The 64,557-nt window shown below is 27.7% G+C and overlaps 2 protein-coding genes across 3 annotated transcripts in view; both read left to right on the forward strand.

The window, feature by feature from the left end:
- The first annotated feature begins 7,295 nt into the window (after positions 1-7,295).
- LOC111691249 (mucin-2) lies at positions 7,296-38,430 on the forward strand. The gene is made up of 9 exons (XM_046954774.1): positions 7,296-7,785; positions 21,431-21,914; positions 33,751-33,908; positions 33,976-35,461; positions 35,521-35,943; positions 36,020-36,197; positions 36,933-37,085; positions 37,148-37,419; positions 37,480-38,430. Exons 1-9 carry the CDS (start codon positions 7,762-7,764, stop codon positions 37,641-37,643), a joined length of 3,342 nt encoding a protein of 1,113 aa, XP_046810730.1. The 5' UTR covers positions 7,296-7,761; the 3' UTR covers positions 37,644-38,430.
- A 16,329-nt stretch (positions 38,431-54,759) lies between these two features.
- The window catches only part of LOC111691248 (serine protease filzig), a 29,717-nt gene continuing 19,919 nt past the window's right edge, over positions 54,760-64,557 (forward strand). For both annotated transcript variants that reach the window (XM_046954240.1, XM_046954241.1), the window contains exon 1: positions 54,760-55,432. In XM_046954240.1, coding sequence (XP_046810196.1) covers positions 55,261-55,432 — 172 coding nt within the window. In that variant the 5' untranslated portion in view covers positions 54,760-55,260. The remainder of the gene's footprint in view (positions 55,433-64,557) is intronic.

Here is a 64,557-nt window from a genome sequence, read left to right on the forward strand (position 1 = left end):
AAAAAATATATTAGTTTCATGAAATCTTGTTTTCGGTTTTTTGCTCGATAAAAAATCACATTATAGATCGATAATACTAGATTTTATTAAATTTAATCATTTTATTTGATGCTTTCAAATCCAATTCCGACAATTATTAGAATCTATACAACACCCATAGTAGCATACGATAACGATCGTACGATCGTAATATGTCATTTATAGTATTGAACATAGCAGGGAAACCAAAAAAAAATGAAATTTTAAAAAATGTATTCATAGCATTAACAATATCTATATGTGGATAAGATCAATTACGGACCGATACTCATAAAATTTTTTAGAGAGATTTTAGCTTATACATAACTAATTTATGTCGATTTCCTCAATCGTACTTTATAGTAAAGTATTTTTCTAATTGAGACCTTATATAGGGGGGAGAGAGGGTATTGTCAATTACGAAGGATTTTAGCTTATACAACTCATGTTTATGTACTCGTATTTTAAATCCAGTAATGAGCGTTAAAATTATTTTATGAAGGGGGCCTAGGCCTAATATGACGGTAGGGTTTTCTAAGCCAGCAGTGAGTGTTAATGATATTTTCAGAAGTTGACTTTATAGCTTAGGTTGTAGGGTCAGTTATGGACTGATCCTCCGAAATTTTTTGTGCATAGCAGTGTTGGTTGATAAAGATAATGTTTATGTCGAATTGTATAGGTGTACTCATCTTTTTAGCTAGTAAAGTGATTTTCTGCTGGCGAACTTTTATGGTGGTAGGATCTATTATGGACTGATACCTTTAAGATTTAGCTCATTCCTGACTTGTGCAAAATTTTTCCGTGTGAGCTATGATAAATAAATAGTGAAACGATTTTTCCCATTTTTAATATTAAAATTTTCTGATTTTCTGAGAATATTTCGGAAAAATGTTATATTCCTACCTTTTTAAATCTCACGTTTCTATGAGAGCTATGTAAAAGAGTAGACCGATTTTGTCCATTTGTATTAAAAAATTTTTGTTTACCAAATATTTTGGAAGATTTAGATCTTCCTTTGTGCCAATAACAGACAGACATAGCTATTATAGTTAAATCATGCAAAATATGCCTTTATGGGTAAAATCTATGTAAAATTCTTATATTTTTTCTCACTCACAACTATTTGCAATTGTAAAAATTTCATTGTGTTTGGATTTTGATTCATTGAACACTAAACTACCCACTATGTTAAAACAAATCAAGGGTATTAAATCATTCAATTTCTACAACACTAACATTTGTTTTTTTCTTTTAATAAATACTTAATCACCATATTCATTAATATAGATTAAAAATTATGATGACTACAGAAAATAAGAAACTGAGCAGAAAAAAAGAAATCCCAACAGCATTTTAAGAGATGACATGCTAAAAAAAATAAAGATCGTTCATTCATAAAATACAAAAAACTCTCAAAACAAAAGCTCTCTATATCTATTGGAACCAACTCAATCTGGAAGAAAAGAAAAAAACCTAAAAACCCAAAATACTCCCAGAGTAAAAGTAAACAAGTACAAGTGCTGCATAGAGAGTTGTGAGTTGAAATTTAATTTGTGGCACTACTCAGTCGTATGTCTGTTCGATCGTTGGTTCATTTGCCGTGTGTAACATTAAAATGCAAGGCACGTACATCAATGACAATCTTATCGCACGTACATGTATGTAAATATGTTGCCCAAACACACACGCACACACACACTCACTTAGACGACTATCTTTTTGGTTTGGATACAACTACCGGTAAGGCTCATAGATACGATTTGTCTAGATACGATAATGCCTGTAATGTAATGTAAATATCAGTGGATTTTATGCGTGTAGTTGTGGAATGTAAATATAAAGAAGAAAAAAATATTGTTCTTGTACCGTGTTGCATACTTCTTGTTTAATTCAACAAAATTTATAGTCATCACTGTCGTTTATGTCGTGAAAAATAGCATAAAACTTAAGAAAATGAAAAACAAAGAAAGAGTGGTAAATGTGGTAAATCTTTGCTGCCACAAGCAGAGTTTTGATTATTGAATTGGTTTCAGTTTGTTTTCGGTTTGGTGTGTATGGTTAGTGTTGTACTTCTTGCGATGATTTGCTGTAATTGGCCAAAACGAACATGTTATAACTTGTTTTCCCCGCACTAAACATACTACACTTCCACTTACATTTATCTTCTACTACTATTTTTACTGGTGGTGGTGATAGTGTTGTGTACTTTGTTTTTGGTTGTGGTACGTTTTGTTTTTTTTTCTTAATTTTTCTGTCGTTCTTCTGTTTATGTTCTATTCTTTAGTTGGTAAGAAACATCTTCAGTGTCAAGGTCTCAAGTTCATCATCAGCGGGAAAAAAAGTAGTCAAAGTAGAAAGATATACACAACCAGCAAAAGAACATAAAACAACCAAACCAAGATCAAGAACATTAAAAAAAAAATAAGTTGGCTCGTAAACTTAGAATGAAACTAGTATCTTTAACTTAATGTATTAGTCAGTCAGTGTGAAGTGCAAAATTTTTTTTTATATATTTTCAAAAAGAAAAACAAAAAGGAAAAAAGGAACAAATTAAAAAGCCCAACGATAAGATGACCAGTTTCTAAAAATAGATAAATAAATTGTTTGCTTGTGGCAATTATTTTAAGAAAATTTACACAATTACACAAGTTTAGCTTGTTTCTAGTTTCAATTACTTTAATTTAATTCAATTAAATTTTATGAAATAATGAAATAATAAAATAAGAAAAGTACAAAGTAACAAAAGAAAACGTGTTCTTACGAAATTCTTTAAAAGTAAGCAACGAAGTGAATGTTTAAAAAATGTTAAAGAAAAAATTAAAATTATTTTTAATAAATAGATTTTACTAAAAAAATAATTTGTATCTATGTATATCCCGGTTTTAATCTTTATTAACAAAGAACAACCTAAGAAAAAAAATTTTCTCCTACGTCTATTGAATTTTCTGGGGTCCAGAATTCCAAACTGTGATGTTTTTTAAATGTCTTCTCCTAAACTACTTGTCAATATTCTTGTCATTAGTCTCGACTATAGCCTAATCAACTGTACTGTGATCCGGCTTAATGTTTATAGTTTAGTCTATAGTCTAGTCTATAGTCTAGTGTATAGTCTAGTCTATAGTCTAGTGTATAGTCTATTCTATAGTCTAGTGTATAGTCTAGTCTATAGTCTAATGTATAGTCTAGTGTATAGTCTAGTGTATAGTCTAGTCTATAGTCTAGTCTATAGTCTAGTCTATAGTCTAGTGTATAGTCTAGTCTATAGTCTAGTCAATAGTCTAGTCTATAGTCTAGTGTATAGTCTAGTCTATAGTCTAGTCTATAGTCTAGTCTATAGACTAGTCTATAGTCTAGTCTATAGTCAAGTCTATAGTCTAGTCTATAGTCAAGTCTATAGTCTAGTCTATAGTCTAGTCTATAGTCTAGTCTATAGTCTAGTCTATAGTCTAGTCTATAGTCTAGTCTATAGTCTAGTCTATAGTCTAGTCTATAGTCTAGTCTATAGTCTAGTCTATAGTCTAGTCTATAGTCTAGTCTATAGTCTAGTCTATAGTCTAGTCTATAGTCTAGTCTATAGTTTAGTTTATAGTTTAGTCTATAGTCTAGTCTATAGTTTAGGCTATATTCTAGTCTATAGTCTAGTCGATACAAAAAACACTATAGTCTGTAATTTAGTTTAGTCTAGTCTATAGTCTAGTCTATGTCTAGTCTATAGTCTATTCTTTAGTATTATTATTCTATAATAAAAACTTAACTTTCCTTAGATAGTTTCTAATGGAAATGCCTATAGAAAAAGATTTACTCTACAACTTAACGCACACGCTTTCCACAAGAAAACATTCACAGTCACACACATTAATATTCATTTTCATATGTTTGTAAGTATGTATGAAGATGTTTGTATGTAAACAAAATATTAAACATTAAGCTCTGAAAACCAAAGAGATACAAAGAAAAAAACAAATGCAGAAAGAAAGTATAAAACAACCATAAACAAATCCAAAAATTCATGCTCCCAGCATTTGAATATTTTCCAAACCTCTGCAGTGGAAAACGTTAGCAGAAAACATTGGCGCAGCGCAAGCGCAGAAGCTAGCTTTAACACTGCGGTCTAAACAGCTGACCGTTCAGCTAAAAAAAAAAAAACGGGGCTTTCTAAAGAAAACTATTTGAATAAGAGCAAATAACTTTAGCAAAGCAACTAACTAATCAACTCACTTTTTGACTAACTCACTTACTCACTCACTCACTCACTACTACCGTTTGGCTTCTTGTTCGTGGTTGTCTTTAACTTTTTTTTCATAAATTTTGTGGATACTTCGTGTTGTTGTAGTGCGTTTCTTTGTTTGTATGTATGGTAGAAGTGTGTGTGTGTGAGTGTGCACAATCAAATGGAGAGTGTGTTGGCCTTAATGAGAACCGTTATGTGGTGCGCGTAAGTCGTTGGCCATAAATACACAGATACACACGGTTACACACAAAACACAAAAATAAATAAATAAAAAACACTACTAACGAAGAAGTAGCAACAAGTGTGAAGAAATGAAGAAAAAAGACATAGAAGAAGAAAAGAAGTAGAAAAAAGTCAGCACCAGAAATTTTTTGTTATAATAAAGAAAAAAAAAACAAACAGAGAGTTGGGGAAAAAGTCCAATAACACAAACAAAATCAAAGATTATATTCACTCGTATGAAAAAAACACATTCACTCGCGAACGCTACAAATGTAATGTGAACTCGAGCAGGCGTTAGTTGGTTGGTAAAACTTCTTCTTGTTTAACGTTTAAATCCAGAATTTTAGTTTCTACCAAGATTGGTGATTCTTTTATACATATAGTTTCTTTTTCTCATTATCATCATTGAGTATCTTGTACAACCATCGCCATCAGCAGCTCTGGCTCCAGTAGTAGAAGTATCAGAAAAACATAAATAATTTCATTTGGCTGTTTGTGGTCTTTCTTTTTTTTCGTATTGTATTTATTTCTTTGTCTGATTTTAACATTAAAGTTTAAGCTTTTTTTCACTTTGAATATGTATTTTTATGTTCTTCACATTGAAAACTTAAAAAAATTATAAACACACACACGATTTTTTTCTTCACTTCTTCTGCTATTTTTGTTGCTTCCTTTATGCTGGTGATTTTGTTTTTTCATTGGTAAAAGAACTATAAATAATGCTTACGGTCTAAAGGTACAGTGGTATAGAAAATCATGGTAATCGGAAAGGGATTTCTTGACTGCTTTTTAAATGTTTTTTAAAGGTTTCTTTTAAAAAGCTTTTTTAAGACTTTTTTAAGGCTTTAAAAAAAATAAACTTGCAAATACTTATTTCACATAAAAATATAAAAGACTGTAAAAGGAAACTTTTGGCAACTTTGTCAAAAGAGAACTTTTTAGGAAAAGCTTTTTTTAATTTGTTATATTCTAGTTTAAGTATTTGAGTAGTTAAAGCTTTTCTTAAAGCAGCTTTAATTGATTATCACTTTTAGTACATAAAGCTTCTTTTATTAATTCAAAAGCTTCTTTATTTTATGAATTTATATAAAATTGTTATAAAATATCAGATGATGTTATAAATATCAGATGAGAAAAAGCTTTTATATTTGAAAAGCTTTTTTTATGTGAAAAAAAGTTTTAAAAAGAGCTAAAAGCTATTTAATAGATTTTTCTCTCTTTTAAAAAACTCTTGGAAAGTTTTCTTTATGTTGTAAAAGTTTTTTAAATTTGAAAAGCTTTTTTTAAGTGAAAAAGCTTTCAAAAAGAGTCAAAAGCTTTTCGTAGTAATTTATATTTTTTGAACAAGCTTTTTTTGTCACTATTTCAGCAAAAAATGTTTTCAAAATATGTCTTATTTAAAAAAGCTTTTCAAAATAAAAGCTTACCTATGAGATTACAAAAGAAGCTTTCTTTAGACTTTCTATTTTTAAAAACTCTCTTTTTTAATGAGTAGTGAAAACTTATCTTATTTACAAAAGCTTTTCAAATTAAAGAAAAGCTTTTTGAGCAAATTTTTTGAATTAAAGAACAATGAACGTTTTTCAATGAGAAGCAACAACGGAACATTTTTGAAAAATCTTTTCAAAGTAAAGAATTTTTTTTACCAAATTTTAACTGAAATAGTGAAGTAAAAAATGCTTTAAAAGTCTTTTAGTGAGTAATGGACTCTCACATTATTTAAAAAAGCTTAAAAAAACTTAATAGATTACAAAATAAGTTGTCTTTAGAAAAATAAAAGCATTTCTATGTAATGTCTTTTCTTGGGTTTATATTGACGTTTTTAAACCACTGTAGGTGAGTGTATGTTTGTGTATGAGTGTTGTTAACTTTTGATGATGAGATGACGGAATAACACACTAAAGTCAAAGTCAAGGCAAGCGACGCAGTCGCCGAGACGTTTTAATGCTCAAACAGCAGAAAACACAAGCGCACACACAAAGCAAGACGCAAACGTTTCTTTCTTTTTTTTTTGTCAATTTTGTCTTATAGTGTTTTGGCTAATCCACTGTCTTGGCCACAGATACATTTCATATCCATAAGCAACAATAACAACAACAACAGTAATAACATGTAACCAAACAAACGAAGCAACGACGACTTAAACAGAATATATGAATGACTGACTTACTAACTGAACAGAGTGCAGACCATACCAGACCAGACCAGAGACCAAATGGTTTTAATGTTAAGAGTTTTTTACTTTTGGATCTTCAGTTGCTGTTAAACATTTGCCTTTGTCGGTAAGGCCTTTTAAAAAAGCGGTCGCATTAAACCCACAAAAAGAACACACTTTCAAACGCACATACACACAGGCCACCGCATTACAGTTATAAACAATTTTTGCGATCGAAGAAATTTTTTTTTTAAATAAATTAAATTAATTTGAAGCTTTTTGTTTAAAAAAAAGAAAAGTGATAAAAAAATATTTTAAATACAAATTCCAAATGAATTGAAATTTCACGAAATATTGTGTGTTTTTGTTTAAAGAAAGAAAAAAACTTTAATTAAAACGTTAAATTTTTACTAAGAATTATTAACGGTATTTTTGATTTTTTTTTATAAAATGACTTGTTAACGTTAATTTTTTTGTATATTTTGTTATTTAAACCATTTAGAAAAAAAGTGTATTTAAAAAAGGTAAAAACGAAAGAAAGTGTATAAATAATATAATAAAAACCTGTTGAAAAAAACGTAAAAATTAAATAAAATATAAATAAACAAAAAAATTAATTAGTGGAAAAGACTTTAAAAAAAAACTGTAAAAATTAAATTTTAAAGAAAAAACAAAACGAATTAATATTAAATTAAAAAAAAATACCACTAAAATAGCGGAAAATTAAAGAAATTAAAAAAGAATATAAACAAGTGCTAAAAAATAAAATAAAAAATTCTTTAAAAAATCATAAAACTTAGAGAAACATAACAACACAATAACTAACCAACAACAGCTATATAATTAACAAAATTCATAACTTGTATTTAACAGCTTCATGCATCCATCAAATTGTTAAAGAGACATTAAGAAAACGAAAAAAAAGATACACACAACAACCATAAAACAAATTTAAGAAAATATACTAAAAAAAAAAAACAAACAAATAAACAAACATCTTGTCTTGCAGCCAGTCAGCAACCAAACGATCGCAACCAACCAACAACAATCAATGTCATTATTTTAAGACAAACGAGCAGCATACGAAATCGTAATCTTCAGATCTACATCAAGCCACACGCCAGTGGAGCCAGGAATGCTAAAAGATCTTTCGGAAAAGGTACTAATCAAAATACTTTTCATATTAACATATTAATTTGTTAAACAACAAATGGTACTTTTTATGTGCTATTAGGGGAAAGTTTGCTTCTTTGATCAGTTTAAATCTGTTTAAGTCAATGACCCACAAAGGAGCAACAGTGAAAAAAAGGTCCTAAATGTTTAATTTTCATAATTGTCAGTTAGCCGAGGTTTGTATAAGGCTCAATTTGAGGTGTTAATTAGATATTTGTTACAAAAAAATATTGGAGAAATAAAATTTGGTACATTTTTGTACTATTTTGGTACCTTTCTTAAGTAGTTAATAATAATTGTCTAGAAATATATTCTTGCCTAAAAATAACAAGAAAAAGAAAGTTAAAAACATTTTGAAATCTAAAAGCTTTAAAGTATAAAAAGCTTGCCTAAAAAACAAGAAAATGCAAAGATAAAACCTTTAGAATTTTGGTTTGTAATGAAAAGCTTTTTAAACTTTAAAACGATAAAATCCATTTGAAAGCAAACAACTTTTTGAAAATCTAAAAGCTCTTAAAGTATTAAAAGCTTTTGTGAAATATGGTGCTAAATAGCTTTTTCCAATTAAATGGAAAAAACTCCTTTTCTTCCCTTTATTATTGAAAAGCTTTTTACTAAAAACACTTATTGCTTAAAGCTTTTTCTTAAAGTAAAACTTTTTTCTTCGTTTAAGTACTAAAAGCGTTTTTGAGTACTAAAAACACTTTTAGTTAAGAAAGTTTATTTCAAAGGTACAAACTTTTCCATGTAAGCTTTTCCTCAATCGTTTTTTTAAGAAATCAATTGTTTAAGTTAAAAAAAAACAGTTTCTCAAATAAAAAAGCTTTTCTTAAATCTTTTTTTAACTAAGTAAGAGTTTTTGTGAATAAAGCTTTTTGAAACAACTTGACTAAAAGGCTTATTAAAAAAGCTTCTTCTAAAAAAACCGAAACATTTTGAGTTTATTTAAGCCGAAAAAGCTTTTTTTAATAACCTTTATTTAAGGGATAGTTTTTGTGAATAAAGCTTTTTGAACTAACTTGAAAAAAAACTTTTTTATTTAGCTTCTTCTAAACAAAAAACAGTTTTGAAACATCTTATATTTAATTAAGCTAAAAAAGCTTTTTTTAAGTCTCCTTTTATTATGGATTAGTTTTTTGCAAATAAAGCTTTTTTAAACAAACTTGACGAAAAAGCTTATATTTAAAGGCTGATGAAAAAACTTCTTTTAGACTAAAACAATTTTAAAACATTTTGTGTTTATTTAAGCGATAAAAACTTTTCAATTTAAACTTTTTTAACAAAAAGCAATATCTTTGAATCATATTAAGCTTATTTTAAAAAAGCTTTTTTGAGCAATATAAGCTTTTCTTAAATAAGCTTTAATTGATAATCAATTGATATTTTTATAATGAAGCTGTTTTTAAATAGTTTCTGTGAGTGTTTTTATGTTGAAAAGTCTTTGGATTTTAGATTAAAAAAAAACTTTTTTGAGTAATATAAGCTTTTTATAAAAAGCTGTAATTGTCTTTGTGTTTAAAAAGTCTTTGAGAAAATACTTATTTTATATTACAACTTTATACATAAAAAGTTCTTTTTTCAAATAAAATATAGTACAATTTTGTAAAATTTTAGTGAAAAATCAAACTTTTGGGGAAAAATAAGATTTTTAGTGTAAAAACCAGAATTTTTTGGTGAAAATTTGATTTATTGCGAAAAATCAGATTTATGCGAAAAAATAATTTTGAATAAATAATTTGGCTTTTAATGAAAAATCTTATTTTTAAAAATTTTAAAAACGTTTTAAAATTGCTCGATTTGGAGTAATTCTCTTTCTATATCTCTGCTCTCAACTAAACTAGTTCTTTGAACCTTACAATCGCTTATAATTTCGGTTTCGGTTACGTTTAGCTTAACTAAACATTGTCCTAGATGGGTAATATTTAGTGCCTATATTAACTATTATATAAATATCTACTAATTTCCCACATAAAAACTAAATTTTTTCATTTGCATTGCTCATATAAAATGCAATTTTGCCCCCTCTTCAAATTATTTATCATAAAAGTGTAAAATGTTTAAGTCATATCAACATCATGCCTGGCAGCAAAATTCAACATTTATTTATAACAAAACAGACATTCTAAAAAAAAGATAACACAACTTCCTACAGATGCTAATGGTTTAGAAACCAAATACAAAACATCTATTGCTGTAACACTAACAAACATACTTACATACATATGTATATATTTAAACCATTTACCAATAAATGAACAACATTAAACAAATATTTAAATCTAGCTACTAAGGAGAAAGAAATTAAAGAAAGAGTTGTAATCTTTATAAAAGGAGTTGTAGTTTGTTTAAGGCCTTAAAACACTACCTCCTGTTGCTAAAGGCTTTCGACATCAAATTAAAGCACTTTAAAAAATTTCTGTTAATATTATGTTATTTCTCTTATTATTTATGCTGTTGCTTGCTATAGTTTGTTTGGTTTTATTTTGGGATTTTTAAACATTTATAAGATTTAAACCAACCTTTGGGCTGTAAGAGTTATACGCATTTATGTACATACATATGCATTATACAAAACCGCATTAAATTCTTTAAAATAAAATTAAAAGAAAAAATAATATCTCTGCACAACAACAGGTTCTTCTTATTCCTCGTTATTATCATGATCATCATCATTATTCAGTAAAAGCTGCATCTGCAGCAACATCAACATCAACCTCAACATTATTTTCATCTGCAATATAAGTTGTAGAAATAAAACGAAACTAAATAACAGCATTCCTATACAAAAGAAAAAAAATAAGGAAAAGAAATACTTAACAGCAACAAAAATATAAATTCTACATATAAAAACATTATATTGCCATTACAAGTCAGTCAGCAAGCAGCTTCCTTCTTTTGCGTAGAATTATCAGAGAGACAGAGCAAAAGAAAAGAAAAAAAGAAGCTGAAGATCGTCTATCCATCCAGCTAAGCAACCAAAGTATAACCATACATTTGGTGTTATTATAAACTGATATTATAGGCCTGGTTTACAATATTGTTCAGTTCATTTTAGCTTTTTTTATTCTTTTGGTTAGTTGGTACTTTAGTTTTGTTGTTGTCAGTTTTATAACAGCATCATATACAATTGGTAACAACGATTGTTGTGCGATTTTTTAAAGATTTTTTTTTTGTATTTTAGAACCACAAACCCTACACATAGAATGGACAATTCAGAACTGTTGTAATTTTTGACATTAAAAAGCTATACTAGACTATGGCATGGGCTGGATTGCAGCCTCGAATATAGACTAGACTGTAGCAGTCTTTAGAGTAGACTATAGACTAGACTAGACTTTAGACTATACTAAAGACTAGACTATACTAAAGACTAGACTATACTAAAAACTAGACTTTACTAAAGACTATACTATACTTGACCATAAACTAGACCATAGACTAGACCATAGGCTTGACCATAAACTAGACCATAGACTAGACCATAGGCTAGACCATAGACTAGACCATAGACTAGACTATAGACTAGACTATAGACTAGACTATAGAATAGACTATAGACTAGACTATAAACTAGACCATAGACTAGGCTATAGACTAGACTATAGACTAGACCATAGACTAGACTATAGACTAGACTATAGACTAGACTATAGACTAGACTATAGACTAGACTATAGACTAGACTATAGACTAGACTATAGACTAGACTATAGACTAGACTATAGACTAGACTATAGACTAGACTATAGACTAGACTATAGACTAGACTATAGACTAGACTATAGACTAGACTATAGACTAGACTATAGACTAGACTATAGACAAAATTACTGTCTAGACTATTGACTAGACTATAGACAAAATTACTGACCAGACTATTGACTAGACTATAGACCAGACTACAGACAAGGCTATAGACCAGACTACAACAAGACTATAGACTATGAAGAAGAGTACAGTTAATAGGAATAATCTATAGGCCAAGTGGGGTAGTATGTCATTGGTCGGACATGCCTAAAAATAAGTTATATTTTATTCATGTTTTCTTTTTCCTGATTTTTTCCTCCTTAAATGTCTTGTAATATGCATGTTATAGCAAATAAACAAAAATCTGGTTACATTTTAAGTATAGAACACTGTCATGATTTCCTTTATAAAACCAAAAAAATCACAAGAACTTGATTCTTCAACAAAATTAGTGGCAACAAGGAAATTACAAGAGAAACACTACAAACCTATTAACTTCTACACATACTACCTCACTCATATTAAATCTCTAAACAATGATATCATATCAAAAATTATCTTAAGTTAGACAAATTTTTATTTTTTTAAATAACTTTTTAATTAATATTTAAAGATAAGTTTTTTTTTAACAAAAAAAAAATTAATTTACTTTTCCTATATTTTTCATAAATTTTATTTTGAGAATAATTTAAATATAACGCTTGCTTGCTTTGAATAATTATAAGAAGTGAGATTTTTTTTAGAAAATCTTAAAAATATATACATATAAATAAGATAACCTACTTTTTTTATTCAAAATAAAATCACATACAAATACTAGAATAATTGTATGTATTAAAAAAGTGTATTTATTTAATGTGAATTCAAAAAAAAAAAACCCTCATAATAATAAATGAGTTAAATAAATAATGTACGAAAATAAAACTGTTATATTTTCGTGTTCTTCTTGAGTTACGTGCCTGTCGCTTAAGTCTTTTGTTTTAGTTTACTTAGTTAGTCAGTCAGTCACTGAAGCAGTTGGTCATAGTTGAATGTTTCCTTAAACACATATACATATTAATGTCATAATAATAACTTTGTTTTAATGAGCATGTTATATTAATTACACACATAAATGATCTCGAAAATTTGACTAAATGATACATTATAATTTAAGTTTAAATATGTCTTAAAGTTTTTTATGAAATATATACATTTATGACCAAATTTTGTTTTTTCACCGTGAACACAATTCCATTGAGTTTTATTATTGGAAAAGCTTTTATTGTAAAAAGCTCTTAAATGAGTCTTTTATTCAAAAACTATTTATTAAAAACTAATTTTTACCGGAAAAGCTCATAATTAAAAACTTTTATTAGAAAAGCTTTTTTGCTTAGTAAAGATCACCTTTCACCGTGCACAAGATTAAAAAAGCATTTTTAAAGCAAAATATCAAAGCTTGTAATAAGCGAGGATCCGGCTCCTGTCTTAATATGAAAGCTTTTTCACTATGCTTTAAAATAATCGCCAAAGCTTTTAGATTTATTTTCACATACAAGTTTTTTAAAGCTTTATTTATAAAACAACACTTTTTCAATAAAAGAAAATATTAAACAATATATTCAATTAAAAATTTTTATGACAAAGCTTTTTTTGGGAAATTTGCTTTCTATAGAGATACGATTTCAAAGTTTTTAAAAAATTTTTTAAAAATTTGTAGAACTTTTTGGAAAATATCCTTGTATGAAAAAAAAAACTTTTTTTTAATAATTTTTCTAGTAAGAATGCTTTAAAACATTCGCCAAAGCTTTTAGAATTCTTTATCACAGACAATTTTTTTAAGGATTTATCTATAGAAACCCACTTTTTAATTAATAAAATATGAAACAATATTTTCAATTAAAACTTTCTACGACAAAGAATTTTTGTAAAATAGAATTTTTATCAAGAAAAGACTTTAAAAATTTTAAATATTTTTTTTTAACTTTTTGCATAAAAAAAATAATTAGAAATTTTTAAAGCTTTTTGGGAAAAAGATTTTTTAAGAATTTTTTCAGTAATAAGTTTTTATGTCAAAAGCTTTATGTATACAAAATTTGAATATTTTCACTGAAAACTTTTTAAAACAAAGCATTTTTAATAAACAAAATTTTTGCTTAAAAAAAATTAATTACAAATTTGTAAAGCTTTTTGAGAAAAAATATTTTTGTAAAAAAAGCTTTTTTAAAAATTGTTAAAGTAATAAACTTTTATTTAAAAAGCTTTATTTAAACAAAATTAAATTAAAACTTCATTAAAACAAAGCTTTTTTTATTGAAAAGCTTTAATTAAATATTTAAATTATTTAGCAATTCATAAAATCTTTAAAAAAGAACATTTAACAAAAAGCTGTTTTCTTGTTTGATTAAAGCTTTTTCGTATAGTTTTATATATAAAAACTTTTATCAAAAATATTTTTTCAAAAAATGATGTTTACAAATAGAATCTTTACCTAAAGTTTTTGAAAACTTTTAAAATTGTTCTAATTAAAATAAGTTAATAAAGCTTTTTCCCATTTAAGTTTTTTATATGGAAATAAAAGCAAAATACATATTTAATTTTGAGAAAAGATTTGTTTGGAATTTAGCGTTTTATTATAAAAAGCTTTTTGCAAATTAGTTTAATTAAAACTTTCAAATTGATTTTGAAAAAAAAAATTTTGGAAAATGCCATTTTATTATAAAAACTTTTTGCAAAAGTCTGTATGACTTTTAAAAACTTATTGGGTAAAAAGCTTTTCATCAAAAATAGTTTTTTTAACAAATTACTTTTTAGATTGTTTAATTAAGCTCTTTGAAAAAGGCTTTTTGCTGTGGAAAATTTGCTTTTTAAAAAGCTTTATTTACATCACTCTTTTGTTACAATATTACTAAGCTTTTGTTTCACGTTTGTGTCTTAAGTCTTTTGTTTTTTGTTCTAATTTAAAGCCGCAAAACTTTTCAATAATTTATTAAAAATCTTTAAAAAAAAACCGTTTTGTTTAGTAATATTACAAAACAAATGAATTTTAATTTCCTGTTGTTCTTAGTAACTTTTCAAAAAAAAAAAAAACTGTCGGTAACAGTAGGAAAAAAAATAAATAAAAATAATTTGAAATGGCAAAATTTTGAAAATTCCTAAACTCTCACACAATCACTTGTTATACATACATCTACATATAATTATGTATTTTTTTTAACTTGTGTGTGTGTGTTTCTTTAAGTATTTGTGGACAATTTTTAGATATGGTTTGTGGTTTGTTTTTGTAAGATTTTTTGTTTCTATGAATATTGAATTTATAGCCTTAACAGGTTCTCAACAAGATTTGGCCTAATTTTATATAAATAAAAGAAAATAAATTCACACCTAAATTTTTTTATTTTATTTTGATTTGTATTTGTATTTGTATTTTTTTGCCAACACGCACAAATTTAGGTCACGTTCTTGGGTTATAGCTGCTGCTGGTGGCTGTTGCTTGATATTTAAATTAACAACAGCTGAGTTTATAAATAAATAAATACAAAAACATTTAAAGCTTTTTACGAGAGTTTTATTTGTTGTTGTTGTTGTTTTTGTTTTTCAGTAGAGATGAAGAAAAAGTAATTGTAGCTAAAATTCATTCCAATGTACTGGTTACATTTAAATGACATTGCTAAGTAGTTGTTGTTGTTGCTGTTTCTGTTGTTGTTGTTGGCGGAAAAAAAGAGAGTCTGATTAGTCATTAAATTAAAAATCGCACTACTAAAAGTGAAATTAAATTAATTTTTTTTATTATTATTTATGTGTTTTTTTTAGGGAAGTTTATTTGATTGTTGTAGTTGTTAGTAGTTTATTTGGTTGGGAATATTTTTTTTCTACATAATATGCATGTAGATACGGGTTTTTTTGATATTTGTTGCTGGTATTGTTGTTAACAGCTTAAAGCTCGGTCGTTTCGGCAGTTTTAACTGGGTATTTATTTGATCAGTGAGAATGTTGAAAAAGCGAAAGTTTTTTTTTACATTTCTTTGTCAGACTCTTAGGGCCAACCATAAATGGTAGCTTTTACCCACACTTTGGCCTTTTTTGAGAGTTGAAATAAATTTAAAATACAAGTGTGTGTAAGTTTGTGTGATTTTTTTCTTTTTCAAATAAAAGTGAAAAGCAGCCAAATTAAACATAAAATTATGGAAGTAGCTATAAAAAAAACACAACAACAACCCAACAACCAGTTAAACAAACAAACAAATAATAAAAAATATTTTTTTTACACAAAGACAACAACAAATTTATAAATAATAATAAAAAAGAAAGAACTTGTATATTGTTAAAAACTTACAAAATTTCAAATAAAAAATCTCTACTCAAAACCACGCAATATTATATGATAATGGCAAAAATAATACTTAATAATTTGTTTATTTCTTTTCTTTTTTCTTTGAAAACATTTTATTTTGGCAAAGTTTTTTTTCTTCATTTCTATTAAACAATAGAAATTTTTTGTTAACTTTAAATGTTGAAAAGTAAAAGAATAGAAAAATTTCTTTTTTTTATTATTTATTTATACAAAGTTAATAACTTTTACTGGCTTTTTTTGTTGTTGAACAAAAAAAAGAAATATTACAACATTTTGGTAATTTGTTGGCCATTTCTTTATTTGAAAATATAAAAACTATATAATATTCACCCATTATTATATAGTTTTTATATTTTCAAATAAAGAAATGGCCAACATGTTTTTTTTTTTTTATTTTCTTTTTTTTTAGAAATATAAAAAAATTATTAAGATGATTTCATAAGTTTTATTTGACATAATATGACAATTGATTTGTGCTCAGTCATTGCTTTATAAGAAGTTTTCTCTGCAAAATATATAAAGACACCTCCGTCTCTATAATAGCAAAAGCAAACATTAAAAATTAATTGATTTAATGTATTATTACCTCATCTCTTTTAAGATAATTGATTTATAATTAAAACATAATTTTATAAATGTTCGATTGATTAGTGTGTTTGCAACCTGTTGTGGAAATTGGAAGTTGTATTGCAATCTTCTTGCAATGACAACATAAAATTTAACAACAATATTAATCACTATAATCATATTTTTAATTATTATTTTTGTTATTATAAAGCTTTTTATTGAAACTTTGTTCTAAGAAAAAACTTTTATTGAAAAAGCTATTTAATAAACTTATTGCAAAGGAAAAGCTTTTTATTAAAAAAATTTTTTCAATAACAATTAAAAATTGTTATTGAAAAATTTTGACGGGAAAAGCTTTTTATTTAAAAGATTTTACTGGAAAAGCTTTTTTTAAAGTTTTTACTGTAAAAGCTTTTTATTTAAAAGTTTTTATTGGAAGATTTTTTATTGAAAAATTTTATAATAAAAAGCTTTTATTGAAAACTTTTCTATTGAACAGCTTTTAATTGGAAAAGCTTTTATAGTAAAAAGTTGTTATTGAAAAGCTTATTATTGAAAAATTATTTTTGGAAAAGTTTTTTATTGAAACATTTTCTATTAAGAAGCTTTTAGATGGAAAAGTTTTTATTGGAAACTTTTCTATTGAGAAGCTTTTAATTAGAAAAGCTTTTATTGTAACATACTTTTTATTGAAAAGCTTTTATTGAAATGTTTTTTTGAAAAAGTTTCTATTGAAAGTTTTTATTGAAAAATCCTTTTATTAAAAAAGCTATTTATTTAAAAATATTTATACCGGAAAAGCTCTTTATTAAAAAAGTTCTTTTGTTAAAATGATTTTATTATAAAAGCTTTTTATTAAGAAGCTTCTTATTGAAAAATCCTTTTATTGAAAAAGCTATTAATGGAAAACTTTTTATTGAAAACATTTCTATTAAAAGAATTTGGAAAAGTTTTTTGGAAAAGCTTTTTATTAAAAACATTTCTATTAAGTAGCTTCTAATTGATAAAACTTTTATTGCAAAAACTTGTTATTGAAATGTTGTTTTTAAAAAAGTTTTAATTGGAAAAGCCTTTTATAGAAAAAGCTATTTATTAAAAAACATTTTTAACGGAAAAGCTTTTTATTAAAAAGATTTTATTATTAAAGCTTATTATTGAAAAATGTTCTATTGAGTAGCTTTTTATTGAAAAATCTGTTTATTGAAAAAACTATAATAAAAGGAATTTGGAAAAGTTTATTGGAAAAGCTTTTAATGTAAAAAAAACTTTTTATGGAAAACATTTCTACTAAGTAGCTTCTAATTGGAAAAGATTTTATTGGAAAATTATTTTACTGAAAAAGCTATTTATTGAAAAACGTTATTAACGGAAATCCTTTTTATTAAAAAACTGTCTATTAAAAAGATTCTAATTATAGAACGTTTTCTATGGAATAATTTTTTAATTGAAATATTGTTTTCGAAAAGCTTTTGTTAAAAAAGGCCTTTTATTGAAAAACTTCTTTACCAGATAGTTTTTATTAAAAATGTTCTCATTGAAAAGCTTTTAATGTAAAAACTTTTCTAAAAAAACACATAAACATCTTCAAAAGTTAATTTTTAAACATAAAATGTAAATTAAAGCTTTTCTAATTAAAATTTGTTTCGAAAAAAACTACACTCATAAAAAAATTTCCTTTGTATTAAAATAAACATTTGTTAAAAGTAACTGTTTTACAAAATTTAAAAAAAATAAAATTTGTAGAGTTAAAATTAAAAACCTTTATTAAATGTTTATTAATTATTTACTAAAATATTTCCTTAATAACATTAGCAACAATTAGTTTTGCTTTCAATATACTTTACTTTTGCGTCACACCTTTATTTATTTTGTTTTTTTTTTTTTTGTCATATAAATAATTTCACTTAATTTTACTTTTTAAAAACAAAATAATAAAATCTTTAGAAAAAAAGCGAAATTAATTGCAATCCATTTTGGATGCTGTTGAAAAATACAAAAAATTTTTGTATAAATTAGCTAAATTCCTAATAAATTGTTTTGACAAATACACGTCGCAGATGAATCACACAGATAACAATGACGCATAGTTACAATTTGTTGGCTAAACAAAATAAATATTTAAATTTATTTATCTATAGATTTGTGATAAGTTTTTATATGTTGAAATATCACGTTTGTCGCTTAAGTCTTAAGTATGTTGGTAAATTGTATGAGCAAGTATGCGTCTTTTACAGAAATCGTTTTTAAATGTATTTCACAAAAACGTTTTTCAAAAAACCTTGTTGCTTTAAAAAGCTTTTGCAAGCTTTTATTAAAAAAGGTTTAAAAACATTTTATCATTACAGACTTTTCAAAAAATAGCTTTCTAACTATCTATCTATGGAGTGAGATCGAAAAATTCTTAACATACATATATGTTTATAAAAAAGAAACCACTAAACTTACAGCTTTATTTTTTTTTATTTGATTCAAATTATTATTACAATTTACAAAAAAAAAATATTTTTATAGTTTTAATCACTAGTGATGAAATTTTGAACCCTTTTCGGAAACCCTTCCATTAACGTTTTTATAGTGCTTTCTGTCACTTTGCTCGAACATGTAGTCCATCTCCGTTTAAAATCTACCACACTTTTGGACACCTTTTTTGTACTCTTCAATTCTCTTTTAACAAGAGCCCAATATCTCTCCACTGGCCTTAGCTCCGGGCAGTTTGGAGGATTTGCCTCTCTTGGTACAAATACCACATTATTGTTCTTGTACCACTCAAGGGCTTGTTTACCATAGTGACAGGATGCCAAGTCAGGCCAAAAATAAGTGGACACATTATGAAGTCTTATGAATGGAAGCTGCCTTTTTTGTAAACATTTATAGAGCCCGTGGTAACAAATGATTGGCTTCTTTTGCCGCAACTGCATATTGCTTACCATACCAAGAACTTTCTGGGAAATTTTGTCTGCTTTTGGGTCCTAAACTTTTCTTCAACATTCCCTCGAGCATCAGCAACATAAAACTTTTGACCTGGAAGTTGCGAAAAATCTGCCAGAACATACGTTTCGTCATCCATTATGCAGCAATAATATTTTTTATAAAAACTTGACTTCAATTTCCGTGCTCTGTTTTTGGCCTCTAAATTTTTAGCAGAGTTTCTGTCAGGAACTTTTTGAGCCTCGTATGTTTTTAAACCTGCATTAGCTTTAACTTTTCGTACCAAATAGTCCGAGCACTGAGCTAACCGAGCTGCTTTCCTACCGGATGTGTTGGGAGCTCTTTTGAAAATGCGTTCTATTTTTTTGGCTTTAGAAACATCATGTGGACCATTCCTTCTACATGAACCAAGTTTTCTATCAACTGACAAGTTCTCCCGGTACTGTTTAATAACATTGAAAACAGTTTGACGGCAGACCTTTGTATGCTTGGCCAACTTTTTGTAAGACCAAGTTGGGTTTAGTTGAATATATTTAATAATTTCAGTACGCACTTTTTTCTGGTCACTCATTTTAATCAGATTAACAAAAAAATTAATATAATTAACATTACACATAATAACTGACATGTTTTTCAAAGGTAACTTGATCAAAAAAAAAATCAAATAATACTTTGGTTGAAAAATGTAATGAAAAACGTGTGTTAAGAATTTTTCGATCTCACTCCTTATCTATCTATCTATCTATCTATCTATCTATCTATCTATCTATCTATCTATCTATCTATCTATCTATCTATCTATCTATCTATCTATCTATCTATCTATTTATCTATCTATCTATTTATCTATCTATCTATCTATTTATCTATTATCTATCTATCTATCTATCTATCTATCTATCTATCTATCTATCTATCTATCTACCTTTTGCTTTTACTAATGCCTGGATTAACAGTTCTTTAATAGTTTATGTCTTGTCACAAATCCATGATAAGTTTATATGTCTTAACACAAATTTCTATAGGTATTTATGTCTTGACATATGTGACATTTGTTTAAATCAACAAATAAAACAAAAGATTAAAACCTTAAAGAATTATTTCGAAATAATTTCTTTTAAATATTCTTATGAAATCTACAAAATTACACATGATGCTGTAACCGAAATAAGAATTCAAAGAAAAACCACATTAAATCCAAGTGAACCTTAAGTATCTTCTACAGATAATTTAACTGCAAAACAAATTTTTTTCAACTTCTTAAACTTTAAATCAGAGTAATTTTCTTCATTCTTTCACTGCCTAAAAAAAACAAAACATAAATAAACTCAGTTGTCATCTACCTTAAAAAGTCAACGACCTGTTACGCAAGAAGCCAGAACGTATAAATTTTAACAAAATAAATAATAAAAAAACACAAAAAAGAACTTGAACGAGAAAAATGTTCTTCTAACTAAACAAAAGACTAAAGACACATACTCGAAGTTGAACACAAAGTTAAACGAAGTTGTTGTAGTATGTTCTAAAAGTATGTTTGTTGATTTGTAGCAATGTTGTTGCGTATTATGCTTTTGTTCTATATTTTGAAATAAAAAAAGTTCTTTTTCTTTTGTTTATTTGTTTATATTCTTTTGTCAGCTAAAATAAAAAAATCAAAATTAAAAGAAATGTAAGATTTTTAAATTTTTTACTTTCTTTCAAAAAAATCAATATTTTATTTAATTTATCTAAATTTAGTTATGTTAACACTTATTTAATACATTTATCATTTTAAACCAAACTATGTCTCATAAATTGTGACTAATTTTACTAAAAATTCATTAATACTTTTTTTTAAAGCAAATCAAGCGCATCAAAAACAATTGTTAATTTTTGATTTCTTGAACCTAACGATTTCTTTGTAAATGACTCATTACAAATTATGTAACGAATCGATGAATCAATTCCTAAATATGCACTGTAACCCTCAACTTTCTTTCTAAAAATAAAAAATTATTAAAAATATTTAAACCTGTTTAAAACTTCTTTTTTTACAATTTTTTAACTTTCTTTACAGATGGGGACTAAAAAACTGTTAAATACTAGTAGTTCACCACCCATTGCCTACAAACGTTACTGCAATAATTACGAAGAAACACAACAAGAACAACAAGAACAAACACCTTTAAAACAGCAACATTATCAGCAGCAAGAACAACATTATAGCGGAAATCACAGCAACAAAACAAACATAAACAATACCTGCCTTTTAGTTAAACATAATACAAATGCAATGTTTACAAAATTAAGGAATTATTTTACACAATTTAGAACGACAAAATCCACATTATCATCATCATCATCAGCAGCACATTGTCACCAGCATCGTAGTTATCGTCATGAAAAGCTGACAGAATGTAATAGTATACCCATAGTGCAGCATAGCTCAAGCAATATGTTACACATTGTCAGTATTGTTGTAACGTTAGTTTTCTTGGCCTCATTCAACAGTGGCGTTTCAGCGAATCCCGTTTTTGTGGATAATCCCAGCTTAGCTCAATGTAAGTTGTTTTGATCTTGATATAAATCTGTTTGTAATTAATTGAAAGCAACAAAATGTTTATGTAGGGTGAACAAAAACCAGTGAAATCTGAGAATTATTTTAAAAAGTTTTGTTTGAAATGTCTATTAATTTTATAAATTTTTATTATAATTTGTATGTCTTGATATAAATATTTATTGATATTTATGTCTTGACACAAATTTCCTTAGATATTTAGATTTTACACAAATATCTTTAAAAAAGTCTCTAGAAATTAATGTATAGACAATCATATGTCCTGTCACAAATTTATATGAAAAATTTTGTCTTGACACAAATATCTATAGATATTAATTTTTTGACACAAATTTATTAAGATATTTATATCTTGACACAAATATCTCTAAACACTTCTTTAGATATTTTGGTTCTAACACAAATTTCTCTAAAATTAAATGTCCTAACAAAAATTTATTACATATTTATATCTTAACACAAATATCTTTTAACATTTCTTCAGATATTTTCGTCTGGACTAAAATTTCTTTAGAAATGTATTTCTTGACTAAAATTTCTTTAGAAATGTATGTCTTGTGTTACATCATGTGATATGTCATCTAGATATGTGTATTAAAACAAATGTCTCTAGATATTTATGTCTTAACATTAATATCTTTTGAAATTACTTTAGATATTGTCATGGCATAAAATTATTTAAAAATTTATATCTTAATACAAATTTCTTTTCAATGTATGTCTTATGAAAAATTAAATATAAATATATGTGTCTTAACACAAATTCTCTTGATATTTATGTCTTGACATAAATATTTTTGAAATTTTTTTTAGATATTTTTGTCCTGACACAATTTTGTTTTAAACTGTATGTCTTAATAGAAATTTCTTACATTATTAATGTCAAGACAAAATGTTTTTTTTATAAAATTTATGTCTCGATACAAGTTTATTTCGAAATGCATGTCTGTGGACAAATTTCTTGCGAAATTTATATCTTGATACAAATATTGTTTAAATTTTCTTTAAATATTTTTGTATAGACACTCATTTTTTTAGAATTGACTAAAATTTATTTAAAAATTAATGTCTTGTCATAAATTTATAATAAATATTGGTGCTGACATAACTTTTTTTAAATGTCTTGTCAAAAGTTTCATAACAAAATTTATATCTTAGCAAAAATTTTTTTCTTTAAAAATTTTTATATTGAGACAAATTTCTATAAGAAAAAATTTATGTCTTGACAAAAAAATTTTGTACTTTTTTTGTCTTGACAAATTTTTCTAGAAATTTTATATATAATTTAAAATCAGTATCTTATATTTCTTAAAAAGTTTATGTCTTGACATAATTTTACTTACATATTTTTGTCTTGATAAAAATTTCTTTGTATTGTAATGTATTGGCAACAAACTATTTTAGACATTTTAAATATTTTACAAATTTCTTGAGAAATTTATGTCTTGACACAAAATTTCTTTTTAAATATATGTCTTGACTTTACAAATGTTTGTCTTGAAACTATTTTATGTAGAAAATTATGTTTTGATGTCTTGATACAATTTTTTGGAAATATTTTTATTCTTACACATATTTGGAAAAAATTTATGTTTTGATCCAAAAAGTTCTTTAGATATTTATGTCTTGACACACATTTTTTTTTAATTTATATCTCGAAACAAATTTCTGCGAAAAAAATTCATAACTTGAGACACATTGCTATATCAGCAGAGAAATAAATATGAAACAAATATTCACTGAAATTAATATCTTGAGACTAATACCTCAAAAAATTTATATCATGATAAAAAATTTTCAATAATTTTATCTTTTAGCAAAATTTTTAGTCAAGTTTTACAAAACGATTCTAAAAAAAACTTAAACACTTAACCCGAAATCTCTTAAAATAACTAGACAAATAGGCTTTTAGAGAAAATGTCAGATAAAAAGATTTTACACTATGTTGCCAGCAACTCAACAACATAGCGCAGCAATATTTTAAAAAGTCAATGTCAAACCTGTTTGCATTTATAATATTTTATGTTTGCATCCACAATATTCCCAGTCATATCTATGACACTATATATGCAAAACACTTTATTAAAACCACTTTAACAAAAATAAGAAGTAAAATTCTCAAAAACAACCACTAGAAATTGGCACTAACTTTAATACCATACAACAGTTTTTTTGTGTTCCTAACAGATTTTCTTTGGTCCACACAAAAAAAGTGTTTAAAATTGGTACGAGTAAAAGTCATTAGTTGGAAGATCAACATGTTTGATCTTGGCTTGTTGTTTTGTAGAATATTTAAAAATGTATGTCGTTGTTCCGTTACCATACAAGATGACGACTTCTTCATCAACTCTACTCTACTCCTCTATGAGTAGTATCATTTCATCTGTTTCCACTTTTTTTGCTAGTATTTTTTCTTATTTTTAATATAGTGGTTAAAAAAAGTCTTGTGCAGGCAACATAAATGCATCATGTCTATAATTTGTTGGCGATTGTTAAAATGCAAATGTTGCTTACAGATGAAGGAGATACATGACATGAATTGTGCGGCAAAGTATTGGTTGGATGCTTCATTATTATAAAAACAAGAAAAGAAAGGTTTTTTTTTTCTTTGGTTCACTTACTTGCTTGGCAAATTAATGTTTGCAATTTGTAACTTGAAAAACATGTGTAGTTGAAATCTTAAGTTGAAAAAAAAATCTATGTGATCGGAAAGCTAATGAAGAAATATATATTTAAATGAGTTGGAGAGCAGACGTTTAAAAGGCAAATATTTTTTTAAATATTTCTCTTTTAACACAAACTCTATAGATACTACTTTAGAAATTTATGTTTTAACAAAAATCTGTATAGAAATTTATGTCTATATAAAAATTTCTTTATGTATATTTGTCTTGATACAAGTTTCTAAAAAAATTATGTTTTAAGACAAATTTTATAGAATTTTTTGTTTGTTTCGTTGCAAATTTCTTAAATTATTAATATCATGACAGAAAATTTTTAAGATATTTATGTCTTGACACAAATTTATTTCGAAAAATATGTCTGTAGACAAATTTCTCTAAAAAAAAGTATGTCTCTACAAATTTTTTAAGAAATTTATATCTTGACATAAATATCTGTAAACATTTCTATACGTTTTTTTGTTTTGTTACACATTTCTTTAAAAATATATATTTTGAAAAAAATGTCTTTAGAAATCTATGTCATGACTCAAAATTTCATAACATAATTTTTGTCTTGACATAAATTTCTTTAGAAATTAATATATTGTCAAATATTTGATTACATAGTTTTCTTTAAACATAATTTTCTAAAGATATTTTATTAGAAATTTATGTCTTAACACAAATCTCTATAGAAATTTATGTCTTAAAACAAATTTCTATGGGTATTTTTGTTTTTTTTTATCCAAAATTTCTATAGAAAAGTTTATCTTGAGGAAAATTTTTACAAAAGTGTATGTTTTAAGATAACTATCTAAAAGAATTTGTCTTAGGATATTAATTTTTATGTTTTGATACAAATTTCTTTAGATCTTTATGTCTTGATTCGAATTCCTTTAGAAATTTTTATCTTGACATAAATTTATTTTGAAAAATCATATTAAATGTTAATAGAAATGTGTGTATGGCTTTAGACAAACATTTATAGGCGCATAAGTCTTGACACAAATGTCTATAGACATTTATATCTTGAGAGAAATTTCAGTAAAATTTTTTGTATCTTGAAAAAATTCTTTTAAAATTTTTGTCTTAAAACTATTGTCTGCATCTTGAGAGACAGTTCTTTAGATATGTATGTCTTTATTTTCTTAAGAAATTTATGTCTTAAGAGATTTATATCTTTACACAAAATATCTTTAGAAATTTATGTCTTAAATTTTTTTTTTTAATTTCTATAAAATAGCAAATAAATTTTAAATTAATAAATTGAATCTCATTTTTCCAAAAAGTTAAGTCTTGACACAAATATCTTTCAAAACTTATTTAAAAATAAAATTTTCTTTTAAAATTAATGTCTTGATAAAAATTTCATTACGTATTTATGTTTTAATACAAATTTGTATTGATATTTATGTCTTCATAGCAATTTGTGTATTATTTCTAGAGAAATCTATGTTTTGGCACAAATTTTTATAGAATTCTATATTTTGAAACAAATTTCTTTAAAAATGTTTATAATGATGCAAAATTTATAGAAAAAATTGATTAAATTTAAAAAAATCCTAATATTAACAAAAGAAGTTTCCTAGATTTTTGCAAAATTCTCTAAATTATTTCTTTAAGTGTAGTTTAATATTTAACAAAATTTAAATCTTTATTGTTTTCGGTTTTATTTATTTATTTTCATTTCGGACAAGTATTTATTTAACAAATATTTGTACTTTTTATTTTAGTAAAGAAAAAAAATAAATAACAACAAAAACGACAACAGAAATCTCTGGTTAAAAAAAATAAAAATAAAGATAAAAATCTTTTAGATAATTACGTGAGAGAAAGTTAAACAGCACACAGCTTAGTTCTACAAAAAAAAACACACACACAAGACAAACTGGCAAACAGTTTAACCAACTGAATGACTGACAACATGGAGTGTGTTAAAAAAAATTGCTTTGATGTTTTTTTTTGGATTTTCAAAGAAAAGTGGAACATTAAGACGAAATAACTATAAAACACACACAAGTGGCCCGCAGCATTGAACGGAAAACGGTGGGTGTGTTAAATTTGAGAAAAAAAAAAGAAAATTCCTAAAGAAAATAAAAATTCTTATGTTTAAACAACTACCGGCTTTAAAGAGGAAACCTGCTCTATTTCTATTATTCCTTAATATTTTTTTTGTCATTTCAAAGTTCTAGCAACTGGTTTTTCTCAAACATTAAAAGTTACATGAAATCTTTAGCAGAACAACACTAACACAAACAAAGCACCTGAAATGTTGAAATGGATTTGTACGTAACAAGTGCTACACAGGTTCATTAGCAAAACAAACAAAACGAACATATCAACGAACGAACCTCATTGTACAAATTAATGTAGAAATATACAATTTTTTTTTTTTTTTTTTTTTTGGTTTTCAAACATGTTTTGTGATTCTATTCTAACGTGAGAATTATTCTTCTTTTGATACTTTTTTCTCTACTAAGATTTCTTTAGAGGAAGTTGTTAACAGTACGGCACAGTGGTTTAAAATAATGAACCGTTTAAGCAAAGTGTGAAAAAACATCAAAACATATTCAAACAATTTTATTACAAATTTACTTTAGAAATCAATGTAAAGTTGGGAAAAAATATATAATTAAATGTAAGATTATTTCATAAAATTTATTTATTATTTCCTTTGATTAAAATGTTTACTAAACTATTAAATGTATTTGGTTTTACTTGGAAATTTTCCTTAACCTCAGTTAGACAATTGTGTAACTCAACTTTTGTTTTTACTGTTTTCCAAATTTGGTAACAATTACGTTTTCTTCTTTTGAAAGTTGAATTTAATGACAAAATTATTAATAAGTTATTAATACATTCATGGTATTAGATATTTGTATAAATGTATAGTTGGGTATGGTCGACCCTATGATACTCTATCATAGTGAGTAGTATACATAGTTAAATTGTCACAGATAACGTTTCTACACAGAAAAAATTATCGGTAGTTTATTTTCCATTAACATGTTTTAATTTTCTTTATTTTTTATTTAAACAAATTTTTATTTGTCTTAATTATCTCGTTTTTTGAAACTGTTGGAAACTAAAGTGTAAAATTTTGATTAAATTTTTAATTAATTCAATTAATTTTTTAATTGATTAAAAAATTTTTTCTGGCCTTCTTTTCCATTTTAGATTTTTTTTAATATTTTATTTTTAATTTTTGTGCTAGCAATGTTTATAATTCTTAAATAGTCCATAAAATTTTAGGCATATAATATTCAAGTTTCTTTACAATTTATGAAACACTTTATATGTTAAATTGTGTCAATAAAGTGATAATTTTTGAAAATGCTGAACGCATTGTTAAAGGTCTAGTATTCCTTTAACGTTGTGAGTAATCTATTAATAATTTGATTGTTTGAATCACCATCTTAATTGATTTATAAAAAATTCTCTATCAAACAGTTTAATTTATTTGATTAATAATTTAATAAAAAATCAATTTTATATTTATTAAATATTTAATTTATACAATTAATGAATTAATCAATTTTAAATCTTGTCTCAATTATTGACATTAATTGTTCTGATTAATCCGTTATTTGGAAAAAAAAATATATATTTTTACTTTTTTACAAATTTGGTAATTGATATCATCATTTTGGTTATAGGTGCAAAACTTGCTTGATACAATTATTTTGATAATTAAAACTCATTTTCAGTTTTTTCTGTGTAAGCCAATTGATATAGCTTAAGGTAGTTGATGATCGACCAGTACTTTTGAGAGTTACAAACATTATCACCAACGCATTATATACTATAGTGATGTAGGGTACAAATAGACTTTCAAGTGGGCAATAGACAAGCCTTAAGTCGAAATACGATTTAGACTTGTTTTCAAATCAGTTTTTAGACTAGTCAGGAGAGTAGTCTACAGATTTTTCATTAGACATGTTAACTAGTCGAAATATTAGGCCTTACACAGATCGATGGACTAGTTCGTATACTGGCCCACAAACTAAACAATATATTAGTGATTGAACTAGTCAAAAGATTCGATATCAGACTAAGTAGTAGATAAACTAGTCTTTAGACTGGTCCATAGTCTTTAGACTAGTCCATAGTCTTTAGACTAATCCATAGTCTTTAGACTAGTCCATAGTATTTAGACTAGTCTATAGACTAATCTTTTGATTATTCTGTGGACTTATCAAGTCTATGTTATATACTATTGCACATACATAACTGTATCTGTAGAGTAGCGTATGAACTATTCTACTATTGGTTGGTCTTTTTCCATAAAATAGGCCTATTCTAATGAGTAGTCTAGTGATTAGTCTACGGACTAGTCTAAAGTATATTCTATGAACGAGTCTATTGACTGGTGCAATGACTGGTCTAATGACTAGTCAATTACTTATTTATAGACCGGACTATTGAGTAACTAAACAACAGACTAGTCCATAGAAAAGTCATTAAAATAATCATTAGACCCGTTCATAGACTAGTCACTAAACTAGTCAATACTTTTGACATTAGCTTCCTACATACACTTGACATTAATTAGATTATTGATTAGACGAGCCATTGTTCTCGTTACCAAACTAGTGATTGCCGTTTAGTAAGTGCACCATGGACTAGAGTATCACCTAGTCCAATGGCTTACAAAGTTACCAGTCGATCGAATAGTCTATGAACTATTTTATACATTTAAAAACTGTGGACTAGATTATGCAATTGTCAGTTTCCAAGTCTTTAGATTAATCTATGGAGTAGTCCAATGAGTAGTCAAATCACTAATATAATGATAAATCTATGTTATATTCTATCGACAAGTACATACATAAGTCAAATAGTTAGTCCATAGACTAGTCTTATGACTGTAATAGGGACTAGTATTATCACTAGCTATATACCAGTCTTAAGTCCATTCTATGCACTATTCCAGTCACGGTTTTAATGACTGGTCTATTTCTTAGTTTATAGACCAGTCTTTGGACTAGTTTATTGCTCAGTCTATTGACAAGTCTCAGTCTATAGACTAGTCTTTGGTTTATTGCTCAGTTTATTGACTATTGTGGTCTAGTCTATGATCTAGTTTACGAACTACCTAATGTTCTATTGACCCGTGCATGGACTTATCGATCCAGTAGTCCATTTATCAGTCTATTGACTAATCAATAAAAAAAGTCAGTTTACCAGTTAGAGGACCAGTCAATAGAACAGTTCCTACTCCAGTTGACTGACCAGATTAAAGTCAATTCACTAGTCTACTGGCTTAACACACTTGTCCATAGAATGATTCATCAAGACTTGTCGATAGTATGATACATTTACTAGTCCATACACTAATCAATAAACTAGTCCACAAACCATGCAACAGACTGGTCAGTAGACTAGTTCATAGACTTATCAATATCCTAATCCATATATGAATTAAAGAACTAGGTCATAGACCAGTTTAAACCCTAACTTTGCTTGTTATATATTTCTAGACATTTAGCTTCAATATGATCATAAGATAATTAAGTCATTATTGAGTTTTTGCTGAGTCACTTGTAGAGTCGAATGATCTCTATTTTAGTTCTTCTAAACAAGCATGAACAAATTGATTTTTAATTAATTACATTTAAAATACAAAGCTAAACTTTTCCTTTGAACAACAAATTAAACCATAATTAAATAAGTATTTTCCGGGATTATTCTTTAAATAAATAAAATTAAACTTTTTCCTATAATACTTATTGTTTGTTGAAAATTAAGAATTTTTTTATTCTTGCAACAAATACGATTTTGCTGACACTTTATTGAAAGTCTAATGCGCATAGCGCATGCATTTAATTATTTGTATGCTAAAAGAACACAATTTGTGTTCTACAACAACAACAAAACTATAAAAAACTAAACCAAATCAGTGTTAAGCCGAATGTATTTGACTGCCAGCAGCAGTTCATTTTAAAATTACATATTTAAAATATTAGTTTTTTAGGTCAAGCAACTGACGTTTATTAACAACAAAAAAAAATACATTAAACAAACATCACTACAACACTAACAACAAACAACGAAAGTCAGCAATGAACAGGCTTCGCAGCAACAGCAATTGCAAAAGCAGCAGCAGTTCTGTTTGCAGCAGAAACTTTGTTTTGTCAGCATAATGAGGGGAGGGCAGTCATATTGTAGGTGTATTGGTGTTGAGAATATAAGAATTTGAATATGGAATATATGGGTTTCAATACATGTGTTTGTTGTTGTTGTAGTTGTGGTATTTTGTGGGTGCTTTTTGACTTGAAACGACTACTGACTAAATTCTACATGTATTTATGTATCTCTAAGTATGTATCGAATGTGTTGTATACTCTATGTAGGTACACTAGTACGTGTAGAAGAGAGTAAATTTATTGTTTTGTATCTTGAAGGTGTTGAATTTTGTTATTGTTGTTTTTTTGAGTAAGTGAATGTTTTTTTCGATTTGTTTAAACTTTTTTTGCTGTTTTGGTTGTCACAATGAAAGTAGGTCGCGTGCTGTTTCACATATTACGAATATTTTTACTATGTTTCCTTCTAGTTTCATTTGTTGTTGATGTTGTTAATATGCATACATAGATGATGGTATTAAATATACGAGGGCAAATCAAAAAGTATATAAATATTTTAAGATTTTTTTTTTAATTTTTGGAAAATTTTATATCATTCTTACTTAATACGTAAGAGGAGGAAGTATTAAAGAATTTATTTTTAAATTACTTTTCAAACTACCCTCGTAGGTACAATTATTAGTATTTTATATAAACAAATTATGAACAATGTTTGTATACTTTTAATAATAATATTTTTAACATATTTTTGTTTGTTCAACTTGTTTTCTTAACTTCTTCCTCTGCCAGTAAATTATAATGAAAATTACTTTTATTTTTTAAAAGTTAACTTTTTTTGAAACTCCCCACTATCAACTCCCAAATATCAATATCTGTTCCTTTCACTTTGTTTTCAGATTTTTCTTTATCTTTTTGTAAAAAAATCTTTAAATACGTTCTTTTTTGTTTGTAAGAAAAACACAAAACAAACGTTAAGAACTCAAATAAAATTTATGAACTTTTCTTGACAACTGTCAAGATCATTTGGCTGATGCCAAAAGCAACTTTTGTATATGAATTTTAAAGACTTCAACTCAGTTGACCTTAATTGCAGAACGATAAAATACAAATTGCCACTTTGTCTGGTCTGGGAGTTTTATTTGGAAGAAAAAAAAAGAGAAAGATTGCCAAAGTAAGTTTAAAAAGTTGTCTTGTTTTATGACTGGAAGTTAGTGTTTATCTCGAACAATGATCAGCTGTCAATTCTTTTATATTAACAAATATAAATTTTAAAACAAAAACTAAAAAAAAATAATATTAACTGTTAATTATAATTAACATGATAAAAAACATTTTAAAATTTAACAGCCTACAGGGCAAATTAAAAATAGGCTCTATGCATACTAAAAAAAACGACATAATTTATTCTTTGCCTGCACGTGATGAATATGTTTATACAAAAATTGTAAAATCTTTTAAATTTAAAAATTCTTTGCTTTTAAAAAAATTAAATTTCAAAATAAATATTAATATTTCACCAAAATACGTCTTATAACTAAATGCTTTTATGTTAATTATATATTTACACAAATTTAGTTCAGCGTTTTGTAAATTTGCAAATTATTATTTTTTTATGAATATAATCAAATTTTTTATTACTCTCGATTAACTTTCACTAAATTTGTTTAAATAAATATTGGTAAAAAAGAAAACCACTTATAAGAATTTTAATTAAGTGTTTAAAAATAACATATATTTAGCAAAGGACAAATTAAAATTTACAGTGGGTTAGGTCCTATAAAATGTTCATAAATTTTTATGTTTAATTATACATTAAGAAGAGGATTAGACTATAGAATAGACTAGACTATAGACTAGACTATAGACTAGACTATAGACTAGACTATAGACTAGACTATAGACTAGACTATAGACTAGACTATAGACTAGACTATAGACTAGACTATAGACTAGACTATAGACTAGACTATAGACTAGACTATATACTAGATTATAGACTAGACTATAGACTAGACTATAGACTAGACTATATACTAGATTAGAGACTAGACTATAGACTAGACAATTGATTCGACTATAAATTAGACTATAGCCTCTGCTTTCATTTAAAATATAGTATCGATCATATTAGACATTTTTACTAACATTTTTCTACCAGTGTTTATAGCATTTATCGCAGCCATGGTAAAGCAAAAAAAAATCTATTAAATTATTGACAGTTTATTTGGTATTGGTAATGGTTAAATGAATATCTCCACTTGTTTAAGCATAAAACCGCTTAATACTTTTAGTATTTATTAAGCAAATATTTTAGCTAAAATTTTTTATTTTGTAAGCAAACGTTTTAGAGTTTAAAATTTTTACAAATCTTTAACTAAATGACTGAAATAAAACTAATATATAGTATATATGGCAAAAAGACATGAGAAAAAGAAAGATAATAATGATGGCAATGACAGTAATAATGGTGTTGATGATGAGAGGATGCTTCTGCTGGTAAATGCTGATGAAGAATATTTTGTTTGGTTTCATTTTAATCACAGAGTCTTAGTTACCAGCAAACTGCTAATCAAACAAATAATTCGTAAAGCAGCTGCTGGTTTGCTTAAGTGGCTGGCTGGTTGGCTTTGGTCAGTTAGCCGTTGAGTGACCGCATTTTACAGCTACAAACGAACCACAAACTTAATAACAAGACAACGCTGACAATGAAAAAGCCTCCAATAGCATTTTCACAATATCCATAGCAGACACACAGCACATACAAACATACATAAATTGGAGGAAGTTATTTTCAAATTTATTACTTTAATTATATGAAATTACTTAAGATAAAGCAATAAAAATACTATATACAGAAAAGGAAAGAATAATCAAAATACCGAAATATAACCCAGTTTGGAAAAGAAAAAAAAACTGGAGAAAGAAAAAACAAAAGAAAGACTTTTTAGTTTTCTAATTTAGGAGTATATAGACAATGTATCTTAATTATAATAAATCATATAAGAATTAGACATTTTTTTAAGAAAATTATATTCATTTCATTTTAATGACTTCCTTTCTATTTTCATTTCAGTTCAATCTGGCAGAAATATAAGACATTTACCTTGTATAGTAAGAAAATCGGGCAGATCTGGTGTGTGTATGTTTGCTATTGACTGTATCAAACAAAATGGTACACATTTGGGTACTTGTATAGATCGTTTCTATTTTGGATCATGCTGTGATATTAAAGTAAGTTGGTATTTTTTATATTTTGTTTCAAAAGCAAAATTTAATTAATGGATTTTCATTTTTCTAGGAAGAGGAATTAACTGAAATAGCTGAAAATAGCATAGATCAAAATACTATATCTCATCATTTTACACCAGAATCATCTACAGTACCCACTAGTGCATTATTTAAGCTCACCACTTTAGGTCCTCTGCATCAACATGGCAATACAAGTTTCACTAGTAGTATTAGTAGCAGCAGCAGCAGCAGCACTACTGGCAGTAGCAGTAGTACTAGTTTAGCAAACCAACAAGATGTCACTCAAATGTTAAATAGTGTTACACAAACATTTGCTACTACAACTTTGAATGATACCCCCAGACCTACTACTTTGGAAACCAACTCGAATACGGGTAAACCCTTTAAGTCGACTACAACTAATAAACCCAGCCAACAAACTACACACAAGCAGTCGCATTTTGTGATAAGAACTACAGCAAAACCCACCAAATATACAACAGGAGGAGCAAAACCTTCTCATAATACAACCACTAAAAAGAAAACTACACCTTCTAGCACAACTAAAAGGGTTACCACAACTACAAGTACCACTACGACTACAAAACGACCCATGCTAACCACTACAGAAGCAACACAACAAAGAGATGAATTGCCCATAGAAATGACAACAATACCTACAAAACTATTTACTTACCAAATTGTAGAAACCACTGCCTTTACACCCACGGAAGCAACAAATGTGTTTGATTTTGTGACAACAGAAAGGTTGCAACACAAAACTACAAAGCCAGCGCTACAAACAACAAGCAGTAGTACAACAACAACAACCACAGCACCAAAAGCAACAACTACAAAACCTAAAGAAACTACAACCAGCACAACAGCTGCTGCAACAACACAAAAAATCACCACAATAAAACCTAAACCACAAACTACTAGAAAACCAACAACTACAAAGAAACCCACAAGTATTAAGAGAACTACGGTTAAACCTACCAGGAGACCAATAATAACCACTACCACAGCAGCTGCTATAACCACAATCTCAGATGTAAAAACAACCAATAATACAACCACGACAACACAAACCTTCCAAACAAGTAGCACAAGTCAAGCTACAAATAAAACTACTTTAGCACCTAGACCAAGACCCAAACCAACAGCTAGTATTATTAAAGTGCCTAAACCTATTACAACAACGACAACTAAAGCAACAACAAAACCTACAACCACTAGCACAACAACAACTACTACTGCACCACCCAGAACAACAACTGAGGCGGAAAAACTTGCAGCAACCACAACGACTACAAAAAAACCTACCACAACACAAACTACAACTATCACTAGCAGTACCAGTACCACAAAGGCACCAACAACAACTACTCATAAAGTCACAACAAAACCCATATTAAGCTCCACTACCCATAAACCAGGTTTAGTAACATGGACCAACATAAATGGAGAACCAGTAGATTCAAATCAACCTATAATATCCGATTGGGTGCCAGTAACCAGTGAGGCTCCCTTAAATACCCACAATAAGGTGGAAGGTAAGTGTAAATGTTAAATATTTAATAATTGTTTTTATTAAAAAATATATAATTTTCAGAACCCTCCTCGGAAAATGTTACCTTTGAAGAAATGGATGTTTCGGTTTCCTCTAGTGTTAGTGCTGTTATGAACAATACCACTGTTATCATATCATCACCACAAAAACCCATTAATATGGCTAAACCTACAACATCCTCTAGCACTAGTACCACTAGCTCCACAACAGACTCGATTGTCGATAGTTCTAGCTCAACAGCAAAACCTTTAACCTCCACTTCCGAAGATACTAAACAACCGGATTTAAGTTCTACAACAGAATCCTCTTCCTCACAGTTTACAACTGAAGGTTTTACGCCCTCAAGTTCTACTACATCACCTACAGGTTTTACCACCACTGAAGAAGTGTCTACGGAAACTTTGAATCTTAATACCACCACATCGGCTCCTATTACCGGTTTAGAAGGTGTTGATTATAGACAAGGTTAATTTTAATTTCTTTCATGTTATTGTTTTTGTAGTTTGGTTAATTAAATGTATCTTTTTGTTGTTGTTTTCAGTTTGTGGTCGTCGCATGTTTCCTGAACCTCGTATCGTGGGTGGCTCTAATGCCGCATTTGGTCGTTGGCCCTGGCAAATCTCCCTTAGGCAATGGCGTACCTCGACCTATTTACATAAATGTGGCGCAGCTTTGTTGAATGAAAACTGGGCCATTACAGCGGCCCATTGTGTTGATAAGTAAGTAAAGAGAAATTTTGTGATAATAGCCTTCACCACCGCGAAAACAATATATTTTGTCGATCTTATAAAGTATGGATATATGCATGTTCTGGATCTTTATAGATAGCGGAGTCGATAAAGCTAAGTCCTTCCGTCTGTCTTTATGTTTGTTGAAAACAAGTTTTTAAAGACCCCAGATATCTTTGGGATCAAAATTTTCCATAATTCTATTAAAAACGCCTTCGAGAAGTTTTCTATTTAAAATCACAAAGATCGGCGTATAAATAACTGATAAATAAGCAAAACTTCGAAACAACCCATGGAAATTTCACTTGTTTTGTTCCAAATTCCTATATGAAGTCCCCATACAAAACTTAAATACTCCCAGAAATGGATATATTGTTAATATCAGCCCCTTTATAATGTCGATAAAACTACAAAAACTGGAATATGTTTGGTATATATACAAATCTAGATCGGTATAGAATTAGTCATAGGTCCCACATAAGGTCCTCATTTGAAAATCAATTAAACAAATAAACGTATCAAATTTTAACACGAATATGTTTTGCTTATTGTGGATATAATTGGCCCTACCTCCCATATAAGGTCCAGCTTCGAAAATCGGTTGAACTTACATAATTTATTAACAAATAATAACACATGGACTAGACTATAGACAAGACTAGGGTCTAGTCCTTTGACTTGTAAGAAATGTGTTTAATGTTTTATTTTATGTTTTTCTTCTCTTAGTGTACCTCCTTCTGATCTTCTCTTGCGATTGGGTGAATATGATTTAGCCGAAGAGGAAGAACCCTATGGTTATCAGGAAAGACGTGTACAAATCGTTGCCTCACATCCACAATTCGATCCTAGAACTTTTGAATACGATTTAGCTTTGTTAAGGTAAGTTTACAAAATAAAATTTTCTATACTTAAGAAAACTAAGGAAATTTTGTTTACTACAGATTCTATGAACCGGTAGTATTTCAACCCAATATTATACCCGTATGTGTGCCCGAAAATGATGAGGACTTTATAGGACAAACTGCATTTGTAACTGGTTGGGGTCGTCTCTATGAAGATGGTCCTTTACCCAGTGTTTTGCAAGAGGTAGCAGTACCCGTTATTAACAATACCATTTGTGAGTCCATGTACAGAGCAGCGGGTTATATAGAACATATACCTCATATCTTTATATGTGCAGGTTGGAAGAAGGGTGGTTATGATTCATGTGAAGGTAATAACTTTTGAATTTTCTTTATAAGGAGAATGAAGTAAAATGTGTTCTTGTTTTTAGGTGACTCTGGTGGTCCCATGGTTTTGCAACGAGAATCCGATAAACGTTTTCAATTGGGCGGTGTCATTTCATGGGGTATTGGTTGTGCGGAGGCTAATCAACCGGGTGTTTATACAAGAATCTCCGAGTTCAGAGACTGGATAAATCAAATTTTACAATTCTAGTATAGTTATGTTGAACGTAATAGTGGTCAAGTTATAACCGTTAAACTTGGTTAAAGAGGCCGGATCGGATATCCGCGCAGGCATTTAAGTTTAGCTTTTTTTTCTATAATTTCGTTTTTAAGTTTATGCGAAATGAATGTTGTATCTATAGTTATTTGTATTTGTATGTGTAATTTGTATTTTGTATATCACGATATTATTTAATTTTTATTTTAATCTATTCATGCAGTTATTTATTTAATTTCTACATTAATTTATAGTCTAATACTAATTATTATATTCTAGTATTTATAATTAATTTTTTGTTTCTTTTTTAAGAAAATTTAGATGCAATATTATTCTTTGTCACAATTTTCATTTTGGGTGATTATTTTATTAATATTTTTTTTAATAATAATTAAATTATTATTTATTTATTTTGCAATTGGTACGAAGGACGAATATGTCTGATTTATGCTCAGCATAATTTACAAAAAACAATCATCTTGTTCTTTGGTTATACTTAGGACTGGGATCCATATGTTTGTTTTCCCTTTTAGGGTCTAAAAGTATAATCAAGGTAACGACTGGACAAAAATGCAATACTGAGTAAAACGCACATTCATTTAATTTTACATATTTACAGGCATCTAGAGAAAAAAAGATAGTTATAATTCATAGCGTTTTTTGTTTTAATTATTTTCCTTAAATTAAGTTGTAAGTTTGATTTTAAACAAATTTTTTTATTAAAATCACACAAAATGTAATGTAAATTTAATTATTTAAAATTTTAATTTATAAGCGAATTAAAAAAAAATATTATAAATTTAACAAATGTTATTGTGTTTGAATTTTGTTTTTTAACAGAGTATGGATATGATCAAGTTCAAAACTCTAAGTCTTATATAGATGACTTGAAAATCTGCTGTCTTTAACATTTTAAATTTCCAGAAAGTATAGAAATTTTGATTATCAAAAAAATATTCTAAATACCGATCATAGTCAAAAATTAAGCTTCAACAAATTGATATTGATCGCAGATTAAGTCTGAGAAATGACTGATTATCACTACAAATTGAGCTTTTACAATAAGTGATCATGATCTTAATCTAGTTTAGTTCTTATGTGACGATGTACATACTAGTATAAGAAATTGATCATAAAACCAACGCGATCAGAAATTTATGATGATTAATTTATGATAATAACCTTGAATTACTCTTCTTAAATTAGATTAGTTTAATCGCTGATCTTGTTACCGATCGTTATAACAATTTTAGGTTAATTTTTTGTGATCGTCATCTAAATTAGGATTTTAATTTGATTACTTACCGATGGCGATCATAAATTAAAGTTGATTTATTATGATCGTGATCTCTAACACTTAACTGGTGATCATTTAGTAATCCTATTCACAAATTGTTTGTGATCATAAAATGATTAATATTCATTTATTACTGATCATATACAAGCCACAATCAATGATCCTATTCAATTGAAGATCAGCAATCGATAAATCGATAATTAAATGATCGCAAACACAAATAACAAATCTGTTTTAATGGAGAAGTTAGTGATCGCACTAAATAATTTAGCTAAATCTATTAGTTATTATGATCATAATATAGTTTTGAGTAAACATGAATTTATTAGGATTTTAAATTGATTACATGATTTATTATGATCGTAATCTTAAACACTTTACATGTTGTATTGGTTCTTGAGTTTATAATAAAACTGGTCACCATTTAATGATCTTATTCACAAATTGTTTGTGATCATAATGATAGATAAAGCTTAATTTGTTACTGATCATATCCAAGTAGTACTGATCATATTCAAGTCACATACAGTTATCTTGTTTAGTTGAACATGATAATCGCAAATTAAATCGATAAGTTAGTGATTTGAAATACAAATGACAAATCTGCTTGATCGCAGTAAAGATTTTAGCTTAATCAATTTGTTGATCATAATACAGTTCTGAATAAACATGGCTTTTATGTAATATAACCAAATATAAGATGAAAAAGTTAGTGATCGCAATTTTGAACTTAGCTTGATCAATTAGTAATAGTAATTAAAGGCTTTTATGTAGTTATTTTCTTAGGCCTCAAAAGCTAAAAACAATCGGTGATCATATTGAAACAATTGGTGGAACTATTAGTGATCGCAATTACTTATTAAGTTTAATCAAGTAGTGATCATGATCAAAAACATCAAATGAGAAAAAATCAATTTTTTAACTTCATATTGATTAATAAGTGATCCTGTTCTATTAAAGATCGTAGCTACAAGTTTACGCAATCAGTTAGTGATCGCAAACACATATCACAAATATGTTTCAGTTTAAAAACCTACAACCAAAGATGTGATGGATCTGTTAGTAAACGAACTTTGACTTTAATCAATAAGTAATCATGAGCGCAACATAACTTTAAATAAAAACATTTTGATGGAACAGTTAGTGAACTCATTTACGGATCTATTTTGATTGATCATTTAGTGATTATGATCACAACTTTTGCTAAAGATAAATTAAATTTTTCTATGATTATATTGATTAATAAGTGATCCTGTTTTATTAAAGATCATAACCACAAAATAACCCGATCAGCTAGTGATTACAAATCTATTTGCGTTTGAAAAATCACTAATTAAAACCAAAAATTTAATGAAGCACTTAGTGGTGGCAATTACGAAACATGATCATCTAGTAATCATGATCATAAGATGTTTTTGAATAAAGACGACTTTTATGTATATATTTCTATAAGCTTTAAGAATCAGTGATCATAATTAAACATTTGATGGAGCAGTGAGTAATCGCTAATACAGATTAAGTTTCATAAACTAGTGATCATGATCACAACGTTAAATAGGGAAAAATTTAATTTTCTTAAGACTACATTGACCAAAAAGTGATTTTGTTTAATTAAGGATCATAATTCACACTATCAGTTAGTGATCGCAAACCTGTTTGAGTTTGAAAAATCAATGATCATAACCAAAGATTTGATGAAACACTTAGCGATCGCAATTACAAACTTAGCTTGATCAATTAGTAATCATGATCTCAAGATGTTTAATGATATATCATAGTTCAAGCGATCAGTTAGTGATCGCAAACCAGTTTGAGTTTAAAAAACCAATGATCATACAAAAGATTTAATGGAGAACTTAGTGATCACAATTACATCTAATAAAGAAGTCTTTTATGTAGATATTTTTTAAGCTACTGATTATAAAAACAGATCACAAATGATCATATAAAATTAAAGATCATAACCATAAGTTTACCAGATCTGTAACTGATCACGAATACCAAACAAGTAAACATGCTTTATTAAGGACTACGAAGTAAAGCCATGGAAGCTACTTCCAAATATACGAAACTCTTAAACTATCATTCTTACTACTTTCATAACGTATCGACTTCAATCTTGAAAGCAAAGATTGAAAAGTTTAACATACATTAAGGCGCAACATAAAAAAGATCAACTTAAGATCACAATTTAAAGTTTCAATTTATTTTTAAACCAAAGAAAGTCAAACATTATAATGGGGTACGAGCACTAAATGACTTTTTACACAAACACAACTTTGTTTATTTTGCTCTCACAAGATCTTCTCTATTTGGCTAACACTGTTATAAAACGTCATAACTCTATTAAAACGTAGATGATCAAAGTTATTGCTGAACTTTTGTTGGAATTTAAGAAAAAAAAAACTATTTTTAACTAGAGCACATTTAAATTTAATTAAAAATTGTCTGGCGGTAGTTAAAAACTTATTGCCATTAATTAAATATTATTTATTTCATTAACATAAAATTTATTAAAAAATTACTAAAATAAATTACATTTACGTGTTTTCTAAATAAATACTAATTATTTATACAATATTTATACAAAATTACTATCAATTACTTTTTTTTATTAAATAATCAAATACAACATTATTATGAAAAAAAAAACACAATAAAATAAATTGTAATTAATTGTTATGAATAACTTTTTTTAGATTTCTTATTACTTTTTTTCTTAAATAATTGATAATTTACTATTCACTAAGAAAATTTTCTAAACATTAACAAAACCTTTTATACAAACTTTAAAATGTGTAAATTAATGGTTGGCATTTTTGCACTAACAAAAAATAATGTTTCAATACAATTTGATTCGATTTAATAGCTTTCACTTTCAACATAAGTTTTAAGAAATTTTTTTAGATTTAAGAAAACCAAAGAAATTAAAGTGTCATACTTGTATTCATAAAAGGTATTAAATAGTAATTAAAGGTCATTTACAAAATGACAACTATTTAAACGTTTGTCATGAGGTTGATTAAACTTTTTTTTCTTTGGTCTGTAGACAAAAAAAAAAAACTAAGTTAATTTAGCAATTGATTAGTTTGAAAGTGAAAATAAGATGTTAATCTTTTAAAAGTTACAGTTTTTGGAAATGATTAAACTTTTAATTGTTTTAATTAAGTTTTAGGGTTAAAAGTGTTATATAATGTGTTCATGTGTGTTTTAAGAAATGAGAGAGAGTTTTTAGAATTGTTACATTTTTTATTAAAATTTGAATTATTTAAAAGAAATTTAATCAACGAACGGTTGTGCTGGTTTAATTACATATTTAATTGAATGACAAATAATGAACCAATTCAAAAAAAGAATATTGGATACAATTTTATTAATTTATGATTATAAACACAAAAATAAACACGATCGCGTCAAGATCGCAATTGTAGATTATTCTGAAAAATTACTAAAAATGAATTTCAAGTTAATATTGATGAATCAAGATCAACTTGATCAATTATTGATCATGATCACATGATATTATTAATTAAAGAAATAGTGAACATAACCTCGAGTTAGCGAGATCATTTAGTGATTGTTATTACATATTATAATTGCACTGATCATGATTCATAAGATGATATGCATTAATCACTGGATCAATTCATAAATCGTTCGTGAACTCAGATTTAAACTGATGTATAGTTTAGGTTTGATCAATTATTGATCATGACCATAGATTTAAAAAAGATTAATTGATGTCTTAATTGTAATTACAAACTTATTTTGATTACTGGATCAGTTACTTATTACAATCAAATTACAAAATTAAACGATATCAGTAAAAGATGATGATCATATTTTAAACTTGATCACAAACTTATAGTGATCACCTTAATTAAACTAGATCTACAGCAATTTGAAATTCAATTCAAATTGTTGGTCGTTATTGGAGATTCATCGTCTCTCGATCATACTGGGTTTGATCGAGAGACGATCGTAGTTACAAAATGATTATTTACTGATCTCTGTCTTAGAAGGATCACTTAAACTAAACTTGATCTGCAGCAATTTAAACTTCAAATCACACAAAGATGGCGATCGTAGATTGAACTTGATTAATGACTGATCCTGGTTTCGGATTGAAATAGATCAATTATTGATTTTAATCATGAATTGTGTTAAATTAATAAGATTATGAAGATTAAAGATTGTGATTAAAATTTTATCTTGTTAAATTGATGATTGTTGTTCAAGGTTGATCTTGAACGATTTGTGACCATATGGTGGTCTCGATCAAGTGGAGATCAGAGTAACAAAATGATCTTAAGTAATTAAGTTTTTAAATTTGTGGATCAGTAGGAGATTGTGTTCCAATGTTTATGCTTGATAATAGACTTATAGTAATCACTTAATCTGAACTAAATCTTCAGTAAGTTCGATCGTAGGTTGAGCGTTATTCATGAGAGAGAGAGAGAATAGTCACCGTTTGATATACATCAAGCTTTGTTAAAGATTGATCTTGATCAAGTGGCCAACGCAGCTACAAAACTTTCTTGAAAAAGTATTGTTTAAGGTTTTAAAGTTTTAGATCAGTAAAAGATCGTGATCAAAACTTAAGCTTGACCTATAGTAATATATTAAAATGTACTAAATATACAACAATTTTGTTATTAAATCAAGTAAAGATATTGATCATATATTGAGCATTATCATAGCTATGGTAATAAGCACATATTGCCTATGATCAAGTGACGATCATTGTAACAAAATGATCTTGAATATGTTATATAAGTGTAATTCTTATGTTTCTTAGTTAAACTTGATAATTTGTTCTATTAGCGACAGAAGTTTGTTTTAAGTTTGATCAATTAGTGATCACGATCGAGCTTTATGAATTCTCTTAATAACGATCATAAACAAAAAAACACCCTTGATTAATGGGCTTTTACCTTTTTGATGTTTTACAAAACTGATAACACCGATTAAAGAAATTTATTAAGTCAATTAATATAACAACAAATACATAACTTGCAAATCAATGTCATCATTTGATCTAAAGCCGCCAACAAATTAATGAACGCACCATGAAATTGACTAAACACACCCTGCGTGTTGGACTAAATGAAAGCCGGACAAACCAAAAAAAAAAAACAACAACAACATTCACTTTCTTTTACATAAAATGAAAAAAAGAAATAAGCCAAATAAAATATTAGCAGGTGAGTGATGTCAGTTCTGCTAAATTACTATGAATATTTCTAAAAACAAAGTTTCGTTTCTACAAATTGCCAGTTTCCGAAATTGTTTTGACATTTACAGCTTCCATCACACGAGTATAATGAATCTTGGGTAGGTAAGTGGCGACAAAACACACCTTGGGTTAATAAAGTTTTTTTTATTATTATTTTTATTATTATTTAGTTTTTTTATTAGATAAAATTGAAACATTTCTTTAATGTTTTGCTTTTGCCAAATTTAATGAATGAAAACAGAGTTTTGTTGAAAATGAAAGTGTTGTCGGTAAAATGACAAATGTAAATAAAAGAAAATTAAAATATTATATGAGAATCATAAAGAAATAATAATAAATCTATTAAAGATAAATATTAAGACATTTGAAAGAGAAAAAAAACTTTTTAACAAAAATTACATAAATCTTAAAAATTTAACAGATAAAGCTTTTGAAATTTAAAAATTTTTTGTCAATGAGTCAATATTTACAAATGTATTAATCTTATACAGAATGATTCCAAGTGATCATAATTAGAAATTACCTTAATTACAAAATGATTTGAAAACTGATCGCGCATAAAGTATGATCATGCAAACATCTTCAACTTGTTTAATGAGATATTCTGATCAAATCCTTACAATAAGTGATCATAATCACTATATTAAGCTTGATTAATAAACGCGATCACAAATCTTCTTTACATAATTCAAAAACTATTATTCTAAATAAAAAGTTTTATTAACAAAGGTCAGTTTTCCATAAAAAATCAGTAGTAAAAATTGGTGAGAAAGTGTCTTACTACATAAGAATTTATTTAAAAAATTACATAACATACAAAAAGAAAACTTTTCAAAACCCACTCACTAACCAAAACAACAATAAATTTCAATTTCAATGCAACATTTTTAATTAGATTACCCTCCAACTCCAATTAAACATGTGCATTACAATAGACTTCTGTTTTGTATAAATTAAAAATTTCTCAAAAAAAAAAAAGTTCACACAATAAAATGCGTAGCTAAGTAAATTAAATATTAAAATAAAAACAACAACAAAAATAAAATAAATTAAAAAATAACAATTATTCAAGTACCTTTGTTGGATCTTACATAAGAAGTCAGTTAAAATGACTAAAGAAAAATCATAATTAAAACACTCCATTCAGTCATATCTAAAATAATGAGATGAAAACTCCTACTTTATCATCATCAAGTATTGCTGCGAACGATGATGATGACGATGATCATCTTGTTATTTAAAACAATATAAAAATTTCAATAAAAGAAATTTCTTTTAGGGCCAAGTAAAAACGACCCAAAATAATTAATAAAAATCTCATTGAAAAATGAAAAACGAAAGTTACTTTACTTACAATAAATTTATGACCAATGTAAGTATGCAAAAGAGTGAGTGCAAGTAAGTATTTTCACAACATTATTTATGAGATTTTAAATATTATAAAGTTTACAGTGGGATAAATATAATAACTTCTATATAATTGCAGTCTAGACTAGACTATAGACTAGACTATAGACTAGACTATAGACTAGACTATAGACTAGACTATAGACTAGACTATAGACTAGACTATAGACTAGACTATAGACTAGACTATAGACTAGACTATAGACTAGACTATAGACTAGACTATAGACTAGACTATAGACTAGACTATAGACTAGACTATAGACTAGACTATAGACTAGACTATAGACTAGACTATAGACTAGATTATAGACTAGACTATAGACTAAGCTTTGGACTAGACTATAGGTTAGACTCTAAAGGACATATTTGCGATCCTAATAGAAAATTTTCACTTTCTTAAGTGAATTGTTTTACATCACTTCAATATGTTGAAAGCTAAAGCCCAGCAAAAACTGGGTAATAGCTTTCAATTGTAATTACTTACCTAACAACATACCTTTCAAAGACTACTAGATATCGCCTGGTTTACATAGAAGTAGTCTAATAAGATCTTACTATTAATGTGTTATATAAATACTTTCTGAGTCATTAGTCATCTTGCCACTAAAGACATAGAAGCTGCATACGTTTTTTCATGCGATTTACAATGTCAACTTTTTCTAATTACTTGTAATCGTTTGTGGTAAGTACTTGCCTCCAATGACATCACCGTGTTAAAATAATGACTTAAAATGCTATTGTGTAAGTAAATTTTAGGATTTTAACCCATTACATGGCAATAAAAGTTTTTACTGGGAGGTGTTAAATTGTTATTCATGTTGAAAATATAATTTTATTTAAACTTTTTCAGTTTTTAAAGAAATTTATAAATTTATTCCACAAAATAAACGACTCTGCTAAAAACAAAGCAAATTAAACAAAAAACAAACTGTATAATTTAAACAAAAATTTCTAGCAGAAAATTAAATATTTAATTTTTTTAAAGAGCGTTTCCTTTAATTTAATTTGATATGCCTACTGTAGACTTTTGAGGGCATTACAAAATAACAATTTAAAAAATTTAAACAAATGAATCAATGATACGCCGACATGATGCTACAAAAAAAGTTTCAGTGGGGTCAGATCTTAAAAATAGTTAGATATTGTTTCTTTTGCTTCTCTTTTACGAATTATATTATGAAAAGTATTTGAAAAAAACACAATGTTTAACAAAAGCTACAAAACAATATGAAACAATGATGATTATGAAGATAATACGATTACGTTTGTAACCAGACAAAGACCACTTTAAAGCAAATGATTTGAGAGATGCCTTTCAAATTCCCTTTAATAGTTTAACACCCATAAAGATGCGGAAGTTTCTTTCTATTCAAGAGCAATAGAGTTGCAACATTTCGAAGAAAGAAGAGAAATAATAAACGCACAAGAAAGTTAAAAAATCAATAAAAATAAATAAACCGAAAGCCATAACAAAATGATTTTAGTGGTTAAAAGAAATTAAAAAATCGAATAACAAACATATAAATAATTTAAACAAATATGTTGCTGATTGGCAGATGAGTAAAAAAAAACTAAATAATTTTTAACAAATGTTTAAATAATTAACAAATTAATTAATCAATAACTTACCTTTTAACTGGGAAGGGTGTAGTATAAAACATTTGTTGTTGATTTGCTGATTCCTAAAAATGAAATTAAAACAAATTTTACATGAATATTTTGTATTGATAAATAAGAGATCGGTCAAAATATCAAATAGAAAAAAAACTAAATTTACTAATTTTCGGTTTGAAAGTTAAATAATACTTGTTCACAATACCCGCTACATATGTATGTATGTACGTACGTTACGAATGGGTATTAAGTTGTTTGCACTGAACAAAACACACATGTTTTTAATTCGAACGAACATAATACTTCATTCCGCTTCCTCTTTTTCTTTGTATTGGAAAATAAAGGTATAGAGTTATTGTCGTATTGTAATAATATAAGATATCTGAACAAAAGTACCGTTTAAAGTTTTCAAAAAAAACAAGAAGAAAAATGAAAGTGATTTAGTATTTATTTAAAGTATTTTTAGTTTTTATTTTTTCTCTGTATTTTTTTGCCAAAACTATTTTAATTAATAATATATATTTTTTTAAATTTTGTATTATTTGCCTGTAAAGACAAGACTTTAATTAGTGGCCAAAAAAAGATTAACCTAAATTGATGTTTTGAGATAAATACACTCAAATGTTTAGTTAGTTAAATTTTCTATAGAGTCGACTACAGACTGATCTATAGAGTTGACTAAGGACTCGTCTTCGTCTATAGTGTTGACCATAGACTTGTCTACAGAGTCGACTATACTCTTTTAGAGAGTCGACCAAAGACTTCTCTAAAGAGTCGGTTATAAACTCGTCTATACTGACGACTATAGACTGGTCATTAATCTCGACTAAAGACTCCTCTATAGAGTTGGCTATGAACTAGTTTATAGTGTCGTCTATAGAATCGTCTATACCCTCGTCTATAGAGTTGACTATAGAGTTGTCTATAGAGTCGACTATAGAGTTGTCTATAGAGTCGACTATAGACTTGTCTATAGAGTCGACAATAGACTCGTCTATAGAGTCGACTACCAACTCGTCTATAGAGTCGACAATAGACTCGTCTATAGAGTCGACTACCAACTCGTCTATAAAGTCGACTATAGACTCGTCTATAGAGTCGACTACCAACTCGTCTATAAAGTCGACTATAGACTCGTCTATAGAGTCGACTATAGACTCGTCTATAGAGTCGACTATAGACTCGTCTATAGAGTCGACTATAGACTCGTCTATAGAGTCGACTATAGACTCGTCTATAGAGTCGACTATAGACTCGTCTATAGAGTCGACTATAGACTCGTCTATAGAGTCGACTATAGACTCGTCTATAGAGTCGACTATAGACTCGTCTATAGAGTCGACTATAGACTCGTCTATAGAGTCGACTATAGACTCGTCTATAGAGTCGACTATAGACTCGTCTATAGAGTCGACTATAGACTCGTCTCCAGAGTCGACTATAGATTCGTCTCTAGATTCGACTATAGATTCGTCTCTAGATTCGACTATATCCTCGTCTCTAGAGTCGACTATAGACTCGTCTCTAGAGTCGACTATAGTCTCGTCTATAGAGTCGACTATAGACTCATATATAGAGTCGACTATAGACTTCTCTATAGAGTCGAATATAGACTCGTCTATAGAGTCGACTATTGTCTAGTCTATAGAGTCGACTATAGACTGGTCTTTAGACTTGTTTATAGAGTAATCTACAGACTTGTCTATAGAGTAGTCTATAGACTTGTCTATAGAGTAGTCTATAGACTTGTCTATAGAGTAGTCTATAGACTTGTCTATAGAGTAGTCTATAGACTTGTCTATAGAGTAGTCTATAGACTTGTCTATAGAGTCGTCTATAGACTTTTCTATAGAGTCGTCTATAGACTTGTCAATAGAGTCGTCTATAGACTTGTCTATAGAATCGTCTATAGACTTGTCTATAGAGTCGTATATAGAATTGTCTATAGAGTTGTCTATAGACTTGTCTATAGAGTTGTCTATAGACTTGTCAATAGAGTCGTCTATAGACTTGTCTATTGAGTCGTCTATAGACTTGTCTATTGAGTCTTCTATAAACTTGTTTGTAGAGTCAACTATAGTTTTTTGAGACGACAATAGACTCTAAGACAACAGCTTACATTTAAAATTGTGTGTAATCTTTTGTATTTATTGTTTTAATTTGCCTGCAAAATAAATATTTGCCAAAAGAAATTAACAAAAACATTTCTAAATTTCTATTTAATATTTAACTTTTTTCATGTTTATTTTTTGACAATTTTTTAAACATCATTAGCCGCGTATTAAAATAATGTTAAAATGTTTAAAAACTTAAAAATTTTCTTTTTTTCCCCCTACTACAAGTATTTAGACGCTAATTAAATAGCATTTACGTAGTAATAAGTCTTTTTTTTTAATTAATGCTCAATTGTTCGGTGTGTTTCTTTTATTATTTATTTAACTAACAATGTATTTTCACAGTATTTTATTATTATTATTATTCTTTGCCAAAAGACAATATTTAAAGTTTAAAGATCCAAGACCGACCGACCATGTACATTGTACAAGCATGCCATGAACATGTTCATCATTATGAAGATGATGTTGGTGGTGTTAATGATAATGATGATGATGATTTTGTTTGTCAAATTTACTTTCATTTTGCACACTTATTAGGGTTTTGTATGTTTTAGGTTTATTTCTAGTATTTATTTGAGGTGAGAAAATATTTAAACGAAAAAATACATGAAAAACACAAAAAAAAGTAATAGTAAACACAGCCACAACAAGTTGTTAAAAGTGAAATTGAACTTAACTTAGGTTTTATTAACTATTAACTAAATATCATAATAAAAGTGATCATGAAAGTTAAAGATTTGGAAGCTTTCTTAAGGGTAATACTTGAACATTTGTTTAGTTTTTATGAAAACTTTGGTTTAAAAAACAAACTGTTTGAAAATTTTCCATTTGTTATATTTTTAATGCTTAAACATAATTGTTTTGAGTTGTTGACTTAGAACTAAATTTCTTGGATTATTATCTAGCATTAAATCATATATATTAAAAACATTTCATACATTAAAGTCTAAAAAAATCCTCTTCCCATAAAACCAAAACAAAAGACTTAAGCAACATGCATGATGCATTTTTAACTATTTTCACTCATACAAACACGTCTTCTACACACTCGAACTTTATGAACTAAATTTTTTAAATATTTTGTTTTAATTAAAGAGTTTTTTTGTTTCATTAAAAACCATAAAATTTTTTAAAAATTTTTAAAACTATAAACAAAAAATACAATCAAACGATAACAACAAGCGTTTTTTCAAAGAAATTCTATTAAAATAAAACCATCAGGTTTCATAAAATAATTAAATTTATATGAATAATGCGGCTTATCTAATAAAAAAGATAACTTTTAGTTATAAATAAAGTTACTAACAAACAACAATAATACTCACTCTCACTTTTATATACAAACAAATAAATGTTTCTAGACATTGTTTATTTTTTTTTTCTCTAAAACTTAAAGACATTTAAAATCTCTTGTAATGTCATTGTTGACAAGTAATTACCAACAAAACTAAAGTACTTCTGCTAACAAGAAGAGTACAAGTGATTTTTCTGTCATTAAAATATTGTTTGTAAATCATTTTGAATTTTAAAGTTTCACAGAAAGTGAAAATAATATTCATTCTTCTTGAGTTTTTATGACAACTGTTAAATTATGAATGCAGGAGACAGACCTCAACAACCGACAAATAATAAGAAACACCTTGCAGTATATCTTAACAAATGGTTAATGGTCAGTCACTTACACACTCGAACGCACATGGGAATGCATACATGCAGATATTCACATTCGTTAATGTGGTTTTTAGTTAAAACCCTAAAATCGCTTGTGGATCATTTTTTCATTCACGCTCTGAGAAGGTAGACAAAATTTATGATCAGTGTCTAAAATCAATTTTTATATGGAGATGTAAAATTTGCTATAGGTCCTTAATTGAAGTTTCAATAAACTGGTGGTGTCATTTCACTCGGATATTCCATAGATTGATTTGACAAGTGGCTAGTTCCCGGTAGGACTATATTCTGGCTTGGCAGTTGGTTAAAGTTCCATCGAGATCCACGTAGTGGCTGTGATTTAAATCCAAATTCGCAGGAAAAGTAAGTTGCTACTAAAAGACTGATGCACGGTAAAGTCTATAATTTGGTATAAGTTTGATGCTATAGCCAATGACAATTATAGACTAGATTACGATCCAGACAATTGACTAGACATTAGTCCAGACTATCGACTAGAATGATGTCTAGACTATAGTGTATAGAAAATACTATAGCCTTGACTGTAGAATATACTCCAGTTCAGACTATAGACCAAACAATAGTTTAGACTATGAACTGGACTGCTGTCCAGAATACACTATAGCCGAGAGTATAGTCTGGCCTATAGTTCCGACTGTAGGCTAGATATAGGCTAGAATATAGATTTGTCTATAGTCCAGACTATAGACTTAACTATAGTGCAGACTATAGGCTAAACTATAGTGCATACTATAGACTACACTATAGTCCAGACTATAGACTAAAATATAGTGCAGACTATAAACTAAACTATAGTGCAGACTATAGACTTCACTATAGTCCAGACTATACACTAAACTATAGCGCATACTATAGACTGTACTATAGTCCAGACTATAAACTAAACTATAGTCCATAATATAGACTAAATTATAATCCAGACTATAGACTAAACAATAATCCAGAGTATATACTAAACAAGTGTGCAGACTGTAGACTATACTATAGTTCAGACTATAGACTGCACTATAAAGCAGACTATAGACTAAACTACAGCAAAGACTATAAACTATAGTGTAGACTATAGACTAGTCCAGACTATAGACTAAACTATAGTGCAGACTATAGACTATATTATGACCAGACTATAGACTAAACTATAGTGCAGACTATAGTCCAGACTATAGACTAAACTATAGTCCAGACTATAAACTAAACTATAGTCCAGACTGTAGACTAAACTAAAATGAAGACTATAGACTTAACTATAGTGCATACTATAGACTAAACTATAATCCAGACTATAGACTCCACTATAGTCCAGATTATAGACTAAACTACAGTCCAGACTATAGTCTAAACTATAGTCCAGACTATAGACTAAACTATAGTCTAAAGTATAGACTAAACTATAGTGCAGACTATAGACTATACTACAGTACAGACTATAGACTTAACTATAGTCCGGACTATAGACTAACCTATAGTCCAGACTATGGACTAAACTATAGTCCAGAGTATAGACTTAACTATAGTACAGACTATAGACTAAACTATATTCCAGACTATAGACTGAACTATAATCCAGACTATAGACTAAACTATAGTCCATACTATAGACTAAACTATAGTCCAGACTAAAGACGAAACTACAGTCCAGACTATAGACTAAACTATAGTCCATACTGTAGACTAAACTATAGTTCAGACTATAGACTAAACTGTACTCCAGACTATAGATAAAACTATAGTCCAGACTACAAGCTTAACTATAGTCTTGACTATAGACTAAACTATAGTTTAGACTATAGACCAGCCTATTAACTAAACTTTGGACAAAACTACAGTCGCTTTTTACATGAAATTTCTGAGAGAAAATTGCTTATCAAACAAACTTCCTATTCCTTATCTTTGATTACAAAATGTATATAAAACTAAGTTTTCCAATAAAAAAGGGAATTAAAACTCTTTCTTTTTGCTGCTTTGTAAATTAACCTTATAAGGAATTCTATGGAATATGCGAAAACAAATGTCTAACACATGTTCCAAGGCCGTCAATTGGTGTTAGTAAAAATCCCAGCCCAGTGGTTATTATATACAATTACATAAATAAATACATTATCTAAAGCAACTTCATTCACCTGTTTATCACTTAAGAAAATCATAAAGAAAAATACTTAATAATCATTTTAATCTTGATTGCTTAAGAAAAATAATGTTAAATTAACACTAATGTTAACTTAACAGTCGAGAGAGTTAAGCTTAACATCAATGTCAGTTTAACAGAACATTTTTTTTTAAACTCGGTTTTAGTTATTTTTAGGCAAAAGAAGTTAAAGAAAGAAATTTGTGATGGTGAGCAAGAAGAAAAGTTTTTAACTAAAAATATCGTCAACACAACGAACAGAGATTCAGTAATCATAATAGCAGCAAAGCAAACGGACGTGTTTTATTTCGAACAACGGAATACGTATTTTTTTCTTTAAGATTTTTTTTGTTTGTTTGTTTGGCTTAATGTTTCAAATCAAAAGCAGCTGTAAAATAAAACGTTAACGGTGAAGAAAACTAAAAAAATAGCAGAAAATATTGCAACAATTTAAAGAAATGTTGTTTTTTATATAAATGTGTTAAATAGCAGTGCATTTTATTAGTATAACTAATAAAAAATAAACAAAATATATAAACACTTTAATTGAACTGTTTAGACTTAGAGAGTCTTTTGGCCAAAATTTCTTTAGCAGCAGCAGCAGCAGTAGCAACAATAACAAAAAACCCGGTTTGCTTTTTTTTTTGGTTTATTTGTTTGCTCAACAATTTACTCTCTACTACTTTTGCTGGCTGGCTGGCTGACTGGCTGTGTCTAACTAACTAACTGACTGGCTGGCTGGCTTGTTTGCGGGCCAACTGAGTGACTGGTTGGTGTTGTTGGTAACGAAGAGTACTGCTAAGCCATGGTCGTCTTGTGCTCCATGCTAAAGTGAAAGTTGGTGTTAAGCATAAATTCGAAGTCCGTTATCTTTTTGAAGACACAAGAATTTTTTACAAACTTGGTCAACACTTAAACATTTCGTATTGTAACGTCCAAGCGAGCGGACGTCTCTCAAAAAACATATACAGCACCAAAAACCAAACGGTTGTCTAAGACAAACTCACAGATATACAATCACATACACACTCATACGGGTATATCAGAAAAAGACAAACGATTTTAACACTTTTTCGTACTTTCTTGGCCACAACAGAAGACGAAGAAAAAAAACGTAAAAGACAAAATCCAGCAACAGGTGTGTGTAAATTGAAACAGCACGACGTTTTCATATTTAAGGTGGTTTTCAGACATTCTACACCACTTTTAACCGTACGCTGAGCCATTTACTCCACTTTGAGTTGAATTGCATCTTTACGAATTGAATTTATTTCCAATTTCGATTTAACGCTCTACACAATTTTAAATTATAATTGAAATTGTGCGTGTTTAGTAAAAAAAAGATAAAAGTTAAATAGATTTTTCTTAAGTGGGCTTTTTATTATTTATTTAATTTGAAAACAAATTATTTAATTAAGCAACGAAAAAAAACAACAGCTACAACTATAACAAATTATAATGTTTTGAAACGCGAGTGTTCTTTTTAAAGCCAAAGACTGAAAAAAAAACAGAATTTGTTTGTAACAACTAAAAATAAAAATTTAAAAAAATATACAACAACAACGACTTGCAACTATATTTATAAGAAAATATAAAACAAAATAAAGTGGGAAAATTGTTTGTGAAAGAAAAATAATAGAAAATATAGAAGAAAAAACAAATCAAATCAAATAACTACTAGCAAACGATGAAAATAAAACTAATTATGTTTTTTTGTTAAAGAATTTCTCTAGCATTAAAATTGCAATGCAACAACGAAGTCAGCAGCAAAGACATCAACAACAACAACAGCAAAACAATAATTGTGCGTAAAGCATAAAAGCAGAATAAATAAAGTTAAAGAAAAAATAATAAATAAATATAAAATAGAAACATAGAATAAAAAAAACACAAATAATAAAAAAACAAGTTTGTTGCTTAAGTCTTTCGTTTTAAACATATCAACAACAACAGCAACAAACACAAAAAACAACGCAAACAATAAAACAACAGTTTAGAACAAAACGGTTCATTTGCAAATTCATTCATTAATGACAACAACTAAATTTATAAACTATTTATTATCATAAAAAAAGAAAAACAAAAACAAAACAAACTTTACATAACATTTTTATCACATTATGACTGTAAGCTTAAACAAACGATCGCTAAATCAGCGATCGCCTACCACAACTGCAAGCTCAACATCAAGATCAACATTTGCCATACAATGGGGTCAACTTATTGTAATCACTTTAGTTATAATTGCCGCTTTAATAAATCTAACACATGGATTTAAAACCATTAATGGTGGTAAGTAATTAATACTCTAACTATTTACTCAGTTGTACTCTGTAATATTACACTAAAACTTGTTGTTTTTTTTAAGTTGAATTTAGGCCGAATAATAATAAAATAAAAAGGGAAGGTGAAATTAAAACAAAAATAATAATAAAGCGTGAGAAAATTTTGTTGGGAAAAAATTTTAAAAGTTTTTTTGCGAAAGGATTATATAGGAAACACTTTAAGCGATTGTAGATCCTTAAATAGCCAACATCTATGATTAATCATATTTTCCTTAAAAAATAGAAATTTATGTGAAAAACCTAAAACATCGATCGAATAGTGAAAACATTGATCATTTACAGACCTCACACTTATTCAGTAGAAAACTAAAACCAGCTGTAGATCCTAAAATAAAAAAAAATCTGTTGACTTATATCCGGTCACAATGAAAGTCGATCAACATTTCATTTAAAGAATTTATTAGCCACAACATTTATTTTTATGTTTTGACTCAATTTTACCCCAAAATTGAATTTTGATGGAAAATAAAAGTGATCACAGATTTTAATCCTTTTTGCTCTAGGGCCTTCTATTTAGCCAGAAAATGGAATTTTATGTTTTGACTCAATTTTACCCAAAAATTGAATTTTGGTGGGAAATAAAAATGATCATAGATTTTAATCCTTTTTGCACTAGGGTCTTCCGTTTAGCCATAAAATGGACTTTTATGTTTTGACTCAATTTTACCCAAAAATTGAATTTTGGTGGGAAATAAAAATGATCATAGATTTTAATCCTTTTTGACCTAGGGCTTTCCATTTAGCCAGAAAATGGACTTTTATGTTTTGACTCAATTTTACCCAAAAATTGAATTTTGGTGGGAAATAGAAATGATCATAGATTTTAGTCCTTTTTGCCCTAGGGTCTTCCGTTTAGCCAGAAAATGGACTTTTTGAGCAAAAAATTGAATTTTGGTGGAAAATAGAAGTGATCACAGATTTAAATGCTCTTTAGAAAGAAAATGGACTTTTATGTTTTGACTCAATTTTACAAAAAAAAAACTTCTGTTTAGAAAGAAAATGGACTTTTATGTTTTGACTCAAAAGTGTTATAGTCCAAGTTCAGTTCTAGTTCAGTTCTAGTTCAGTTCTAGTTCAGTTCTAGTTCAGTTCTAGTTCAGTTCTAGTTCAGTTCTAGTTCAGTTCTAGTTCAGTTCTAGTTCAGTTCTAGTTCAGTTCTAGTTCAATTCTAGTTCAATTCTAGTTCAATTCTAGTTCAATTCTAGTTCAGTTCTAGTTCAGTTCTAGTTCAGTTCTAGTTCAGTTCTAGTTCAGTTCTAGTTCAGTTCAGTTCAGTTCTAGTTCAAGTTCAGTTCTAGTTCAGTTCTAGTTTCAAAGTTTCGTTATTTCGAAAATTATGTACTCAACTTGAGTTAAGATTCGTACTCGATAGATGCTTGCTTAATCAAGTATACTGAGTTAATCAAAATCAAAAAAGAATCTCAAAATCCTGTTATACCACTGTCTCTGCATTCAATTTCCGTTTTCAATATTCGGACATTTACGCATGCCCCCAAGCGATCGAATCTTAAAGCAAATCAAATCTTATTATTTTTATATATAAACAACTATCTATATACACTTAATACTATATAAATAGTAAGTGTATATAGTGAAAAAAAAGCTTTCACTGCTGCTTGTTCACAATTTGCTATCAATTCAACCAACATACACACAAAAGCCATCAATGAGGACAACAATGACAACAACAGTGCCAACAAAAAATGAAAAAAAAAAAAAACAAAAATAAAAATAAACAATTTGCACAATACTCACTTACTACTTTACTAACTTACCACTAACAATCTGCTACATGTTGTACAAAAGCATTAAAGAAAAGTCAAAGCCAAAGTTATAATAAAAATACACATACAACTTAATTTAATGGAAAAAAAATAACAACTCACACTTGTTCGTTTGTAAGTGTGTTTCATATAAAAAACAATTGTTGGCAATTGGTAACAAGTAGGTCTATCTTTTCTATTTCTATTACAATATTTTTTTCCAATTTTTTTTTTATAAAAAGTTTATTATTTAAAATATGCCATGATACACTTTATTTCTACTTCGTCGTGTTTTTTCTTCTAGACAAAAACTTGTAAAGTGGAATTCCTTTTGTTGGAAAATGGAATAATAATAGAAATAATAGAAAAATAAATCATAAAAGAAGTTACTAAATCTTTTATAAATACTTACTAGTTCGCTGCTCTTGTTCAAGTAATCTATAGAATGTGTATTTATTTAATGAACCTTAGAAAGTGAGTTTTTTTATATTACAGCCATGGGAAGCAGAGAGTTTAGGCAAAGTATGGATTTTATATTAAATGGAAATGTTATAGAAATTTCGTTAGTTTATATGCGTTTTGGGAAGTGAACTTGGATTTTGTTGCTATTTTCAAATGACCTTGTCATATTATTATTAGAAAAAAATGGAAGCTTAAACGATAAATTTTTTTCAAAATATTAACTAAATGAGAATTATAAAGTGTCTTTGTGAAGACTAATAATACGGACATTCTTAACATAAGTTATATGTACTTCATTCAAGTACGGCTCATGTTGTCATCAAAATGATCATCATATACTTGTTTTAGAATTATTTAAGAGGCTAGTCTATTGACTAGCATATGGACTAAACTGTTGACTAGTTGATTGAATAGACTATTGACTAGTTCACTGATTAGTCCATTGACTACTCTATTGATTATGTAGATAATTGGTTAGTCTATTGACTAAACTAGTGATTAGTTTATTGACAGTTCATTACCTAGACTTTTGACTATACTATTTACTATTTTGTTTGCTAGACTATTGACAGTTTATTGACTAGACTATTGTGTAGTCAATTGTATACACTATTGATAAGTCTATTGACTAGTAGACTAGTTCATTGACTGTACTGTTGACCAATCTACACAATTTTTTATTGACTAGTCTATTAGCTAGCATTTTCACTAGACTATTGGCTAGGCTATTAACTAGTCGATTAACTAGTTTTTTTTTATCTGTTGACTAGACTATTGATAAGTGTGTTGCAGTCTATTAACTCTACTGTTGACTAGTCCATTAATTGACTATTGACTACGCTATTATGTAGTCTATTGATTAAATTATTTTCTATTGTTAAATCTATTGACCAGACTATTGACTAGTATATTGACTAGCCTATAGTCTATTGACTAGACTATTGAATGGGCTTTAAAATAGACTATTGACTGGTTAATTAACTAGACTATTAATTTTTGGCTGTTGACTAGACTGTTGAAAGTAGGGTTCTATAGTTGAAACGAAAAGTCGATTTTTCGACTTTTTTTCATTTAATTAATAGTCGATTTTTCTACTTTTCGACTATAAGTATTTTATAAATAGTCGACTTTTCGACTTTTTTCGACTTTTCGAATTTTTAACTTTTTGACTATTTTCAACTTCTTCCCGACTACTTTTTTTACTTTTTTGGAGTTTTTTCCGACTATTTTAGAGTTTTTGACTTTTTTCCACTTTTTTTAGAATATTCGACTATTTTTGACTTGTTTCTACAATATTCGAGTTTTCGACTTTTTTCGACTTTCAGACTTTTCGACTTTCTTCGACTTTCAGACTTTTCAACTTTCATTAAAAAAGTAGACTTTTCGACTTTTATTAAGAAAGACGACTTTTCGACTTTTTTGGGACAAAATAGTCGGCTTCGACTTTTCGACCTTTTTCGACAAAAAGTCGATTGTTCTATTATTCGAAAGTCGATTTATAGAACCCTAGTTGAAAGGCTATTGTTTAGTCAAATGACTAGACTATTGACTACACTTTTGACTGCTCTATTGAAGAGACTATTGAATAGTCTATTGACTAGACAATGGAATAGATTATTGGCAAGACTATAAATTAGTATATATACTAGACTATTGTCTTGACTAATAACTAGATTACTGACTAGTCTATTGACTAGACTAGTTACTAGACAATTTACTACACTATTGACAAGTCCATTGGCAATCGATTGACTGGACTATTGGCTATTCTGTTGGCTAAACTATCACATAGCCTAGCGACTAGAATACTGACAGTCAATTGGCTAAACTATTAACTAGTCTTGTAAAGTTAGTGTAGAGTACTAAAACGCTGTCAATTCCTAATAAATATATTATGACAAGTGCAAGTCATGACAACAGGTAATACACTCATAAAATCAACGACAAATTGATAATAAAAAACAAAAAAACAACGGATACGGATATGATAGACGACTTAACAAGAAACTGCAAAAGAAAACTAACAAAAACACTCACACTCTCTCAAACAAAAAAAGCTAAACTAATATTTTAGAAACAAAACTACTTGTTATTTGTATCTGGACTACTTGAATTAAAAAAGAACAACAACTATTCAAATAATAATAAAACTATTTGATGACATTTTGCCACTTTTTTTTTTTTTTTTGTTCTGCTTTGTTTTGCACAATTTAGACCATTTAATGCTAGATTAACTTCTTTTTAACGCTTTCAATTAACCACTGAATCAGATTTTTTTTAGAAAAAAAAACTTACCTACTACTATTCTAGGTGATTTATAATAGTGATACTGTTATAATATAACAACAAAAAAACCAACAAATGATTGAGAAAAGTACACTTTTTTATATAAAAAGCTGTTTTTACGCACAACAACCACTTTAAAATGACACATTAAAATGTTTGAAGAAACTTTGAACAAGTGGGGCTCAATGAATAAACAAATAAATGAATGAATGACAGTGCTCGTTTCTAGAGAAGATAAGAAAGAATGACGAATATTATGTACTCATCATCAAAATGTATTATGATCATTCCCAGAGTCATACTCGGCCAATTATGTCCAAAGTAATACTCGGAGGAAGATTGGCCTTTGTTGTCCTGCATTAGAATTTTTTATGGACTCAAAGTACTTATGCTTAAAAAGGACTTTAACCATTTTATCGGTATATTTTAAACAGCATAACAAAAATAATATACTTTCAAGTTTTTGGTGTAGAGTATAAAATAAAAAAAATACAAAATCATAACAAATAGTAATAATAATAAGCAACAATAATAAAAAATAATAATAATTCTTAAATGTCTGTATAAATAATGTGCAAAATGTGAAAATGTAATAATAATAATAACAAAACAAGTCTTTGGCATGGTCGTTGTATTTTATATCTGAACTTGTTTTCATTTATTATAGTGTTAATAGTTTATCATTATCATCAACATTATGATTGTCATCATCATCAACATACATACATTGTTGTCTTTTGTATTGTAATTATAATTGTGTTACAATTAAACAATTTAAACAAATGATGTCTTCTTTTTTTCTTTAACTTTTTAATACTCATTCCACCACAACCGAAAGCAATTAAGTTCTATTTCTGTTTGCAATATTGTTAAAGTGAAAATTTTGCTAAATAAATTATAAAAATAAAAATAACAATAATTATTTTTAGTTTAAGAAAAAAAACTCTTACTATGTTTGCTGCTTTACACACACACACACTCACAATTAGCTGATTTGAAAACATTCCAAAACGTTTTTATTCAATTTTATTAAATACAAAAATTTATAAACAAAATCAATTGTTTGCAATTAACACTTAATGTTTGTTGTAAATGAAAGTATTTCGTTTATTTTATTGCAGAGAAATTTATTAGATTTTAAATGTTTATAAAGCATTTTAAAAATTGTGGTATTTTTGAAAACTTATTAAATATATAAATTTTGCAAATCTATTATTAAACAAGTATATTACTCATACCACCTGTAGTTCTAATTGTATGATAAATTTGGAATCAATTATTATGATTGTTAAAGGGTTTTACTGTTTCTCAACTCGAAGATCCTTATTATTCATTAAACTTGCCAAAGGTTAGTGGTGTATGGAGTGACCTATTGTCCAGTCTATGACCAAGTCTACTGACTAGTCTATAGTCTAGCCAATTTACAGGTCAAAGGACAAGACTAGTCTATGGATTAATCTATGGAGTGGTTTATGGATTAGTCTATGGACTAATCTGTTGACAAATCTATAACAAGTTTACTCTATTTACTAATCTATTGACTATGGATTGGACTGTTGATTAATATATGGACAAGAATATTTACTAGTCTATGGACACTGGAGTGATAGTAAATAGACTAGATCATAGACTAGGCAATAGTGTAGTCCATGGATTTGTCCATAATCTGTGGACTAAACTATTGCCTAGTCTATGATCTTATCTATTTACTACTATAGTGTCTAGTTTATGGACTAATCTATACAGTAGTCTATTATTATATGGTCCATCGACCAGTTGTCTACTAGTCTACGGATTTGATTTTTGACTAATCTTTGGACTTATCTGGTGACTAATCTATGAACTAATCTATGAACTAGTCTATGTATGTATGTATGTATATTTTATGGACTTGTCTGTTAACTGATCATTGAACTTGTCAGTTAACTAGTCTATGGACTTGTCTGTTGACTAATCTTTGAACTTGTCTGTTAACTACTCTACCGACTTGTCTGTTGACTAGTCTATGTACTTGTTTGTTAACTAGTCTATGGACTAGTCTGTTGACTAGCATATGGACTTGTCTGTTGACTAGTCTAAATACTTGTCTGTTGACTAGTCTTTGGACTTCTCTATAGGCTTGTCTGTTGACTGTTCTAAGGTCTTGTCTATTGACTTGTCCGTTGACTAGTCTATGGAGTTGTCCGTTGACTAGTCTATGGACTTGTCTGTTTAATATCCTATGGACGTGTCAGTTGACTTATGGACTTGTCTGTTGACTACTCTATGGACTTCACTATAGACTTGTCTGTTGTCCATTCTCTGTTGTCTGTTGACTAGTCTAAAGAGTTGTCTGTTGACTAGTCTAAAGAGTTGTCTGTTGACTAGTCTATGGACTTGTCCGTTGACTAGTCTATGGACTTGTCTGTTAAATATCCTATGGACGTGTCACTTGAGTACTCTATGAACTTGTCTGTTGACTACTGTACAAGTCTTTAAAATTCTCTATAGACTTGTCTGTTGACTAGTCTATGGAGTTGTCTGTTGACTAGTCTATGGACTTGTCCGTTGACTAGTCTATTTACTAGTCTGTTGACTAGTCTATGGACTTTTCAGTTGCCTAGTCTATAGACTTGTCTGTTGACTATTCTATGGACTTGTTTTTTGACTGCTCTGTTGACTATTCTATGGTGTTGACTAGTTTATGGACCTGTCTGTTGACTAGTCTATGAAGTTGTCCGTTGACTAGTCTATGGACTTTTCATTTTCCTAGTCTCTCTAGTTAATTTAATAGTATTGCCTAATCTATGAACTAGACTATTGTCTAGTCTATGGACTAGTCAATATACTAGTCAACTAACCAGCCTAACCAACTATTGACTAGTCTATGGTTTAGTCTATTGACAAATGTAGGTCTTGAAAAAAACTATATAATTGTTTATGTTTAAACTTAATTGTTAATATCTAAAAATAAAAACTAATAAAATTTCTAATTAATTTTAATTTAAAGATCAAAATCTTGTAAAACTAAATAAGTTTAAATAATTTGTTAAAGAAAAACCAACAAAAAAACTAGTCTTCTTGTAGTAACCTGAAAAATACTAATAGTTATTAAGATTATATTTTCAAGTTTTTCTTTTACTTCTTGTTTAAATCTAAATATTTTTTTATAAAAATTCAGGCAAGCATGCAAATGGTTTTTTTAAAGGTAGTTTCACAAATCAGGCTTGATAGTTTTTTTATACATATTTTATTTCATATAAAAATTTTTTTCTTAAATTTTACAACACAATTTTCATATTTGTGTCATACTGACTGACAAACATACAAAGAAGCAGCCAAAGAAAGAAAGAAATTCTACAACAATAAACTTGAATTTCTGGCAGTAGTTTATTTTATCATATAAACCAAATAATTTACATATTCATATGCTACACACACAGATATTAACATATACAGACAAAGAAGATATTTTTATATTGTGTGAATTCATGGTTGTTACCATTTTTCTGGCATTTAGTCAACTATTTCAAGTTTAGAGTAACAGCAGCAGCAGCAGCAACAGCAACAATAATGGCAAAAGCTATAACTACAAACAACGGAAAATCTTTAATTTACATATTTTTTTAAAAATTAATCAGTTAATAACATTTACCACTACCCGGTAGGTATTAGGTATCATTATTACAACAGTATGATTTAAATGTTTTAAGACAACACCAAACTTAAATACAAATGTATGAAATTTTGTTTATGTGTGTGTGTATGTGTATTTGCATGTTAGTCACCTAATATTTTGTGCAAATATTGATTTTGAATAAATTATTCAACACTTTCTTTTCTATTGACATTTCGAAATTCATTTCAATTTGTTTTTTATTTATTTATTTCTTATTAATAGATAATTATAATCTCCTCCTAAATTTGGTAACGATTACATAATTTTTATATGTCTCTCAATTCAAAATTATGCGACAGTTTTTAACTTAATGTGTGATTTAATGTAAATAATATTGGAAAAAAAGGTTTGTGGTTAAACTAAAAAAAAATTTTAAAACGAAAGTAAAAGTTATTTAATTTTCACAAACAAAATGGTTCTATTTATGGTTTGCACACGCATTTCACAATACTTACCCGAAAAGGTAATAGAAAAGGGGTCAAATCGTGATTAACCTTTTTCTTTTAATAATAATAATTTAACCAAAGTGTTAAAATTTGAAAACAAACAAAAGGGAGGCAAGAAAAGGGAAAAGAGAGTTACATGGAGAGTAAACTTAAAACACAAAGAAGTATAAAAGGAGGGCCTATTGGAATATTATTTACAAATTAACAAATCGAGCATAATATAGATAGTGCCTAAGACTAGGACAAAACAAAGACTAAAATATAAAGACAGCTAGACTTGATACTTAACCGAGGCAAACTATTAAACTATGGACTAGACTATAGTAGAACTGAAGTAGAACTGAACGAAAGCTGAACTAGTACTGAACTAGAACTGAACTAGAACTGAACTAGAACTGAACTAGAACTGAACTAGAACTGAACTAGAACTGAACTAGAACTGAACTAGAACTGAACT

Source organism: Lucilia cuprina, chromosome 6 (assembly GCF_022045245.1).
Source record: "Lucilia cuprina isolate Lc7/37 chromosome 6, ASM2204524v1, whole genome shotgun sequence".
Classification (NCBI taxonomy): Eukaryota; Metazoa; Arthropoda; class Insecta; order Diptera; family Calliphoridae; genus Lucilia; species Lucilia cuprina.

Excerpts from the sequence above, each read along its gene's own strand:
- LOC111691249 (XM_046954774.1), top strand. The coding sequence starts at position 7,762 with ATGCTAAAAGATCTTTCGGAAAAG. Across the intron at positions 35,462-35,520 it reads TACCCACAATAAGGTGGAAG|AACCCTCCTCGGAAAATGTT; the intron begins GTAAGTGTAAAT and ends TATAATTTTCAG. Across the intron at positions 35,944-36,019 it reads AGGTGTTGATTATAGACAAG|TTTGTGGTCGTCGCATGTTT; the intron begins GTTAATTTTAAT and ends TGTTGTTTTCAG.